At 43.2% G+C, this 58,845-nt stretch overlaps 3 protein-coding genes across 3 annotated transcripts; 1 reads left to right on the top strand and 2 right to left on the bottom strand.

The window, feature by feature from the left end:
• Window positions 1–1,697: 1,697 nt before the first annotated feature.
• On the bottom strand, window positions 1,698–2,877 carry LOC118791527 (BTB/POZ domain-containing protein KCTD21-like). Its single transcript, XM_036548916.1, has one exon. It carries the CDS (start codon window positions 2,621–2,623, stop codon window positions 1,784–1,786), a length of 840 nt encoding a protein of 279 aa, XP_036404809.1. The 5' UTR covers window positions 2,624–2,877; the 3' UTR covers window positions 1,698–1,783.
• A 10,011-nt stretch (window positions 2,878–12,888) lies between these two features.
• On the bottom strand, window positions 12,889–23,104 carry asgrl2 (asialoglycoprotein receptor-like 2). The gene is made up of 9 exons (XM_036548858.1): window positions 22,986–23,104; window positions 20,513–20,630; window positions 20,146–20,265; window positions 18,484–18,585; window positions 16,748–16,819; window positions 16,539–16,622; window positions 16,101–16,252; window positions 13,640–13,749; window positions 12,889–13,209 (listed from the first exon to the last, which is right to left on the bottom strand). The coding sequence occupies exons 2-9, from the start codon at window positions 20,619–20,621 to the stop codon at window positions 13,050–13,052; spliced, it is 909 nt and encodes a 302-aa protein (XP_036404751.1). The 5' UTR covers window positions 20,622–20,630; window positions 22,986–23,104; the 3' UTR covers window positions 12,889–13,049.
• A 6,075-nt stretch (window positions 23,105–29,179) lies between these two features.
• Window positions 29,180–50,874, top strand: plod3 (procollagen-lysine, 2-oxoglutarate 5-dioxygenase 3). Its single transcript, XM_036547908.1, has 19 exons — window positions 29,180–29,361; window positions 32,429–32,520; window positions 32,866–33,002; window positions 34,981–35,144; window positions 35,475–35,587; window positions 36,397–36,460; window positions 37,089–37,186; window positions 38,629–38,730; window positions 39,011–39,142; window positions 39,919–40,040; window positions 44,082–44,186; window positions 44,534–44,659; window positions 45,516–45,657; window positions 45,936–46,049; window positions 47,081–47,152; window positions 49,199–49,303; window positions 49,580–49,726; window positions 50,182–50,307; window positions 50,577–50,874. The coding sequence occupies exons 1-19, from the start codon at window positions 29,271–29,273 to the stop codon at window positions 50,730–50,732; spliced, it is 2,208 nt and encodes a 735-aa protein (XP_036403801.1). The 5' UTR covers window positions 29,180–29,270; the 3' UTR covers window positions 50,733–50,874.
• Window positions 50,875–58,845: the final 7,971 nt, after the last annotated feature.

The raw sequence follows: 58,845 nt of genomic DNA, 5'->3' as shown, positions 1-58,845 counted from the left end.
GTGTTTTCCTGATGCTTGTGTTCTCTGTCCATTTTGAGTATGCTTTGATTTCACGAAGCTTGGAGTTTTAAAAAAATGGAGGTCAACCCTCTTTGATCAGTTGTATTTATTTGTGTTAGGATCAATACATTTAATCACAATGCAGCTGTAAACTGGTTTCAGAACATGAAATGCCAATGGCCCTGTGGAATTAGTTTCAAAAGACAGTACAGTAAGTTTTTACTAAGTAAGTATTGCTGGCTAGAAAATGTGATTTTATCATGTTTAAATGTGTTTAAATGTCCCGCAAAATAAAACACACATTGGCCGTGTCAACATCATCCAATGGCCTGTGTGTGGCTGAGGGGCTAATGTGGAATGTGCCCTTGTGTATTGCCCACCCAGCGCCTCCACAGAACATGGTGAGACGATCCCAGTTTCCATGTCAAGCCGAAGAAGGGCTGCACTTCAGAAATGCTGTGGCGTCAAGACAATGTCGACCACAGAGTTTACTTTGGCCCAGCGCTTCTCCAAAGCCTTGTACCTCAGGGTTAAAACCTGCTTTGGAAACTTGACTACCGAGAGGCCTCTCTACGCCACGCTGGAGTTGGAAGACTTTAAACTGGCCCTTATTAACCGGGTGAAGACGTATCATTTCACAAGCTGAGCTTTTGAAAGTTTAAACGCAAAATTGTGCACAAAACATGCTTTCCGTAATTCTATGTGCACCTTTGTAAACATTGTAACCACAGTGGAGGTCCACACTTCTACAACAAGTAGAAGTAAACAGAAAACATAGTGAACACTTACAGGAAGATATATCTGAGTGCCACTATTTTGCATGTTTATGTTTTGATCACATGCTCCCCTGAAATCGCTGTTGCTGTTACCTGCTTACAGCAAGCTCAGAGACAGGGTTATTTTTTTCGGTCGCTTTGCTAAAGCACAGAATCATATTGCGCCTTAGAATGATTATTCAGTCAGCTGGTCAGTAACCTTTGCATCCTTGCAGTCTACACAGGAAGGGTGCTTTTGTACTTTACACTGAAATGTATCACCGGCTATAGTAAGGTGAAACCCTTCTCGCAGTAACTTGGATTGTGAACACCAACGATGGTGGCCTCTTTATATTGCGTTTGGCTGTGAAAGTTGCTTTCGCGCTTGTTCTGGAAGCCCTTGATTCACTCTTGCTGCTCTGAGACTTCAGATCACCTATAAGAACATCATTTAACCTGCAGGTGTGTGCTGCTGAAGGCAGGCTGGACCTGCATTTTTGGGGAAAAAATCAACTGGTGCATAATTTAGCACTGTCACAGGTGAGGGCTGAAGTAAAGCCAAAGATGAATTGAACAGCTGGGGAAACGTGACCACAGCACTGATTCGGCCTGCTGCTTAACCAGCACTCCAAGCTCACCCAGAATTGCCTCAGTAAATATCCAGCTGTATAAATGGATAACATTGTAAAGAGCTGTAACCTATGAAGTCGCTTTGGATAAAAGCGTCTGCCAAATGAATAAATGTAAAAACACAAACATAAACCACCTGCATTAAATTATACATACTAAATGTAAGAAACATACTATCACGATCAATATTTTAATGTATTACTTGTACAGTAGCGTAGGCCAGCGTGTTAGCCAAGTCCTTGTTTTGTAACAGTATTTCAAGATTAGAAGTCTGCTGTAAACATCTTTAAAATGATCTTTGTCTTGCCTGGAGTCCTATCTACGTAAAAAAAATGCAATGGTAGTCAAGACGTAAACATTGTCATTATCAGCCCTCCTGCGGTCACTCTTAGCAGTTACTAGTACCTAACGAATCGTAGCGAGCGGCAGTTAAGAATGTCGGAAGGGTCGGGGAAGACGGAATCCATGCGAAACCCCTCTGCCAGGGAGATCTTCAGCATTTCCTCCATGAAGGCGCAAGTGTCTGGAATTACTGAGGTGAGCGAGGTAGCGGGGAATGCCACCGAGGTGGTGGCCGTTAGCTCTTGGTAGCGATGCTTCTCGTACTGGTCCAGGGGAAGATCCTCTGGCCGTGGCACCCATTCCAACCGCAGATAGTTTGGCCTTCCTTCGCCGGGCTGCGGGGCCACGGTGCAGTCCCGCGTCCGATAAGAGAAGCGGGAACAAAGCAGCTCAATGAAGGCACAGGAGGTACAGAAGACGTTGGCGGTGTATACACGCACCGCACACGAACGCAACTCGTAATTCTCGGGGCCACGTTTCAGGTTGAAGTGCAGCATCCGCACCTGGCAGTCCACGTCTGCGCTGAGCACGGCGCTGCGCCAGCTCGCCCCGTGCGGGCCCGACTCGTAGCGCCGGATCTCGTCCAGCAGGGGTCGGATTTGAAAGAAGTCCGCTTCGCGCTTCAGCAGAGCCATCTCCTTGAAGTCATCGGGCAGGTCGAGGCTGTTGGAGCGGAGGTAGTTGAGGATGTAACGGAAGACTTTGCCGTCGCGGTCTATGAAGAAGTTGCCCCGCTTGTCCCGCAGCAGGGGGATCTGCCCGGTAAACATGGCACCAAGCATGGAGTCCCTGCAGCGCGTCAATGTGTCCAAAGTAGTGGTGTATACCTCTCCACCCACGTTGAGGGACACAGGGTCCTGGAGAGAATTACTGTCGGGGCTGTTCAAGTTCAGCATCCTGTTGCGAGTGAGTAAACTTGAAACTACTACTTATCCCTTTATATTTGCCTTACACACACAACAATATAAATATTACCGCAAGTGTGGATAAATTAGGACTGAAAACCAATCCCAGAAATTCTGTATGCGTGATTTAAAGAACTCTTTGTTCTTGAAAAAGGAAAACAAAAGCAGCCAATGAAAACGAAAGCGCTGAAGTCAGGTTTTAAAAACTTTTGACTCAGACGCGCATAAAACAAAGTTTCTGCAGTGTTTCTGTGTCGTCGGTTTGTTTTTCTTTAATCCCACTTGGTTTCCTTTATAAGTATTTCCCTTGCCTTTCAATTCAGTCAGCTGACTCGGAAGACGTTGCATAACTCTGGGCTTCTATTTCATCAGGCCGTCAGGACGAGTTCTGAAGTAGCTTTCTGCAGCACTCGCAACGGCTTGACATGCATAGTAATGGCATCCAAACTAACTTCACTCCTTCGCCTCTGCAATGCCTCTTCTGCTTCGGTTACTTTCACTTGCCGCGGTGTGTCCTGATATTGGAAGTGAGGGGCGCGGGGATCGTACAAGGGAACAAGTTTTTCCTCCCAAGGCTGCGCCTTAAAGCAGTAGCAGTGATTGAATTCTGCGGCGGAATGAGCGCTTTGTCCTCGGTAAACAATACGCGCCTGATCGAGATAGCATCACCAGACTGTGTTTATCTCGTGCGTTTTTTCCAGCTGCTAGTGCCTCCCCCTTGTGCTTACACGTTCATTTTAAATCTAACGCATGGATTTTTTTTTTTTTATCGAACTAGGTCTTAAGGAAGCAGAGTGGTGGTCATCGAGCCCAGTGGACTTTACCAGTATCTCCGGGATGGTATTTTCTTTCTTTATTGACGAGTTTGTGGGGGAGACAAATACCTTTTGAATCAGTCATATCAACTATCACTATCACTGCTAACACCATCATGAAATTGTCCTGCATGTCTGTTGCTGGCTCTTAAACAGCCGTGTCGCAGTTGTAATATACAAGCAGAATGTCACTCGAGAACAAGCTGCCCATTTCAAGCCACTTTACTGACTGACTGTTTTCAGGGTTCCTGTGTGGAGTGTGGTTGAATAAAATTCTTCCCTCATAAAACCAGCTTCAGAATATATGCAGGAACTCCAATACAATATGAGAAAGGTCCTCTAGGCTTCTCAGTCTTTCAGAAAAAAACCCCCCAAAAACCTGGCAATTGTGATTGAGACACCTGAGTTCTGGTGCAGCTATAGCTAGTAAGCAGAAATAAAGAGGGACTCCTACAACTCCCCCTGACTTGTGTGACAGTTGGGTATCTGTTTGTTAAATGCCATAAGTGTTTGTTTGGTAGTTAGAAGTGGAATGCCAGAGAGACCATGTGTTAGTGTGGAATGTTTTTAATCACCACTTCAAATGCATTCAAGAGTGAAATGTATCATTTCCGCTAAGAAGTGTCTTTATTGCTTATTGGTGCTCATAAAAAAAGTCTCAATTGATGTTTGCATCCTTTCAGACTCCTAAACATAGAACTTCCAAAGTGAAAGGGTTTTAAAGTTGCTGTTTATAATGTAGCAGAAAAAACATAAATTATGTGTTTGTGGACACTTCATAAATCAATTGAGCCACAGATTTAAGGTCTTTGTAACACTTCTAACCACATATATATATATATATATATATATATATATATATATATATATATATACATATACACTTAAGTGTGTCATTTTACTGTGCATTGTTAAGCAGCTAGATTGACATGAATTTATGCATTATTTTAGTCTCAGATATACAAAAATAGTGTCTTGTAAGAACAGTCAGTAAATCAAACCCTGATTCTGGACTAGTGCTGTAACATTTGTAACATAACAGAGTTCCTGTACAATGGTAGGCTGATGCTGGAGATGTCATGGTGTTTTGACAAGGGCTCCATATTCTAATCTGCTCACAATGAGATATTTTATTTGGGGTTCTTTATACATTTTTGCATGAAACTACTGTGACATGTAAACAAAGGCCCTGTTCACACCTGGTATTAACATGCGTCTTGGGTGATCCGATCACAAGTGGACCGCACTTAAGACACATTGAGATTCGATCGCTCAAACCACATTCGGAGGTGGTCTGGGCCGCATATGGCCACTTTCTTTTAGCAGCGTGAACGCAAATGCGTCCTGGGCCACATTGAAGGACCGCCTACTCAACTGACGTTCTCTGCTTAAGCGGAAGTACGTACTCATTCAAGCACCAATGGCGTTCACAGCGGTGTGATTAGCTGTTTAGTGGGTAAGCTAAAACCAGTGTGATTAGAACACGAGATTGAAAAAAATCTAGCTAATTTTAGCTTTGAGGTAACAGCGATTTAACGTTAAAAATATATAGATGTATAGATATACAATATAGAGTTATAGATATACAAATGCTAATTGAAAACTATGAGAAGCTAAATAACGCTAATGAAAACATAACAAACCATGTGCGCTACATAGCATGGAAAATAAGTTATGTGTGAAAGGGTTTTAAAGTGCGATAACAGGCAACAACAACTAGAGTTCGCAAGCTACCTCAAATGCTTCCAAGCCTCAAAGGTGTAATGCAATATATTACATGAAAAATAGTATTATGAATAACACGTGAAGTGTTGTAGTCCTAAAACACTAGTTCTATAGTCGTTATCTTACTACGTTTTCCTCTCCATGATGCCCATTATAAGGAAAAAGCTTAATGCTGTTTTGGAACATTAAGCCACGTTAAGCGTTTTAGAATGTCCCTTCTTCCATAACAAGCGCACTTCGGTTTTAGAAAAGTAATTCATAAATCTATTCGCAACACTAGCAAACCAGAAGCACCCTTTGATATTAAACTACATTATGAAACATTTTCATTGCAGTGAATAACATAAGAAACTTTGGAAACATAATATCTTGCTTATCCTATTTAATTCAACCATACTGGCAAGGTGCCAGAAAAATACGGTGAAGTTCAAAATGTTCTAATCTAGCGTTTATGCTTTTTCCAACGATAAACAGAATTTAACAAAAGATCAACTGCAGCTGAGTTAAGGGTATTTAATTTCAGTGATGAACGGAATCTAGCTTGCTGGTCAACTAGGTTTTCATTTACAGATACAACACGCATTATTTCATAGTGACAGTCATAACAAGATTCGTTCAAGCAGACCTTTAAATGATGCATAAATTTACATTTGCAAACGGAAATGGTACGTGTTTATTTGCATATAGAGCAGGGAAGTGAGATCCGATCACAAGTGGTCACTCCAGACACATGTGGGGACGCATTTTAATGCCAGGTGTGAACAGACGTATTTAGAGCTGTCCACTTGTGATCGGATCACCCAAGACGCATGTTAATAACAGGTGTGAAGAGGGCCAAATTTACAGCACAAAAGGTACCATGAAAACACAACCACACTCTAAATAATTTCTAGAACAAAAACCTTGTCCAATTAGAGCTTTGCAAGCCAGTCACCAATTCATCTGTCCACCACTGTGCTCCTGAATAACAGCATTGACAGTTTTCCAATCAGCAGACTATCACATCTGGACCCTGGAACCTCTGTGTGCCATTGATAAAGCTGGCCCTGTCCCCTTGGATATTGAACTGTCACAGACGGGTCTGTTTGTTTAGGTGCGTGCAGCGTGTTTGCTGCAGCTGAAGGCCCTATTCATTTTTAGAGAATGTTTAGATTAAAAGAGAGAGACCGGAAAGAGGGAGCGGGAGATACATCTCTAACTTTTAAGATGAAGAAAAATATTAACATTCCCAGGAGACTCATCTTGGTTTTTTGTATGTGTTTTTGACTTACCAACTGTCAACAATCATGGCTGTTGATTCTGTCATCACATGAAACAGAATGTTCAGAGTCTCTGCAAAGTGATTTGACTCAAAAACAGAGAAGGCCAAAATGTTAGCTTTCTTAGCGGATTATTCAACTAAACTGCATGCTTGTTCATCAAACAAGACAAATGAAAATGGTTTGGGAGCACTGATCTGTTTAAAGGTCAGGTTTTGACCTCCTCCGTTTCAAGCTGACTGGTTTTTTATGGGGCACCGTTTGTAAAAATGTATACACTGATTTGTCCTGCTCAGTTTTTGCAAATTTAACATTGTCAGATGTAAAAAAAATGCAGTACAATTTTAAACTGTCACTTTTTCATACATTTACAGACAAATTGATGCAAATCTGTCAAAGTCTTTTTCAAGGGTAATATTTTTCATTAATGAAAAATATGAAATAATGTAAATGTTAAATGTTAAGTGTCAAATATTAAACGTTAAATGTTAAATCTAATATGCAAATGTGGAATGAACCTAATGAATATGGTAATTAACCACACTTCATTTGTGTGACGCATATTTTTTTCCCATGGAAAAGCTCGGATATTCACATCAAGCACTGTGGAAATGTAGAAACATGGCAAGTCTAGCAACAGGTGGTGGTGATTTGGCGGAAATAATTGAAAAAGCAGTAGCTGCTGGTGTTAAAGCAGCTCTGTGAGGTCAGACCACGCCAACGTCAAGTGGACCTACAATGCCATCGGTAAGTTCTGATTTTTAAATTAGACATTTAGCTACGTTATGGTTAAACATCGCTAGCAAACAAGCGTTACATTCCAGCAGATGTTCGTAGCCTAAGTATTTTATTGTATCTACGCTAGGTGGCATTTCTTGTGCTTGATTTCTGCCTTTGGCTGTTCTGGGCCACCTTGGTGCTTCTAGTACTTTTTAGCTGGTAATTCTGTCTCAGCAGTAAATCTTTAGGAAAAGCGTGTTTAGTTAGGGGAGAAAAATGTGGCCAAAACTGTGCGAGAGTTGCCGGATCATTGGATTTCTGGAGGGAGACTTCCAGGATGAGTTCATCTGCGACCGTTGCCGACTTGTTGAGCACTTGGAGAGCAAGATTCTTGATCTCGAGGCCCAACTAGCTGGACTCCACAGTAATCCTGAATTGTTAAGAGTTCCAGGAACTGATTAATGCGCCCTATAGGGAGATGGTGCGCTCACCAAAGCTGGGTAGGGGGGAAGATACAGACCAGATAGGGTGAGAGAGCTGGGTTACAGTAGGGCCAGTGTTGGGCAAGCTACTTGGAAGGCGTAGTGAGCTAAGCTACCAAGTTACTCTACATTAAATGAAGCTTCACTACACTGAAGCTACCCCTGGAGAAATGTAGCAAGCTAAGCTACACCAACACGGCAAAAGTAGTTTACTACATCAGAAGCTACTTTTTATTTATTTATTTTAAATTGAACCAACTTCATGCCAAGTCAATGCTATCTCAGTGATCAGTATAACTGTCAGTCAAACAGATATGCAGGTAAAAAAATGTTCAGTTCAATTGTTTATTAAACAATACCCGGTGATTGTTACTCTCACTGCTCCAAAACCAATTTGGCAACAAAAAAAAAAAACATGTGCTCCACATAATAACCGAGTTCAATTATCACACATGTATTTGTCAAGGTATGGCCATGTCGAAGCCTTCAGGGTCAATTCCTCTCCGTCCTCAGCGGGTTCCCTCTGCCATCTTTCCACCAAGTAAACTCAAGCTCGTATGTCTGTTAGGAATGTGCATCTCCATCACTGAGGCCGATGCGATACACTGCATTGCATTGCCAACTACCAATGTCATACGATACGATTCACCCCTATTGCGGTGCAGTGTGATTTGACACGATTTGATTCAACACAATGCAATTCAACGCGATACGATGCGATGCAAAAGAATATGCAATTCAATACAGTACAGATAGTTTGATTTTATTTCTTTGGTTCTTCTTAAGCAGACAGCAAATCATAAACTAAAAAAATGCCATTTTTACTTCACATATTTGTTTCTCAAGTGTTGCAACTCAGTAAGCATCTCATTCATGCTGTTTCTTTTTGACTGAAGTTAGTCGTGCTGCCTGTGTACTTTATAGCGGTACGGCAAATTTTGCAAATTGCATGCGTCTTGTCAAATTGTCGGTATCTCTTGAAAAATCCGAAGTGTCGCCAAACATTTGATTTGTAGCAATTCGGTGGAACATGTGACTCTTTCTCCTCCATGATAATCTGTGACTCGCCCAGACATGCCTCCAACTCGCGCGAGACTTGACCAATAGACTTGACGAGAATTGGCCACTGACAGCAGTGGAGATGAGAGAGTGCGCTTGAGAAACAGTTGAGGAGGAATTCATCTAAATATAAAATTATTGGTCACATTTCTAAATAATAAAGGCATAGGGCCTCTACTAATAATTACATGTTAGAAACGATGCATCCCGAGTTCATCCGAAATTGTATCCGGTGCACACTTTTTTAATCGGGGTAATCGCATCATGAACTTTTATGCTGGTGCACTGATGCGAATCAGTGAATCTTACCATCCCTAATGTCTGTATTCCCTTACTCCCCTGTTGTAGGCATCATCCCAAGGATTAGTACATGATGTCATACGGAAGTGCTTCTGTGGCTACGTCCGTGTATGGTGGTGGTGTCACGTACTGGTCCTTGTTTTATTTCAGACCGCAGCAGAAAGATTCAAAGAGGGTTCTCGAAAGATCCGCTGTGCTTGAGCTTCAGAAATGCTAGGGAAAATGTAGCTTGTGTGGACGCTACCGCACTACTTGATCAATAAAAGAGCTTTGCTACTGAGCGACATTACCACCATGCTACTGAGAAATATAGTTAAACTAGTAATGCCGCTACTTGTAGCGATGCTACTGCCCAACACTGAGTAGGGCGTAGGCATAGAAAGGGGTGCACAAATCCAAGAAGGGCGGCATCTCCAGAGATCACGGTGACCAACCATTTCATGCCAGTGCAGGACAAGTTGGCCCACGATCCTGAGAGTGGGAGGACTGATGAGTCCCAGGGCACCCAGGCGGCCTCACCCTCCAAGAAAAGGGAGTTAGTGATAGTGGGGGACTCAATCATTAGAGGGGTAGATAGCATAGCATGGTCTGTTGCCTGCCTGGTGCCCAGGTTGGAGACCTCCTGGAGAGTGCGGACAAGTTCCTGGCCAGAGCAGGGGAGGATCCAGTGGTCATGGTCCATGTTGGAGCCAATGAGATAGGAAGGGGTAGGTTCGGGTTATGCAAGAAAAATTTATTGAGCTAGCGGGGAAGATTAGAAGCAGAACCTCCACGGTAGTCTTCTCTGGAATTATACCAGTACCACGTGCAAGTAAAGGGAAGCAAGCCTTTATATGGAGGTTTAACACGTGGCTACAAACCTGGTGTAGAAAAGAGGGGTACAGGTTTATGGGGCACCGGGACTCCTTTTGGAACAGGGGTGACCTGTACAAGCGGGACGAGTTACACCTGAACCGGAGGGGTACAGCTGCACTGGGCCAGCGTATGCTTAGGGTAGCAGAGGGTTATTTAAACTAGGGTCTGGGGGGCGCAGGGAGTTTATACAGTCAGATGGGTAGGGACAGACAGACTGCCGGAATAGAACACACCATGGCTAAATATTTTATTAGTAGTGAGGGAACCATGATTGTAAAGCAGTCAGAGCAGCACTGTAATAGAGGTGGTTCTGAGCCGCTGGGGGGAGAGGAGAAGGACAGGGAATGCACATGTGGTACCCTGAAATTCCTCTGTTTAAATGCTAGAAGCATAAAAAATAAAATTTTGGACAAGCTGCTAAGAAAAGATAGAATCAATAGAAGAGGAGGAGGTATAGCTCTTTATGTAAATGATAATCTTAATATTCAGGAAATTCCAGGAATGGAGCCCCTTGGTGTTAGTGAAGACATATGGATTAAAATACTGGGGGAAAATGAAAAGGGTCTGAATGTTGGAGTATGTTATAGGCCACCAGCCTCAGACAGCAGTGTCAACAGTATGCTCTTTGATAACATTAAACTAGCATGTCAGGAGATTGAGACAATAGTAATGGGGGACTTCAATTACCCTTCAATTAATTGGGAAGCTGTGTCAGGTCAAGGTAAATGTGAGGAAGAGTTTTTGGATGTTGTAAATGACTGTTTTTTGATACAGTCTGTTATTCAACCTTTACGAGAGAGAACACAATTCTAGATCTGGTTCTGTGTAATAATCCTGATAGAATCGGCAGTACTGAGGTAGGGGAACCACTCAGAACAAGTGACCATAGTGCAGTCACATTTGAAGTTTTTTAGCAAGTTAAGTCTGCACTCTCCAATGCTAGAGTTTTCAAATTTAGACAAGCTGACTTTATTAAGATGTGTGATTATACAAGGAATATAAACTAGGTACCTCTTCTAGATGGTAAAACTGTGAAAGAAATGTGGTGCATATTTAAAATGATTATTCTAGATGTACAACGTAAATTCATTCCACAAGTGAGAAAAGGTTTGAAACAGGTTTGAAACAAAAAAGGTAATTATTTAGAAAATACAAGTTGGAGAGCTCAGAGAGTAATAAGATTGAATACAGTAATATGCGAGCTCAAGTAAAGAAAAAAATAAGGGAAGCTAAAAGGCGTTTTGAAAGACAGATTGCACTAGATGCAAAGAGCAACTCTAAACACTTTTTTTCAATATTACAGTTGAAAAAGGATAGTTAAGGATGAAATAAAAGGTATAAAAAATAAGGATGGAGTTATGGTTTATGATAACAAAGCTATTGCTGATACACTAAACAGTTACTTTGTGGAGAGTTTCACTAGTGAAGTGTTTTCACTTATGCTTTCAGGTGCAGTCAGTTCTCAGAGACTTATGGAGGAAATTGATTTAAATGATGCACAAGTACTAGATAAACTTCAAAAACCTAAAACAAATAAGGCAGCAGGCTCTGATGGAATATATCCAAGAGTTCTCAGGCGGCAGTGTAGCATAGTGGTTAACCTATGTAAGTCGCTTTGGATAAAAGCGTCTGCTAAATGAATAAATGAATAAATGTAAATGTAAATGTAAACTAGCAAAAGTGGTTTACAATCCCTTAAAACTGGAGAAATACCGGATGACTGGAAACATGGCAGTGTAGTACCTATCTACAAGAAAGGATATTGGACTGATCCAGGAAATTATAGGCCCGTCAGCTTAATTTATATCGCATGCAAAATACTGGAATCCATCATTAGTGATAATTTGGAATTATTCCTGGAGCAAAATGGTGTCTTAAATGATAGCCAACACAGTTTTCGCAGAGGGAGGTTGTGCTTAACAAACCTTCTGGACTTCTTTGAGGAAGCTACAGCATGTCTGGACTCAAACCAAGCTTATGATATTATCTATTTTGGACTTTCAAAAGGAATTTGACAAAGTTCTGCACAAGAGGCTCATATTGAAAATGAAATCTGCAGGAATTACAGGAGCTATCACTGAGTGGGTTTGAAGTTGGTTGTCTAATAGAAAGCAGACTGTAACTGTGGAAGGAATTGTATCAGAGCAGAGTCCTGTACGAAGTGGAGTCCTGCAGGGATCGGTGTTGGGGCCTTTACTATTCCTTATATACATAAATGATCTTGATGCAGAGGTTAGTAGTAAAATAGTAAAATTTGCAGATGATACAAAACTAGGGGGTCTAAGCCAACAGTATAGAATCAACTAAGGTAATACAGGAAGACCTAAACAGCATCCAAAAGTGGGCAGATACCTGGCAGATGACATTCAATTTAGATAAATGTAAAGTCTTATATGTGGGAAATAAGAACCTTAGACAAGACTACTTCATGGTGGGGAAAAAACGTGCTCAATTTTAAAAAGACTTGGGAGTAATAGTTGACCCAAGTTTAACAGGATCTAGGCAGTGTGCTGTAGCAGTAAAAAAGCCCAACAGGATGCTGGGATATATAGGCAAAAGTATTGAGTTTAAATCTAAGGCGGTTATATTGAAATTATACAATGCTTTAGTCAGACCTCACTTGGAATACTGTGTGCAGTTCTGGGCAGCGCACTATAAGAAAGATATTGAGGTTCTTGAAAAAGTTCAAAGAAGGGCAACTAAATTAGTTCCTGGCATGAAATATAAAAGCTACGAGGAAAGACTCAAGTTACTTAACCTATTTAGACTTAGCGAGAGGAGGCTTAGGGGTGATTTAATTGAGGTTTTTAAATTCATAAAAGGAGTCAATAAGGTTAACTACAATACATTTTTTAGGGTGAGTTCAGTCTGTAGAACAAGAGGACATAAATGGAAACTTGTTGAGAGTAAGTTCCGCACTGATATAAGGAAATATTATTTTACACAAAGAGTTATCAATACATGGAATAGGTTGCCAGGTCATGTAGTTAGGGCAGAGACCCTTGCTGTGTTCAAGTCCAGACTTGATGCAGTTTTGGATACTCTTTAATTGAAATGGCGAGCTTAGTTGGGCTGAATGGCCTGTTCTCGTCATAATATGTTCTTAAGTTCTTATTGTCTTTTTTGGCTTAGCTAAGGTAACAAAGTCACAAAACTTCCAGTGTTACAGCTTCATAATTTGTCATAATTTCTTTCCTTTTCCTCAGCCTGATGTCGACTCAACGGGCTTCTCGCAGACAAAGCGGTATTGGCGGGAGCAGTGGTCGTCGTTGAGCCTGCCGTCATCGTGTAGGTGGGCGCAGTCTTCACCTCCCCCCAACCCGTGCGCCGTCCAGTCGTCTGGCTGGCCTGGCTTCCATTGCCTTCATGGGATGCAACACACACACAGACACACAGACACACCCCTCACATATCGCCATTGTAAACGGTAGCCTGGAGAATTCCGCCATCCCCTGCGCTACCCCATTCGAATGTGAACATACTTCCTGTTGTGAGGTTGCACTGTGACTGAACACCAGACTGAAACTGAAGACCTCACATTGCCTAGGCCCCCAAATCTTTATGTAGCCATGACAGATGACAACATTCCAACTCAAATGGCTCTTTGTCACTGCCCAGAAGTGGGTAAATGCAACTTTCCCCTTTGAAAGCATCAGTTACAAGTTGCTCATACCACTTAACTGTGGCACAGCTGTAAATCCTTAGGTAAATACTCAAAGCTGTGTGGCATGGGACAGTGGGCATGGGAGTGGAGGATGAATGTGGTGGATAGTAAAGGGGCGGGACGCTCACCTCCTGTTCATGTAGTACGGTGTCCCGTCCACCCACTCCCACTCGCCAGTCCTCTCATCTGTCAGGCCGATCCAGTAATAAAGTGGCTTTGTCCTCTTTGCTACAAAGTTCTGTTGCAGTGGGGGAGAGGGAGAAAGAGAGAGAGAGTGAGTGAGTGAGAGAGAGACTGACTTTACTTTTTCATTTTGGCAGAAACTTTATACTGTGTACTGTTAGGATTAGGGCTACACACACTCCTCACATACACTTTTTGCTTTGGTTTTTACTTGCCACATCACTCTGCAGCCTCCCTTCTTGGTGAGCATAAAAAGGTGAACCGTTGACCGTAAGAGGAGGGAGGCAAAACTTGACTATCTTTGATTGTGATGGAGACAGTGAGGGTGGTTTTTGGATGCAGTCTGGATAGGGAGACCAGCGTACAGCATTTGCTGTGGTGGCTTACAACAATATTTATGTGTTTGCAAACGATGATCCTTTTAGCCAAGACATCAGTATTGGGGGCCTACTGCAACCATGGCCCTAGGTCGATTGTTTTGTTTTGCCGTTTTGTGCAACTTGGACTACCAAGACAACATTTTTCGAGTCACCTGTTTGCTGTTGGTTTGTTGAAAACACAGTTGGACTGTCACCTTGGTGCTGTCATTTTGAAAAAGAAAAATAAAAAAACAACACAAGCTAAGCTGAACAAACCACTGCTGTGGCCCAGTGAAACTGTGGAACCCACAAGAAAGAGCTGGCTTTAGAGAAAATCCCCAGAGTTGGTACACCACTGGCTGCCTTGGATTGGGAGGTCTGCCTCATGCCACTTTTTGGGTTTGTTTATTGTTTTTTTCCCCACACATTCATACAACATACAATTAGGTTATTCCAGCTATTCCTTTCACAGCCATTCTCAGCAGTTGCTTTTGAGCTCAGGAGTAGTTGGTTGCAACAGTACACAACATAATTTATCAAGGTAACCACAACACAAAAAATACAACATGTAATGGATCTTAAGCATACGTCTGTGAGTAATGTTTATGCTCTTTAAATTAAAGCACCTATTGTGGGCTCAATTTCTGCAAAGCACCTTAATCAATTATGTAGACTGGAACAAATGAAGCTATTTAACAAATGTTTAATGTGGCTACAACATGTGATGGAATACACAATATCAAACTGAATTTTTAAAACTGAAAAAGGTCTTAAAGGCAATGTGTATGCTTGTCTATTATTTGAGAAGATTGACTATCAAGATTGCTCCTAGGTAAGTTTTTTCATTTTTTCTTTTATCCTTAGTTATGTAGAACGCCTGATTTTTTTCATTTTCATGTACTAAATATTATTTTAGACAAACCCCAGCCCAGCAGTTCTCTTATATAACTAACCCTATCCTTTGTCCTGCCACTCTCTCAGTGTGAAAAGTGGACTAAAAGCCATTAACAGTTGCATTTATAGTATACATTGACCCTTTTGAGATTTGAGCAAATCTTATGATCAGTGACAGAGACGATGGCTCATTGCAGAGGGGGGCAAGGACCTGTAGTGGGCCCTTATACAGCCAATAGAGGTTATGCACGTGATGACACGGTAGGCGGAGTCACTGTGGGTTACACCCATTGAGTGGCAGAAAGACTTAGGGCGGAACGGAGAGAAATGCGGATTACGATGAGGTGTGGTATTTCTCGTGGACCATTTTTAAATACCGTGGCTCCGTCAGCACTGACAGTGATGGGAAATAAGACAGCCGGCGATCGCCTAGTTCCTACTTTGGGACTGGAACAGAGGGCGTAATTTTTCTGTTTGTACACTTACACAAGGATACAGGAAAGCGAGTTTTCTGTAACTTTATTGTGTCTCTGCTCATTCAAAATAAATATCGCAGCGAGAAACTTAGCTAGAGGTCGGTCGAAACCATTACGCCCTCAGTCTGACTTTTTATTTTTTTGCAGCAATCAAGACACACAAACAAACTTTATTCAAAATATTAAACTAAACAACAAAAATGCATGTTCAGGCAGATTTGGGTCAAGGTGGGCCCCTTTGTTACTGGGCAGAACCGTGGGCCCGGAGCAGCCGCACTGCTTATGATGCAAGATTTGTACATAGTGCATGTTTATATTCCACTACACCACACTACTGCCCTGCTCCTTACCACTACACTTTATTGCTGCTTTGCTTCTTACCACTACACCATACACTGCTGTCCTGCTCCTTACCACTACACCACATTGCTGCCATGCTCCTTACCACTACACCACACTGCTGTTCCTTACCGCTACACCACACTGCTGCTCCTCACCACTACACCACACTAGTGCCCTGTTCCTTACCATTACACCACACTGCTGCTCCTCACCACTACACCACAATGCTGCTCCTTACCACTACACCACACTGCTGCTCCTTATTATTATACCACACTGCTTTTCCTTACCACTACACTGCACTGTAGCTCATTATGTAGCAGTCTGTTACTCACCCACTTGGCGTCGTCCTTCATGATGACCAATGAGGCACCAAAGCTGCTGCAGTGGTCACGGGCCGACTCCCAGGCCATGCCTTCATCCGAAAAGAAGAAGCAGGCGGAAGAGTACCACACCCAGTCATGCGGGCAGCAGCCCTCAGTGGTTACTGCAGACAGTGAGGATTGCAGGCAAGCAGTCAGTCAAAGGAAATAGGAAGGAACTAGCCTGCCTAGCAGACAATGACCTGGTAACTGGTCAGACAATAACCTCATAATCATTTAGACAGTAACCTCACAATTGGTTAGACAATGACCCAATAAGGAGTCAGACAGTACAAAGAACCTGATGTGCTCATATTCAGGTTTATGATGATGCTGAGGGCAAGCTGTGGACAATGACAGCAATTACTGACAACAACTTTGGCTGATAGAGTATAACATTCAGGAAGCTACCGTTCTTAATAAATTTCTCCAGGGAACATTTCAGCTCAGAGACGGTCCTCTTCAGAGGTTCCAGTGCATCCATTCCCGTCATGACTGTGGAGGCAGTGGAACAAGCAACATGACAAAAGAGCTTTCCAAATTTGAATGCTGATCCCACAGCTGGAGGAACCAACATAAAAGTGAATCTGTGTTCAGAGGGAACATAAAGGAGTATGCACCTGAGGTCAGCACACGTTCAGTGTTTTTCAGAGAGGTTTTCACTGCATTGATTTCTCTGTTGAGATTGTCACCTACGGAGAAGAAGAAGGCTATTCATGAAGTCTTTGACTGCTTTTCAGACAGGCTGATACTAACTCTCTGACAAACTGGTTAACAGTCCAGTACAGAGACACAAACAAACACACACATACATGCTGATATGCTCTATAAAGATAAATGTCAGGTGTTAGCAAGTAATCCTAGCTAGCTAAATATTACATAACTAGCTAGCTATACAGCTAGACTACTCTATAGATAAATAGATAGCTTTTCCGCTATAAAAGCTGCCACATACATGCTTCTGCAACTAGCAAACTTGTCTAGCCAGGTAGCTACTTTATATCCATTAGTAGACACATTAATAGGAAACATTATGCTGCTTGATTGATGAAAAAGTGTATGTCATATACATTTAACAATCCATGTGATACCTAGTGCCAGCTCTCTTTCTGTCATGGATGTTTCTGCATGTTTAAAGAACTGGCCACAGAAGAGTGGCTTGAGCTAAATAACGCAACTGATAACACAAAGAGAGACTAGCTTCTGGTTTCATCCCCTTGCTGCAAAGTCAGCACTTATGTAGGCTTTTTTAACAGGAACAGCTGAGTATTCGACAAGCCCCTCCCCCTTGCTCAGTGAATTTGAGAATAGAGAATGCGAAGTTGACATCACGCCATGTTGAATTTTGTTTACATGCCATCTTGTGAGGATCCCGCTGCCTTTTTGTTTGTGAGTTGGAGGCTGTGTTTTGATTTTCTGTCGTGATTCTGAAAAATGTCGCCATGGTAGGTCAGTGCTGCTGCATCAAGAACTGCCATAGTAGGTCACACCATCGTTCAGGGGAAAAACTGGACAATGGAATATGTTTTTTCGCCTTTCCTACGTGGAAAAAATGAAGGGAAGCATGTTGAGGAGGTGACGAGATGATGCCAGATGGCATGGGAAGCTGCAGTAAGAAGGAGGTCCAAGATTATAGCAAATCTTTTTATTAATAATGTGACTGATCAAACCCACTGCCTATGACTCAATAAAGCAATCACATTGCTGAATGTTTTTGAAAGTTTTGTATTTTGTTTGGTTTAATAATTGGGCCAAAAAGAGGAGTGCCACCTTACATGACTGTGCTCTTGCAGTTTACCAGCTTGTGAATTAGCAGATCTTGCACCCAGCCACTGCAAAACCTCATGAGCTTCTAGGGATTTTTTACTTTTAAACTCACACAAAGTGTATGCACTCAGTCCAAAAATTAGATAATTTATAGTGTCCAGGTATGTGAGTGGAGGTAGTGCATCAGGGTCTGTAATCCAGTCTTGGGCTCCCAAGTCATATGGATCTATGTTATTTATCGTTGTTAGTTTGTCCAAATACCGTTGCTTGGCATTATGATTTAATTTCTCCCGGTAGGGTCCGTTTTCTTTCTCTTTCCCCTTCTCCATATCTTCCCTTCTCCATCAGATCTGAACAATTTAAACAACTTTTTAGTGAAACAAAACAAAAGGTATGCAGGTAACCACCGTAACAGGCACAGGTAAACAGAGCGTGTTCCTCACAAGATGGCGCCCCCGTCCCAACATGCAACACGGTGTGACATATCTTCACATTCTCTAAGTCTCTGTGTTCACCGGCTGCCTCCTAGCTGATGATCTCTGACCAGTTGCTTGGCAACAGGCAGGGCTGACGCAAAGGGCTGACTCACTGTGTTTGGTGTCCGCCATCTTGGAAGTGATGGAAGCCACAGAGGCACTGAGGTTGGCCACTGTCTTTTCCAGGGCTGTGAACTTCCTGTCCACCTTCACGTCTGCAGAGGAGAATCAGATGATCGACCCAGCATTCAAAAGCACTGCTAGTGCTGAGGTGAAAACAGTGTTATAGGCCAAGGAGTACCCTAGTGCCTCAAAAACCTATGATTAGTAGGTATGAATCCAGCAGTCACACCTCCCTAAAGGCTGGAATGATGGCGACAGTCCTCCACCGATCAGCACTGCACTCCAAAGGCTTAATAACAATAAACAGAAAGGAGGGCTAGGCCATTGCAACAGTTCACAAGCTGAATTAAAAAAAAAAAATTTAAAAATGTTAAAAGAGAATAACATAAATATGAGTAATATATATACAGTGCACATGAGTTGACAATTGAATTTGAAATTGGAGTTGACAATTGAAAAGTTGAAAATTTTACAAACATTAACAAACAGAAAAACTAAAATGTTATAATGTAATGTTAAACTTAGCATTTCAGATGCAGAACACCATTAAAGAATTTGGTAATAGACAGGGTGTGGAGGAAATTAGGGGGAGACACCATGGCAGATAAATGTTACAGAACAGAAACTTCAGCCAGGTTTTAGGCGTGAAAGGTACTGCAGCCCCTCGTAGCGGCTGGCAATGGGCTCCAGTGGATTACTGCTGCTCTTTGAGTATCTGGGTAAAGTCCGATGCCAAAAAGTATGTAAGCAAGAGTGTAACAAAGGGCGAGAGCAGTCACCCCACCCGGCCTCGAACCCAGGTCTACGGGGTACCAAACATACGACTTTGACCACGACGCCAAAGAGCCAGGCTCGTTGGTATGGCAGTCAGAGCGCATACTCAACTGTAGTGACGGCACTCCGTCACACTGCCCTCCCCTTCGGGAAGCGCACCCATGCGCTTCACACACCATGGCATCCCTCACGCATTCTCTTGCTGTACTTCTCCCATCCCAGGCTGCCCCACTCACCAGTGCTGCACCCATCTCTGGGGTCCCTCACACTGTGCTTCACCCATCTCTGGGGTCCCTCACACACCGGGGTCAACTGAACCTGGGGGTCTCTCATACGGCTCACACACAGGGCACGCCTCCAATGGCCTCGCGGCAAGCCATCCCACTCTCACACCATTTGTAGCAAAGAGCAAGAGCAGTCACCCCACCCGGCCTCGACCCCAGGTCTACAGGGTACCAAACATGCGACTTTGACCATGACGCCAAAGAGCCTGGCTCGTTGGTATGGCAGTCAGAGCGCATACTCAACCGTGGTGACGGCACTCCGTCACAAAGAGAAACAGCTTAAAGCTATGTGGTGTGGAGTTGTGGAGGCTGAGTTTAGATTAGGAAGAGGTCAAACATGGCCAGGAGGAGAGGAACTTTGCAACTGTGCAAAACTAGCCATACTTGTCTGTCAAATGTTTTGTTCGGTGATGTATTAGTGCCCCCACCACCTCAGCAGAAAAACAGTCTAAAGGGTTGCATCGGCCTCTGCCTTCATTGCCTACTGAAATTGCCCAGAGAGGAGATTTGTGTTGTAACACGGCAGCTCATAGCATTCTAAGCTAGCATCTCCCTGTGTGTGTGTCTCTCTGTGCTCTCGATCAGTGCACTTACTGCTGACGGACACGGTGATGATGAGGGCGAGCAGGAGAATGGCTGAAACCGTCAGGACAGCGCACAGTTGCCACATGGGTCGACCAGCAGGGGGAGCCACTCCAAGCCTGGGCATTGATTCTGAAACACACGCAGGCACATACACATATGCACAGAAACACCCACGCATAAACATGGACAGGAAGGCACAACACATGCACACACAAACATGCATACACAAACACGTACAAATACTCCTTAGAGTCACTGTAATGGTTCGTCCATAGCAACGACCCCAAAGCCCCTTTTTCATACACAGCCAGCACTCTCTGCACCCTTCTGTATCCTCATCTGCAACCCCTCCCACCGAGAACCCCGCTGCTCCAACCTTTTCTCCAGAAGGCCCTCTCTTCGTTGGGATCCATGTTTTCAAAGTCGTCCTGATACTCTTTGTAGGCGATGTCAGTGCCTTTAGCTGCGTCCCCCGCCTCCTTCATTGGCACCCGCTGAAACGTGGGACAGAGATGCTTATCTGAGGGTGGCGGACTGCGGTTGAGCAGCAAGGCTTTACACAATTGAGGTCTCCGACCAGTTGTGAATGGGCTGTGACCCCTGTGAGTTCTCCTTTATGTACAGAGTGCTCCTTGTGGGAGGGAGGGAGATTCCCTCTGATGACTCAGCTGATATCCTCTCATGCACGGGTCATGAGTGAGAGGACTTGGTCATGTTGTTACATTTCCTATTGAATCGTATCTGGGTTGCTTTCCATGCGGGTGACATGCACATATCCACACACACCGTACATGTATTGTCTCACGTTTACTTCCTCACCGAGGGCGTCACTCAGAGGACCTATGCATAGTCATATGTAGTTGAACGTTGTATCTGGCCAGCAAGACCATGCCATGAAATGTTAAAAACACACCTCTGTGTGTCTCTCAATTCTGGGACGGTTCATTTGTGATGGCTGGAATACTCAGTTAACAGTTATGCCTCGACACATGAATCGGATGCCACATGGGAATTTGAGGCTAAATAATGACTCCTTATCCCAGTATCTGGGGGACATGACTGAAGCCTCTCCAAGCTGGGCAATTGTGCAGAAGGGGGAGGAGTTACGTGGCAACAGTGAGGGCAATGCGGGACACCATCAATAGCAAAGGAATTAATTGACCGCAGTGGAATTATATATGTTTGTAAACCCTGCTGACATGGCCGAGTACTGTGGAACACATGTTAGCATCATTCACTTTTTCTGTATCTGTGTTATACCTGGTAAAGGCTGTTTAGGCCAATGCAGCTGCCGTGAATTCCTCTTTAACTCTTACTTGACACCACCACATAAGGTGAGAGTTCATATCCATATGCGAACGCGAGGTGCAGTACTGGGCATTGCCTTAAGTGGCAGTGGTTCAACAAGCTGAGGTTTGTCCAAAGAGAAACCTCCATCTTCCTATCTAGAAAACTTAGGCAACACTGGTAACTTGTTACCAGAGGAGAAAAATGAAAAAATTACAGCATATAAAGCTCCCAGTCAAAATGTTCAATATTGTAGGGATCACAAATTGGGCCAGGCCAACATTGCAGGTGAGAGCATGTCGTAGGACCCATCAGACAGGGTGACAGGGTAATCACTTGACACCTGTACATTGTATTGTGCTGTTCCTCTAACATAAACAGTGATAGGCAATGTTTTTTTCAGTGCAATGTACTGCTGTTACTGTCATAGAGGAAGTGAAACGTCCCGGTTGTTTCCCAGAAGCAGAAACTGTGGAATCAGCATTTGAAGGAATATCTTAATGTACCAATTGTACTAGCAACATTCACAGATATCACAGTCACTGCCTTTTTTCTGAATTTATTCAGTGGTTGTAACATATTTTACTGTAAATTAAACTTAATTTACAATAAATCACTACATTGAATTAAAGAATCGTTTCCTATACATGTTACAGGAAATACATTCCCTCCTGATGGTTTTGCGGTGTGTTTTTGCATCATGGTTTCATTGCAAGGGGTGATTTAGGCACACAGGTCTTACTTTACTTTTATTGTTTTAAACTTAACTCAGGGCCATTTACCAAAACATTATGATTTGGTAATATGGAGGTGAAACCAGGTTATAACACAAAAACGCAGAGCAGAAACATTATCTATTTTTGTATTTTAATAAGACATTAATTAGATGTTAATTCACAATAAGATGTTGTTAACATCTTGCTTAAAACTCCTGTACATGCAGGGATGTTACTCAACTTTCAGGTTCTTGTTCTACTTAAAAAAGTGAAATTTTACATGACATGAATGATTCCTTGCAAAAAAGGGAAGTGTGTACAGATAAACACACTATGTGATGCACACACACTTCCCGCAAACTTATGTGGAACTGAGTGTCCACTCAGGAAAGACGCCAACGAAGAATTAAATGAATGATCAGTGATATTAATTTAAAATTTACTGGTATCATCTCTTTAAATACATACTTTTTAAGCAGTAGGTTTTCTTGATGATATTGCCCCCCAAATTTAACACCAATAACGATGGGGCCAAAGAACTCCACTTTGGCTGTGGTGAAAAGATATGAACAAGGTAATACTACCTTTAATGGTATCGTTTTTTACCCTGAGCGCATGCTAATGTTCTCGCAATATTTTTCATAATGTGATGTATATGCGTGTTGCTACAAAGTTCAGATAGGCTGGTCAGAACTATCACACCTTTAGCTTAAACAGGGAGGAAGCAGGTGTTGCCCCCCTTAAAAAGTAAAGATAGTCATTTAACAAAGTCTGAAATTAGTGATTTTTGCCTCTATATAAATACACTCCTAATTTTTAAAAATCACCCACAATTCCCCAGTTTACCTGGTCAGATGCAGAGGATCAGTCAATGCTTGTTGTGGAGCTTAAAGAAGATCTACTCAATGGTAAAATTCAGACATGTGGTGCTCATACAGCAGCAGTGTCTGAGCTCACCTCTGGTGACAGGGGGAACAATCATGATTCCGGCTGCCCTTTGAGCCTCAAACATGAGCCTTGTTTACTTGTATGGTAAAGTCAACAGGACAAGAGTTAATATGTGTGTGTTTCCTGTTGTTTTTTTGGAAAAATTTCTATTATTTCTGGGACATGCCAATACAGCAGTCTCATCCTCTTATGTCAGTTACCAATGTGAGAAAACTCAGCTGGTGTTGCTGATATTAGAGATGGGACTTAAGCATTGCTGAAGCATATTAGACATTGCGCATGAAACTGTCATGTAAAGCAACATGCATTTCCAAGACAATTTAACTGTTATTCATCATTTCGGCTCTTCTCTGAGAATAAAATTGATACGGGCTCTGACTGCCATAATCGTGTATGTATATGCATATATCTTACATTGGATTTTAATTTATTCTTGGACGTGGACTTTGATCATCTGTCACATGCGCAGATTACAGAGCATCGCCAATCAAACCCAGGGCATTATCTCTCCAGTGATTGATTTGTCTGTCTGAACAAAATAGTGACTCTAATACCACTAAACTGCTCACACTGTATTCTTAGTAGCTTGATCATGATTAGTTTGAACAACTGTCTCTTGTTTTCAGTAGGTACAGTTACAGCTGGTGACTATGGGAAAAGTCTACTCATTTTGGATTGCATTTATTGAACACACTGTGGCTGTAATAGATCCTCCTCACAAACAAGTTGATTGCAGAGGAGTTGTGAATCAAATAGATAGTTTTAGTTCACTGCGGTCTCCAAAAAAAATCTCAAGGTTTTGCAGGTATTACAGATTTTTCACACACACACACACACACACACACACACACACACACACACACACACACGCACACACACACACACACACACACACACACACACACACACATACACAAAGCTCATCTCATGAGCTTCAACAATCCAATCAGGGAATGGTGTTGATCTGTAATGTGCAAATGAAGCCTTTCTGCAGTGTATAGTCTTGTATTTCTTTTTCCTCCTGTCACTCAGGAAAAATGGCTGTAAAACTGGTGGTTTATCAGTTACTGAAATTGAGCAGGAAAGTAAATGCTTCATACAAACTACATGCTGCCGATTGCACACTTAATGGCACTTTAACAGTTAATTGAAATTCAGATTTTAAAAAATGTTTAAGAAGGGTAATACAAAGGTCCCAAACTTCTTCACAAGGAGATTTGTCACATTATGCTTTCTGCCATTTTTTTTTTTTGCAAAACTAATTCTGGATAGTTGGGCTTATTGGCGCAAAAAATTTATATGTGTAATCCAGTACACATCTTTATATCAATTATATTATATAATATTGGAGCCTTGGTGAGAAAAATAATTGTAATCACTGTACCCCACTGTGACAACAAATGGGTTTCTATGTTCTGAGCTGGTTTTACATCCACAGGCCTTGTCAAAATAGGTAATTTCAGTCACAACCTGGATTTCAAGAACCTGGAACTCAATCCAAAGCATTCATCCAAATCTACAAAGACATGGTTAACTGAGTGCAAAATATGCACAGACATTGCATGCATAAAAATACCAAAACTTTACAAAACTTGAATTGAAAATCTTGGTCTACTCCATGTCAGCAGAAAATTTCCAAAGTATTTGGCTTTGTGGGTGTGAATAAATGTAACTGTTATGTAACACTATTTGTGAACAATATGACTTCACTAATGCTACTAAGACTTAAGGATAATTTTTATCATTATTTTTAAGCAGGGAAAATCATCCAGTTTGTACAATTTTTATTATATGTCATGTTTTTTTCCTCTTGTTCAAGGGCATTCACAGTTCAGGATTACAATGCATTATATTCATTTTTTGTGAAAAGCAATCCACTTTATGCCTTATTCAAGTTGAGTAAATAATAATAAACTATGTTGTGTACAGAAGATTACTTGGTTATGTCCTGTGTCTTTGTCTGCACATGTGCATGTATTGTATGCATTACTGTAAGGATGGAGGAGAGAATCAGAGAGAGGGAATGAAAGACAGAATGAAATATTCCTGTACTCCCTCAAGATTTTTTGGTCCTGAGTTTTTCATTTTCAATTATTCCACTACTTTGCAAAAAACAGATGTCACAGCTATGATGTGGTAACTTAATTTGCCACTGTCTGGTTTATGTTCAATATGGAGTTTTGTGACAGTTTTACAACAACAGACAACCTGGCAATCAGTTCCCAGACCTGCTGGGCCACCTGCTGTGTGGTTCATTGAGCCAAATTCTCGGCTCTCCCATGCCCCTCTTCCAGCAGTGGGCTGCGGCATGCACAAGCAATTTCAATGTGAGAGAGAACCATGGAAATTAAGGACTACGGTTCTGAACAGTTATTTTTAGAATGTTCACTTAGCATTGTTGTGACTAACATTTTGTCACCCCCATGTTAAGTCTATGGGCATTTCATCTCAGTTTCTTCAGAATTGTAAATGTTAATTCAAACTCTGTACATTACATGAAAACATGAGTTAGAAAAGGCACAAGACACCCTAAATGCATTGTGAGTGAGAAAGGAGTATCTTAACAATTTAATGTATAATATGGATAGTGTAAAATTGTTGTAGTAATTGCAGTTTTGAACATGCGAAATTTCACTTGTTTTGTCACTGTATCTACTCGTTAGCTAGTTAGCTTTAATACCATACCTAATAGCCTACTAGCTAGCTGAATAGCTAATCCAGTGCAGCCAAACTATATAAAATAGCTGGCTAGCGATCAATATTAGCTTAAATAATGAAAAAGAGAACTTACTTCAAGATACTTCCTCGGGTTAGAGGTTGACTCTTTTGAAGCAGAGGGCAGTTTGGTTGCTGGCAAACACAGCTTGCTTTGTACTGTTATGTTGCAACCTTTGCCACATTTGAAAGTAAAATGGTCCCGGTATTTCCATGACATAAAGCGTTGCGCTGGTTGATTTCTGTCTCACTCTCCTTTCTACTGTCTTGTGAGTCAGGCAGGCTGTGCGGTTTTTTCTTCTTTTTTTGTGAGGGGCATATGGGAGATACACCCTGGAGTTGCCTATCATTGGATAGATTTTTCGACTGAATAAACATTAAATAGAAAAATAAATAAATAAATAAAATTAAATGAAAAAAATCCAATGTAATCCCTCAGTAATCTAAATATTTTTAAAATGTACTGTAATTTGATTGCCATCAATTTACAGATTGTGTTGTCTTGTTGTAAGGATGACATAGTAAGACTGTGAGCCCCATAGGCAGTGTGCGAAATACCCGGTTGCAATCGGGGGGGGGGGGGGGGGGGGGGGTCCCCCCTACCCATACCTGCCAACATTTAGCTTTCAAAATATGAGAGGATTTTTCCGGGGGGGTGGGGAGCGCGTTGTGGATAGTAAATAAGTAAGTATTTGAAAAAATATGTACTTAGTGCCTGACAGAAATAAATGTCATTGTTTTACTGTCATTGTTTGTCACTGAATCATTGGATGAAGAATGTGCTTTATTTTATGAAAATTTTGACCACAACTTTTGAATCATTGCAATGAAAAGCAAATACATTATTTTGTGTTTATTTTTCATACAAAGTGAGATGTAATGTCAGCCCTATGTTGGAGACAATACAGAAGTTTGCCGTGATTTCATTACATGACACAGGGTAACTAGTTGTGAAAATGGGTGAAGAAATTAGAAAAGATAGGCCTATTACTTTGCAGAAGTTTGATCTGTCTTCATAACGTGATTACTTCAGTATGTACAAATATGTGACTAGCATCATTACAAAGCTCCGGTTCTGCTCTTTCTTGTGATATGTGTTGTTCCATATCTATGCAATGACGAGTTCATGAGTAATTAAAACAAGAGTAATGGGTGTGGAGATGGACGCAGAGCTGTATGCAGATTGTAACTATGATTAAATTTCATGTAAATTCAAAATTATTTTTCTCGTCAACGCTTTGTCGCATAGAGAAGCAACTAGCATATTTAGCAATGAATACTTTGTGAGCAATTCAACCAAGCAGAACAGATGTGAATTTGGACGTAGGCTGTGTCTGTTGGACTTTAACGGTTAAAAGACATTTTTAGTGACAATTGCAAAGATTTTTCCAGAGACCCCCCTGCTGCTGAGGCTTTCAGGGGGTCTCGGGTGTCAATCAGGGAGTCTCGGACCCCCCGAGAACCCCCGTATTTTGCACCCTGCCCTCAAAATGTTGATTGGCTGAGAAGGATCATCTAAAATTACAAAATCAAAAAAATACAGCATAATGATGCAATAGTGACAAAATAAAGACCCGCTGTTTACAAGGAGTAGTGTACAAAGAGTCACATGCTTGGCTTTATAGGGCAGTAAAACTGACCACCCAGCTTGTAATGGTAAACAAACACTGCTGTTGCATGCAGGGGAGGGTAATTGCCCGGTGGACACCAGCTGTAACAGAATACAACTGCGTCCCGTTAGCTAGACACAATTTATTTTGACATACCAGTTTGCTGTCCAAAGGTGTTTACTCAGTAAATGCAAATTCAGAGATTTCACACACAGCTGAAGCTCTCCAGTTATAAATTGCACAAAATGACATAATCTCATCTCATCACAACATGTGCTGTCTAACTAACACAATTGCTAGCTATGCTGATAAACTGGATCTGAATTAAATTCTGAGTTTGTACAACTGCAGATGGCTATGAGGAACATATGGGTCCTAAAACAGTTAAGGAACCAACTGAAATGAATCCTTTTGTCAGTTATCCTACTGTAATATACTTGTAAATGCACATGATTCCATATTAAGGTCAAGTAATATCACGTAACAGAATCCTGCCCAGTAAATGCATAATGTCTTTTACTGCCATTCTAGAGCAGGTTTTGAGCTCTCCTGTGTTAGGATGACAAGACTGTTAAAACCCAAAATCGGGACAGAAAAGAAGCTGAGAGCTTTCAGCGTCTCACCCCTTGAAAAACGGTAGATTGCCTAACCGAGAAAAAGTTAGCCTATCAAGTCATGCAGCAATCTGAAGACTATAATACATTACAAACAGACAGCATTGCTCTGATGTGATACCAAAACTTTATTTACTTAATTGTTTTTCTGACATCTTTTTAAGCTCGGAAATCATAAATCAGTTAATGGATTATTTTATTGCATTGACAACTGGGACATTTTTTCAAATATTTGTTGGGACACTGGGGCTCTTGGCTCAAAACCTCTCCTGTCTGTGTCAAACCCTGTTTGGTACCTAGTGTCTTAAGCAGTAAAAAGGCACAAATCCCATGCGAAAGCTAAGCTCCATAACCCATTCACAGCCTGTTTGAGTCTGCACTTCATTATCATTAGCTGACAATAGCCTGGCCCTGCAGTGGCAGGACACCTTGTCAGTATAGTGTAGGGTTGCGTTGACTGGTGTCTGCCTCTGAAGGCTCACAGTTACATCAGCTCCTTCCAGTCACGCTTCATGATGTGTCAGTCCTTTATGGACCGCAGGTACAGGAAAAAATGAAAACCACCACAAGTCACATCCATAGGCCTAGCTGGAAACCATTCCAGCAAAACTGGTGTTTTATAACATACCATACAAAGTAAGCAGTTGAGTTTTTCCACATTTGTTTAACGTATTAATTGTAATATCGGTGAATTAAATCACTGTTATTGAAAATTTGTTAATATTTACTTCAGGGTAAATAATGGAGTCAAAACCATTTGTCTTGGTACTAACTCGCCACTACATTTTAAAGAAGAAACGCTTGCAAACAACAGTGTCCGCTATAAGCGCTTGTGTATGTAGCTAGATCGTGGGACGTCATCACCCTATAATCGCCCCCAGCACTCGCATTCTTAAGACGTGGCAAGGAGATTGCTCCTCACTTTCTCCTCTCTCACGAACTTTCTGGAGCTCGAGGAATGTTGACACTGGTGGAGAGAATCTTCCATTTGTCCAGTCCTGGTTGGCTGACGGGTTGTCCATCTTTTGCCGTAGCTGGCGTTTGATTCGATCGATCGACTTTTCCTAAGATTTGATTGGGTTAAACGGTGTAAAGGGGGCCGTCTCCCACGTGTTGACAGAAAGTTCCCTCAATCAAGATTCCGCGAGAGTTGCACATGTGGAAAAAAGAGAAGTCGGGGCTTCACCGTGCAACGTGAAAGAGGGCCGGGGAAACAAGAGGGGAGACTTAGCCGATCCAAAGGCATGGAGCGGTCTGTTCTAGCCGTGATCTGTGCCTTGCTTCTCGGGCTACTTGACTATGCAATCGCAGCGGAACAGAAAACCATCGCCCCAGGTATGGCTCCTGGCTGTTGCCAGAATTATTTGCATAGATAACGATTTGCTTGTCTGCATCGTAGTCAAACATCGCACGTTTGCTTAGCGACAGCTAAATGAGCAAGCAGGATAACGTATGATTGATTATCTAACTGTAGTTATCACAACACGAACTTTCGGTCTAGTGAGCTATCTGTTAAGACAATTGTTTACCATTACATAGTAAGATATGACAAACCAGATAGCGGCTCGCAAAATATGATGATATTCTCAAGAATGGACCAGCCGGCCAGCTTAGCTTGGCTCGGTAGCGTCGGATGGCCAGCTGTCCAGTCGCCCGATTGATTAATGTAGCTAGGTAACTGTCTAACTAACGTTAGCAAAAGTCCGCTAAACGGCGAAACAGTGGAAGAAGCAGATGTGTGTTTAAAATAAACTAGTTACCCTTGTTAGGCTAGCAAGTAAACTACACATTAGCAGCTGTTGCTAGCAAGACCTCAGCTGTGCAGCAGATGCGTGTAAGTTAGCTGACAGTAAATCCATACAACTTTAGTAACATCAATGTCAGGTAACACTCAAAATGCTATCGAAGGTATACGATCTCGCAAGATGTTAAGAATCAGTAACTGACTAAAATCTAGCCACCTCTTTGCGGAGCAGCTCTGATTTGCGAGCTTGTATGGTTGATGGGTGCGTAGAATGTAGCTCGCTAGCTACGTTCATTAGCTTAGGTAAACGGGCAAATGGATGTTGATCTTCGTGCAAAGATTCAGCGTGTTTAGCTGGCTAATATTAGACGTGAAGGAAAAATTGGCTCGCAGTCTGTCGCATTGGGCGCTGCGCCCTTTGCCTGACTTGGTTCATTGGTCGTTTTACTCTCGTCAAGTTGGGCCAGCTTTATTGTGTATCTTGCTGTCTAATCCAGTTGACTGCACCATTCGACGACCATTAAATAATTCAGTGTTTAATATCACTCCACTGTTTAATTCAGTCATGAACCATTTAGTCTTTATTTACCTGGCTGACGGACTCGGTGAATTAACTCGGGTAAAAGAAATGCAGTGATTATACGAAAACATTCCCTGGCCTCTATTACGATTTGGTTGATTAGGAAAGAATAGCACTGCGCTGTGTACAGTATTCTGTTTTTATAGAATATTAGTGTAGCTATGCGGTGCTCAGCTATTTGCCTTAACGTGCACATGCACCCTGGTTAAGCGCAATGGAGTTTTAAAATAAGACGACTGGTTGGCAAGCGGCAACCCAGTTTAGCCACAATGGAGAAATTTATTCAGTACCGGGACCCCCACCCATATAACTTAAATTCCCCTCCTCTGTGCATACATGGCTGTTTGCTGTGCTTACTTTCCTCCTCCAATGGCCCATCGGGATTGCAGCATGAGGAGTTGGTACAAGGGATGTTTTGTGATGTCATAGCTATTTCCCACTTCCCTTCTAGGAAAATCCAGGTGAATTCCTTCCCCATTCCAGGAGAAAAGGGGGAGGGGTGTAGAAAATTCTGGTGGAATGTGTTCAGTGTGCAAGGCTACAGCATGGTTTTCCCGTCTGCTTGGTTTTGTTCACTTGAGTGAGAGATTACAACTCTGGACGCAGAAGTCAAAATATACACGTTTGATTTCAAACTGTGGTGTTCTCCTTTCGGGGTAACACTGCACACTTATAACCATGTCATGCTTGCTGATTTACTTCCCCCTCTTCCTATTAATAAATATGTGCAGATGAGCTGAACTCAGCAGGTCCCCCAGGGAAAAGGAATGGATACAGGCCTTTCCCACTCAGGTCTGACTCATTTTAGTAGTCAGTCTCTTAACCACAAGGGTGGGACATAGCTGCAGGTCAGAGGGAGGGATGATTGGAGTTGGGATGTACATGCACAGAGGGGAATGGGGTTTGGGTGTGTCTGTGTGTGGAGTAGAAGTAGATGAAGTAGATGTGGCATAGTAGGTTTGGGCATTTTATTCAGTCCTCTCCCTTCACAGCTACCTCAGGCCCAGACTAGCGAGGCTTTTGTTGAACAGGTTGGGCTATTTGCCTGTTCCATCTCACTGTTACCCTTGCTGTGGGGGTCTCTGGCTCCTATGGGACAAAATCTGTTGCCACAGCTAGGGGAGTAAAGACTGGAATCAGGCTTGCCCCTGAAGTCTGGAGTTATCCGTCGGTGGGGCCATTCCCTGCTGTCTGAAATGGTTTTGTAATTCAAGATGGGGTCATTCTAGTTCAGGGAGGTCTCCAGTTGGGAGCTTTTAGTGACGTCTCCTCTCCAGCTGGTTTCATTGAACGCTTAGGCCTGTTCACCCATAAACTCCTACTGTTAGGCTGTGGAGCTGCAGCCCTTAAAGAAGTTTATTCAGTTACTGTTTCACAAGGCATTGAATGTACTCAGATGACAAAATAGTTTAACTTCTCCACAAAAATTCTGTCAATGTCAGGGTAATATACATATTTCTATATTTATTTCTAGTGTAATGGTACGCTCACGTCCTGCACGTATTCTGGCAGATGTTTTTGAGGAACCACAGCCCTGTAAATATAAGGCTGCATGATTTCAGCCCGCGCATTCTGTCATCTGTCATGAACTCTGTGTTACATCCCGCCGTTCCTAAAAAACCCTTCCTGCTGAGGCTAATTCGAGATGTGCTGTAGAGGGGAAGATTTCTCAGTTGCAGTTCTTCAATTAGCCCTCGTTTTCCGCTGCAGCGTTCAGTGCCCCCAGCTACCGCAGTCTAAAAGACGAGTGTCAATTCTGCTAACACTCAAAAATTAGACAAATTGACACAATCGACACTGTCATGCCCAGCGTGACAGATTAATAAGGAAGTGCAAAATTGATTTCAAAGGCAGTTTAGGGTTAGCGTATTCAACCACAGGCGTTGTATGCACTGAATTTAAAACTCTGGATCACACAAAGTGCCAGACTTCCACTGCATGGGAGCTTTTGCCAAAGGTTGCCAAAGTCTTTGTTGTGCGGTGGTTTTAATCCACCTTAGTTTGCAGCTCCACTAATCCTGGTACGCTGTTCCTTTTTTTCTCGTCCCTCTCCTCCCCCCAACCCCCTTGAACCTCAGAGAACCTGCTGGTCATCACTGCCGCCACAGAGGAGACTGATGGCTTCAAGAGGTTCATGCGATCGGTCAGGGAGTTCAACTACACTGTGAAGGTAGGTTCCCCCCACCCCCCCGATTCCTCGCTGCATTTCCCCCCCAACCCCTGCCTGCGTTTCCAGCCGTAGGAGGAGTCCTCACTGGACACGCGGTGATGATGCTGAAGGTGATGAAGGTGATCCTGATGGTGATGTGTGGGGAGGTGGAGTTGTGTGTGAAGTATGTAAATGATGTATTCCACACTGCGGTCATAAGCAGGACACATTTGTGTTGCATGTTTACGGTGGTAGTCTTGGTGGTCCTGCACAAGCAATATTAATGAGGATCCTGATCCTCTCTCTGTCTGCTTGTGCGTACGTGCGTGTATGCGTATGTGTGTGCGTGCACGTGTGTGTGTGTAGGTGCTGGGCCTGGGTGAGGAGTGGAAGGGCGGTGATGTTGCTCGGACGGTCGGTGGCGGTCAGAAGGTCCGCTGGCTGAAGAAGGAGCTGCAGAAGTACAGCGAGCGCCAGGAGCTGGTCATCCTGTTCGTGGACAGGTCAGAGCCCCTCGCTGTGCCTTGCCCCTCTCTGCGGCCACCTAGCAACCACGGACCATCACTGGCACCGGAGGGGAAAACGTGCTCTACACAATATGAGCAAGCACAGAGGAGGCTGTTCCAGAATGAGGCTTTGGTTTTACTTTTTATGTGAGATGCTAACGTGCTGATATTTGGAGCTCTTCGCGGGCCAGCTAATCAGTGCCCACCTCACTTAGCAGCAGGTCAGCCCACACCTCCCCAGTGATGGGAAAACCAGGAAGAGCAGGGGTGACTTTTTGTGTGTGTGAGTGCAGATGTACTTTGCACACCCTATGTGTGCTTGACACATAATTTCTTCAAAAGTCCGCCAGGATTAGGTACTGTCCCCCCCCCCTTTGTCTTCCTTTGTCCTCATCTTTTTGTTCTTCCTTCCTCTCCCTTCCTCTCCCTTTTTCTCACCGCTCGTCTCCTCTTTTGTGGGTGACCTCCTGGCTGTTTTGTCCCATTTGTTCTCTTTCTCTCTCTTTCTCGTCCGTCTCTCTCCCCTTTCTCCTCTCCTGGCTCCTTCCGTTACAGAACCTGACACCCGGCCTACTTGCGGACCTGGCGTAGCCGCCCCCGCTGCCATGAATGGAAGCTTTATCTCCGTGTGACCCTTGCGGACAGGCTGGGCTCCCGTCCCCACGGCTTCTCTTGCCACCTATGCTCTTTCATGTACCGCTGGTGTTAAGGCTCCCAGAAAGTTCTGTGTCTCACTTTTTTCAGGCACACAGTAGACACCTCCAATTTCAGTGAAAAGCCTGATCCTTGTAAAGTTAATGCGGCAGGTTATTGTTTGACAAAGGCTGGCGAAACGTTCAGCATCTTTTGGACCTGTGCCGTGACGGTCACGTTGCACCAGCCTGGAATGGCATTCTGTTCTATTGTCCTGAGCTGGCAAGGTGGAGGGTGGGGGTGAGGGGTTTGGGCTTGGCTGACTTGGCTTCTCAGAAGTGGGTCAACACCTCTCCAGTCTGGCCTGCTGGGGTGGGAAGCCATGTGTGACTTACTGGACAATAACCAATTAGAGAGCTTGCATTCAGTATCGGAGATAAATGTGATTGGACAGATTGGGTCAGGTAGACCCTCTCCAGCCAAGAGTGTCTCAGTGCATGATATCAGCAGGGCAGGCCATCTTGTTCGGACACCCCGTGGGAAATGGAACCCCCCCCCCCCCCCCCCCCCCCCCCCCCATTACAAAAAAGGAGGGACGTGAATGTTCATAAAGACACCGTCACCCACCCGTAAGGTAGCCCACTTAAGATGGCAGGTCTTTAATCAGGATTAATGCGGGATATAGGTTCAGAGTGGTCACATCCTGATGTGTGAGGAGCAGTAATGTAATTGGAGGTCTGGCTGAGAGGGATTTAGGCAGCCTGCCCACACTGTGCCATTTGCGGCCGCTGTGCTCATAATTAAAGGGGCACGGGGGGATCAGTGTGAGAGCGTTTGGCAGTGCAGGCTCTGTGAGATTGGGAACCAAGCACGTTCTTCAGAGCAGGACCCTAGAGCGAGGTTATCTTAAAAAAATGAAATTCTAAATAAGACATATTCAGAGAGAGAGGGGTTATTGTTCATTTTAAGACCCTGTGTTGCATCACTGTTTCCACGTGACCTTAAGCATGGACCCCTGGGACCTGCTGGTGTGTGACGGGGCAAAGGTCATGCTGGCTGTGGCAACAGTGTAGCATAGTGGTGAGGAGCAGGGCTTGTTACCAAAAGGTTGCTGGCTTGATTCCCTGCCAGGGCGCTGCTGTCGTACCCTTAGGCAAGAACTGTCGTACCCACAGTTGCCTCAGTAAATATCCAGCTGTATAAATGAATAAAATTGTAACTTGTGTAAGTCGCTCTGGATGAGAGTGTCTGCTGAATGACATTAATGTAATGTAATGATGTTTTGTTGCTTTGTGTCATGCTGTAAGCTGGCCGTGACGTGCTTCTCTCCCCTCCCCCTCAGCTATGACGTGATCCTGGCCAGCGGGCCACAGGAGCTGCTGTGGAAGTTCTCCCGGATTGGTCACCGTGTGGTCTTCTCCGCTGAGGGCTTCTGCTGGCCCGACCAGAGGCTGGCGTCCAAGTACCCGCCCGTCTACACCGGCAAGCGCTACCTCAACTCCGGAGGTAAGCGGTGTGGCGTAGTGGTAAGGAGCAGGGCTCATAACCAAAAGGTTGCCGGTTCGATTCCCCTCTGGGGCACTGCTGCTGTACCCTTGGGCAAGATATTTAACCAAGGGTACCACAGCAGTATTCAGCTGTATAAATGGATAAAACTGCAACCTGTCTAAGTCATTTAGCAGATGCCCTTACAGCATGACAATGACATATGACATAACTAAATGACACACGACATATAGCTAAATGACAACAATGTAATGTAAGAGACCAGAGGCTGGGTCCCCTAATCGCAGCCCCCACCCCCCCGCTTAAACCCGGTCCCGTGGCTCACCTCAGGGTTCATCGGCTACGCCCCTGATCTCAGCGCCATCGTTCGGCAGTGGAAGCACAAGGACAACGACGATGACCAGCTCTTCTACACCAAGATCTACCTGGATAAGGCCCAGCGGGTCAGTGCTCCTCTTAATCTGGGTTTCCACAAGGGGGTCCTGCTTTTGGGAAAAAAATGACAAACTGCAATTGACAGAGGCTTCATGATGACAAGTTGGGTCTTTCTAAATGCTTTTGCAGCTCATAACTAACCTTGTCTGTATGCACAGTGTGAATTTTTCTTAGCTTGAAAGCTGTACTTAAAAGCAGGCCATTGTTTGTGGTTGTAATTCTTAATGTAAGTGGGTGTCAGGGCTCCTTAACTGAACTCTGTCTCATGGGGTCTGTGTTCAGAGGCTTCATGCAGAGGGTCATTTTCTCACCTGTACTGCTTTATTTGATGGCTTGGGCTATTTTTCAGTTGGCGGATATTTTATTGTCATTATGACACTTTTCATGTGGTAGACCTTAACTGCTCCGGCATGTGTACACATTTTAATGATAGATACCCTGTGCCTGCTGTGACTATAAACACACAGCCTAGGAGCCATACTTAATGTGATGTGTATACAGCATGCTTTGGAGTTTCAGTGTTCCAGGACACTAGGTGGCAGGCATGTTTGTGTTGTCAGGAAGTGGGTTTATATTTTAAGTAGTGAGATGTAGGAAGTCAGTGCATGCTTGCTCATGATAGACTGACCACTCAATTCCAGTAGACACATCCAGTCTAAAGCCTCATTGCTTTAGGAAAGGTGGAAGTGATGCAAAGTGTAAAGAGAGACCTAATAGGAACAGCTAAGGTCAGTGCCAAGCTGTGGTGCTGAGGGGCAGTCACCTTCCACAATGTGGTCAGCAGAGTGTGACTGCCTGCATCTCTTCCTTCCCTCAGACCAAGTTCAACATGACCCTGGACCATCGCTCTCGCATCTTCCAGAACCTCAATGGAGCTATTGGTGAGGGGGGCCTTCCCGTTTCCGAAACCCAGCCTGTTCTTTACTGTCGCACCTCTCCAGTGAGAGGCGTCTGTCTGTCTGCCTCCACCCCACCCCACCCTCTGGCTGTTCCTGTCCTCCACCTGTTCTCCCAGCTTTCTGTCTCTGGTTTAATCTGTCAGTCCTTATTCACTGAGCTCTTCCACCACCTTTATTTTGGCTGTACTCCTTTCTCGGAAGGATATCATGTCCTTGGGTATATCTGCGTTGGTGGGTGTTGGGCTGGAGACAGGTGTAGAGGCCTGTGAAACACTTGTAACAACACATTACATGTAACATGTAATGTTGTGAATATCAAGAGACCTATGAGATCTGTAACAGCTCGTCACATGTAATATATAATGATATGTAGCCTCAAGAGCTACATAATGTACATTATGTAGCCTGTGAAATCTCTGTAGTGGTATGTTTCATGTAACATGCCACCTTAATATAACGTAAAGGGATGCATGAAACCGTTTTAACAATGTTACATATAACATGTGATGTTGCATAATGTCAGGTGTAGCGTTATGTGTCACGTGTAACCAGTGTAACGCACCTCTGAAGCACTGTGGTCTTAACTGTCTGCCTGCCTTTGTCTCTGAAGAGGAGGTGGTGCTAAAATTTGAGAAGGCTCGTGTCCGTGCCAGGAACGTGGCCTACGACACCCTCCCCGTCGTCATCCATGGCAATGGACCCACCAAGGTAGAGCCCTGTTAAAAGCAGGCAGCAGCGCAACGTAGTGATAATGAGTGGGACTTGCCAGGCCGATTCCCAAGTGGGGCACCGCTGTTGCACCCTTGGGCAAGGTACCATTGTCCTGTTATTTTCCAGGACTTCCTTGACCACCTTTTCCCAGGGAATTTCCCTATGGAATAATTATCCGTACAGTACAGCACGTACAGTGCTTTGTGCAGTACATTACATTGTTGACATTTAGCAGATGCTTTTATACAGACTTACATGGGTTTTTTCTTTTTTTTAACACATTACCCATTTTTACAGCTGGATATTTACTGAGGCAATTTTGGGTTAAGTACCTTGCCCAATGGTACAACAGCAGTGACCCAGCGGGGAATCAAACCCACAACCTTTTGGTTACAAGTCCTGCTCCTTACCACTATGTTACACTGCTGGCCTGTATTTGTGACAATCATGATTGTAAAAATGCACTACAACAAATAAAATTTGATTGATCAATTGATTTATTGATGAAGAATACCCTGCTTTCAGTGGGTACCTGTAAACTATGCTGGTTGGTAAGCAAATATGATGTAATCTGATGTGAAGATTCCGGTGTACCTCACCATCTTTTGAGATTCAGCAAGTACATCTGGCTGTGTGGGACATTGACGGTTATAGGCCTTCTCGCGGGGAGTGGAATGTACTTTCAGGAGCTCAGAGATAACGTGTTTGGTTCACAGAAAAACAAAACAGGTATTTGTTGAATATTATGTTCTCTTTTTTTCTTGTGCCACTTAAAGAACGTAGGCGAGGCTCGTTTTGATTGTGAGAGAACAGTAGAGTGGTTACAGCTTTTATATGTAATGATTGTATTTAATTCCTTGTCATGACTGTAAACATAGTGTAGGAGCCAATCTTACATATTGTGTGTATAATTTAATTGAGGATTTCAGTCTTCCAGTACACTAGGTGGCAGTATTGTTTGCATCATCAAGCAGTGGGTTGATGTTTTAAATTGTCAAGCATAAGAAGTCAGGTAAGTGTGGGTGTATGGGAAGTCACGATTTCTTACCTCGGTCACAGACACAGCCACAGGCATTTTTCAAATATCACCTGACGCTGCAATAACTTCTCTCACCACGGACCACCATGTACCGCCATACATACAACTCCGTTCAGTTATTATTTTCTCACCCGCATATCGGCCATCGTAATGGGAACGGCATCCAAAGGATCAGATGTTTTGTGTTGTATCTTAAGATAAAAGGTGAAACCCTGTACAGTGCAGTGCTGGATGTTGTCCAGCCTAAGGGCCCGGGTGTGCATGCTCACTTCAGTGTGGCTAACTGTGCTGTAGATGGGTGGGTTAGAGGGGGGAGCTGCAGTGGAGCAGGAGTTTGGTCGCTGCCGTGCTCTGTGCCTTTCCCGCCCTGCTCAGTGTGGCTCTTTGTCCCTCCCTGCAGCTGCAGCTGAATTACCTGGGGAACTATGTCCCGACAGCGTGGACACATGAGACTGGCTGCGGCATCTGCGATGACGACCTGCTGGACCTGAGTGAAGTGCCGGTGTGTGTGAATCTTTATATGTATGTGTCACGCACATATGTGTGAGTCTCCCACTTCAGTAGCCCACTGCACAATGACTGACAGGAAATGTGTGATCTGGTTTGCATTTTAATATTAATGAGTTAATTTCTCTGGCTGTGCAAGTGTTAATGGTGGGCTGGGCTACTGGTTATGGGATTGTGTAATCTTGCTTCCACACACAAAACGGTGCTGGAGCTAAAGGCACACCGTCCGGTGTGTGGTAACACTTTGAGGTTACCGACGTCTGGTTCTGCTGCAGGACGAGGAGATGCCAATCATCCTGATCGCCGTGTTCATCGAGCAGCCCACACCCTTCCTGGAGGAGTTCCTGGAGAGGCTAACCACCTTCAACTACCCCCTGAGCAGACTGAGGCTCTTCATTCACAACAATGTTAGTGCCTCCCTCCTCAGATGTTTTACTTCTGCTGAGCCCCTGAGCCTATAATCCTGAAGGTCCAGTACATCGGGGCCAATCAGAGATGCCCTGGTGGAGTTACTGGTGACTACAGTGTCTACTCCAGATTCCGCTTTAAAAGCGGAATTAGACATTAAAAGCCTTGTGAAGCCAGTTGAAGGCTCAACCTATGACAAAGTTGCACTGAATGTTCTACTCGCTGCCCCTTTTTTTGCACCAGCTTTCACTGCTAGCTGCTGGTGTTTTTCCTGTATGATGTCAAGGGTCCGTGCATATGCTCAGAATTCACCGTGACCAGTATGTATGCTCAGATCTGACTATGACGGACACATACATGCAGATTGCATTGTGGGTTCAGGGAAGCATCTTTTTTTGCCAGTGGAGTACTGGACTTCACCACCTCCATTTCTGTTAAAAGCACGGGCTCCACACTGTGGCTCTCACAATTTGGTTAGTGTGTGAAATTCACCACGCAGGCACCGCCACAGCCACAGATATGTTCGGTTGTGTTCTGTATGTACAGTTGATCCTGTGACATAATTACATACACGTTTGTACTCTTACTTATTTAGTTGCACTGGAGAAGCGCACCTGCTAAATTACAAATTTTAAATTTGCCACAAATTGCAAATTGGCCAAAGCTTGTTGAACAGTACGTGGTGACATTAGCCAAAGCCTGGTGCTCATCGCCAGTATAGTGGACCAGTCAGGGGCATGTGTTTAATGTCCCCTCCCTGTCCTCCCCTTCCCAGGTGGTCTACCACGAGCAGCACATCCAGAAGTTCTGGGACCGCCACCGGGCCCTATTCCCAGACACCCGGGTCGTGGGGCCAGAGGAGAACCTGCAGCACGACCAGGCCAGAACCATGGCAGTGTGAGTGTTGTAGAGACAGCGGATTTATTTATTTAAGTGAAATATACGCCTGCCTCAAATAAACACAGGGGAAAATTATATTTATTTTTCGTGACAATAAAACGAAAGAGCTGTGGGTTAAAATGCTTACAGTAGTCCTATTTATTTTTTGTGGCTAAAAAATGAAGTAACACAAATAATTTTTTACATTAGGCTAAATGAGGTTGTTTTAGTGAATCTAGTTTGCCTTATGCATGTTCATCTGTTCACGAATTAGATTAAACATAAAGGAAGAAAACAAGCTGTCTTTCGGATCATGATAGCCTAAAAATTCAGTGATACTGGTATTCTTACAGACTGTGCTCTCCCATCATAACTGTAGGTTGTAATGACAATGTTTAACTTACTTTATTAGTGATTCCTGTTTGAGTTGCTACCAAAGAGTGCTGTATAGTTTGTTAAGTAGGGAAGGGAAAAAACATGGTGAATTTTCCTGGTCAGTTCAGCTACCAATAACTTGCAGAAGCCTGAAGGCTTTAGGTGAAATAAACGCAGGTCTCTTAATATGGCCGAGTCTCCAATAAATGCCCATAAAGTAATTAAAGCAAATAAATGCCTCAGCGTTTATTGGAAGTTTTACAGTATTTACATTACATTTACACTGATTCATTTGGCAGATGCTTTTATCCAAAGTGAGGCAGAGTACAACACACATCATCCCCGGATAGACAAATGTCATCAGCTTCATCAAAATGGACCCCAAGACACATCTAGGGCCATGTGTATCAATGGTGCGTACGCACTAAAATCGTGCTGAGCACTTTTATACACATAAAACGGTATGAAAAGATACTTCCCGGGAAAACGTGTACCTCTGCGCATGGTCTTGAAGGGGCGTACGCATAAAATTTGTAATTTTCAGGTTGGTGACACCAAGAGGAACTAATGGTGATGCAAGTAAACGGGGCCCAGGCCCAGCGCCAGGATGAAGTGACTGAGGGGGCAGTTAAAAATGACGAGGGGGCAAATCTTTATATAGTAAAACATTATCATCCTGCTCTGCCTATTTCTGCATTTTTTTCATCCTGCTGATGGCAATATATTGGCGTTTTGACTAGATGCGAGTAATTCCCTACCTTACCTTTTCCATGTGTTTGTGCGTCATGGCCATAATATAAAATAGGAATATTTGGGGTAGATTGCTAGGTCACCACCTAACATTGGTCTGGTAGGTTTAATAAAATTCATTGATTTAGCCATGCAGCTTCTGAAAGGCTAAATAACAACAACACATGACTACTATTTCAAAATCAAATACTACATTTATTTCACATCAGTAGTGAAGCCAGTATTAAACCTGAGCACTTGTACACAATAATGGACAAAAGTATTCGGACGCCTGACCATTACACCAACAGGAACTGTAATGACATTGTATTAAAATACATATACTTTAATACGGAGTTGGTCCCCCTTTTGCAGCTATAACAGCTTCCACTTCTCTTGGAAGGCTTTCCACTAGATTTTCTATGGGAATTTATGCCCATTCATTCTGTAGAGCATTTATGAGGTCAGGCACTGATGTTGGACGAGAGGGCCTGGCTCGCAATCTCCGTTCCAGTTCATCCCAAAGGTGCTCAATGGGGTTGAGGTCAGGGCTCTGTGCGGGTCAGTCAGGTTCTTCCACACCGAACTCATCAAACCATGTCTTTATAGTCCATGCTTTGTGCACTGGGGCACAGTCATGTTGGAATAGAAAAGGGCCTTCCCCAAACTGTTGCCACAAAGTTGGAAGCATAGCATTGTCCAAAATGTCTTGTTATGCTGAAGCATTAAGATTGGCCTTCACTGGAGATAAGGGGCCTGGCCCAAACCCTGAAAAACAGCCCCATACCATTATCCCTCCTCCACCAAACTTCACAGTTGGCACAATGCAGTCAGGCAGGTAATGTTATCCCGGCATCCGCCAAACCCAGACTCGCCCATCTGACTGCCAAACAGAGAAGCGTGATTCGTCACTCCACAGAACGCGTTTCCACTGCTCCACAGTCCAGTATCGGTGTGCTTTAGACCACTCGATGCTTGGCATTGGTGATGTGAGGCTTGCATGCAGCTGCTTGGCCATGGAAACCCATTCCATGAAGCTCCCGCTGCACAGTTTTTTGTGCTTATGTTAATGCCTGTGGAAGTTCGGAACTCTTCAGCTATGGAATCAGCAGAGCGTTGGCGACTTTTACGCACCATGCGCCTTAGCATGCGCCTTAGCAGTGATTTTACGTGGTCTTCCGCTTCGTGGCTGAGTTGCTGTTGTTCCTAAACGCTTCCACATTCTAATAATATCACTTGCAGTTGACCGTGGAATATCCAGCAGGGATGAAATTTCACAAACCGTCTTATTGCAAAGGTGGCATCCTATTGCAGTACCATGCTTGAAGTCACTGAGCTCTTCAGAACGACACATTTTGTATCACAAATGTTTGCAAATGGAGACTGCATGGCTAGGTGCTTGATTTTATACACCTGTGGCAACAATTTAAAATCTGACCACTTCCTCTTCACCTCCTCCACCGTATGCACCTCTGGTGAAACTGCATTCATTGCAATCACCACTTTGAGCCACTCTGCATTTTTCTGTCAATTTGAAATGCCGCTAGTCTGGCCTCCAAAAAGGACATTTTTTTCTCCTCTCCACCTCATCAACCATCAACTCTATCTCCGTGTCCGAATAATTTCTTACGTCCTTCTATTGATCCTCAACATTTACCTGGGATGTTTAATATGCTAATTCGACAAATTAAAGGCTTGTCGGTCCATATAAGAACAATTGTGGAAGAGGGTGTTAAGCGCGTTCATGTGCACATAACCTCACGCTAATTTGATTTACGGTGGGATTTATGAAAACAATTAGGCATACGTGGTGTTTGATAACTCTGACAAAAAACCTCCATACACAAATTGTGGGATTTGTGCGTACACATGGTCCTACAAGTTGTACACAAAGATTTATACATATGACCCCTAGAGTTTTGCAAATGGTTAGAAAGAGGAGAAAACAGTCTTTCTGACAATTTCTGGAGTTGTGAAATAAGATTGATATTAAGTGAATGACTGCTTGACATGTAGCAACAGTTACAGAATAGTGGTTTTTAGGAAAAATACATCTAAAGTTAAGGCTACAGTTAAGCTCTTCTGTCTTCTTGTCAGTTAACCTGCAGCGTTTGTCTCTGCCAGCAGCTCAATTGAGATCAATATTCTGCGATTTACAGCATTAGAAACTTTGTCATTCTATGACATTCCTAGTAAGATACTAACTAGCTAGCTACTTTATTTACCTCAGAATGGTCTCTCATATGAGAAACTCCAAAACTGCAATCTGACACAGGCTACCGTTGAGCATTTTTTTTCAGGAAGTGATACATGCCATCTATTGTGGACGTGGTGAAGTGCATTGAAACGCTTGGCACTTCATGAATTTATATTTAAAGATTTCAGGCAATACCAGAGCATCCTGGGATTGGAAAGGTTTTGCTAAGTATTAAGCGCAGTCACATAGGCGTCAAGCCCTTTGCTCTGAGAGAAAATGTTCATAAATCAGGGCTATGAAAGTGTACTTTGATGATTTTGATATTCAAATATAAATGGTAGAAAATATGGTAGAAAATGTTTTTTTTCTTCTAGTGAAATGGTTTAAAATGCCAAAATAGGTGAAGTGTGACTTCTTGGCAAAAATGGCCATTTTCTGCTCATTTGCCAGTGCCTCATCCAATTGATTTCGATAGAAGGGATTCACATAATGTGTTAAATTTCCTATAAAACTAAATATGCGTTGACTTGTAAGTCACTTTGGATAAAAGAATCTGCCAAATGAATAAATGTAAATGTTCAGACTGCAGCTAGAAAGTAGCTCAGGTTTGATTTTTTTTTTTTTTTTTTTGCTCATATGTAAGCCAGTTTGGATGTTCTTGGAACAATGTGAACAGCAAGAAACACATCTTTTCAGTCAAAAAAAAATACACCCCTCCCCTGGCAATCCTGTAATGTGCCCGTTTTGCTGTCTGACAGGGAGGCATGCCGGGATGACCCCACTTGTGATTACTACTTCAGCATCGACTCTGATGTGGCCATCACCAACCCAGACATCCTGCGGATCCTGATTGAGGAGAACAAGTGAGTCACCAAGCAACCGAGCGGCCGGGCAGCCAGCCGTGCAGGATTGCAGCCGAAAGGCACGCAAAAGCTTCTGCAACAGCAGCAGCACTCTGTCTGCAGGGTTTTATTAACCAGAATTGATATGGTCGAGGGTCCCCGCCAAGTGCTTCAGGTTTAACGTGCCAACACACACAGTAGCCATGTGTATATACTTACACTTTGTATATACTATACATACTAACTGGATGTGGGAGGGAGGGCATGTTTATGGAGAAAACAGAATCAGAGTATGTTTATGGTGTACAGAGTAAACTCATGGGTTAGTAAACCCTAACCTTCCTCCCTGTGCCCCCCCAATCCCCCAGATCGGTCATCGCCCCTATGCTGTCCCGCCATGGGAAGCTGTGGTCCAACTTCTGGGGCGCGCTGAGCCCAGAAGGGTTCTACTCCCGCTCTGAGGATTACATCGACATTGTCCAGGGCAAGCGTGTGTGAGTATATGCACCAAACTTGACCAGCGTGACTGTCAGCAAAGGTGAAACGGCATGTTTAAAGAGTTACTCAAGTGTTTGGGTTCTTCCAAATGCTTCCTTAGCATGAATGATGAAAGCATTCCTGTATGCCACCATAGTTGACATGTTTACTTGAGAGATCAGCATGGTTTGGTAAACATGCACGAAGATAATGTTATTGCAATATTTCGTCTGTATTGATATCGTAACAGCAAATATCAAAAATGCCACAATGTTTTGTGGGCATGAGATTATAACATGGTATCAAATTTCCACATGATTTACATTTAAAACTATGATATATATATTTTTTTAAAACATTTTTTCCACAAAAATTCTTTCAATGGGTTCTTTGTACCTGCTTTACTTTTTCTGTTACTCCCCTTGAGTTTTGCATTTGCATTTTTGTAGCCGTTTGTAGCCTCTTCCCAATAGCGCCACCATGTGACACCACTGAGAAAGACAGCAGAATGGCGAGTAGCTCTGAGCGGAGCTGGGAAAACTTTGCATTACTTTACATTATTGTCATTTACCAGATGCTCTTATCCAGAACAGCTTGCACGTGTTAGTTTTTACATATACATGTTTTTACAAGTACATGTTTTTACATTTTCTATGCATCCAATGTTACTAAGAACAGGAAGGAGTTTACTGTGATGGCTGTGTGGGGGAAATAACTCCCTTGAAATCTGTGGAATAATAACATGGTCATAAAGTGTTTCCTCTCCTCTGATGATCTCTGGTCAGACAAATGGGTGTTGAGTAGAACATAACTGACAGGGTGTGGATTCACACAGAGGGTTAACCCTCTCCTGTCTCTGTCTGTCCATCTCAGCGGGCTGTGGAACGTGCCCTACATCACTCAGGTGTACCTGATCCGAGGGTCCACACTGAGAACGCGGCTGAGCCAGGTCAGCCTGTACAAACAGGAGGGGATGGACCCCGACATGGTGTTCTGCAGAGCGGTGCGAGACCAGGTCTGTCTCCTGCGCGCGCGTGTGTGTGTGTGGGCATGCCTGTCTCTTGTGTGTGTGTCTGTCCTTTGTCTGAGTTGTTTGTGTGAGATATCCTTTTGTGTGTCTTTTGTGTGTATGCATCCTCTGAGTATGTTTTATGCATGCATATGTCTTTATGTGTATGGCTTTGTGTGTCTGTTTGTATGTGCATCTTTCGAAGTGCTTTTTTCTTGCTGTGCCTGCCGAAGCCACCGTCACGCCTCACCCTTCCTCTTTCTTCTACTTCTGCTGTTCCTCAGGGAGTGTTCATGTTTGTGTCGAATAGAGATGATTTTGGGCGACTGGTCTCCTCCACCAACTACAATATCAGCCGACTGCACCCTGACTTGTGGCAGATCTTCGACAACCCTGTGGTATGATTTCCACTCTTTCACACACACATATTCGTGTGCACACACTCACACACACATATACACACACACACACACACACACACACACATGCAAGTGCACACGCGCGCGCACACACACACACACTCACCCATGGCATATCAGACACACATACACACACACACTGGCTTGGGTCCTCCAGGGAATGGAATCTAGCACCCTTTGACTCATCAGACTCCTGCAGGTTTCTTGGAAGCCAGCAGTGAGGCCACACCCATCCTGCAGTTGGCATTGGGCTCACAGCTGCATGCTGGGCGTTATGAAACAGTAACGGTTGGTATGTGAGCGTATTGGTATATTACATCCGCTGTGCCCCTGTACTCACCTCTTAGTGCAGTCATTGCCGTGTTGAGGCAAACAACATATCCAGATGGCTGCAAACAGGGGAAAGAGAATAGTAATAAATAGAAAGGAACATCTGATGACAAACTGATTTGGCATGAAAAAGCCATAGTTACTTTAATTACTAGCTACTAGTTACAAGCTTTGGTCTGTATCTGTGACTGCTGTAGCAGGCCGATCATGACATCAGCTGCATATGTTAGAATGGTCCGATTTTGAGCATTCTGTCCATGTTAGTCAGAAGGGAAATATTTGCATGTAAAATCATATATGTCAAAAATATTGGTTTATTGCCTCCAAAAGCACAAGCAACGCAGTTTCATACCAGCTGAAGGTATTAGCGAAGTTTCGTAAGTATAGCTGAAAAGCCACAGGAGCAGTTATGTACAGAGAATGGAGAAATAGGAAGAACATTAAAATGGCTTTTTTTAGGCTAACTTTATTTAAAAAAAAAAAAAAAAAAAACAAACTTATATGCCGATGGATTCAGAGGGACAAATACACAGATAATAATGTTGTGCTGTAGCTTGTGTAATGAGATGCATGCTGGTGTAGTCACTGCACACATTATTAACAGAGCACTGCTCTGCACTGGTATAATGGCGGGCATGCTCGGCAGAGCGTCATCACCTTAATGATTCTCTTTTCTTTAGGACTGGAGGGAGAAGTACGTCCATGAGAACTACTCTAAGATCTTCGATGAGGATGAGAACATTGTGGAGCAGGTAAGGAAAGAGAACTGCCCTCGGGTGTGCCAAAGGTCGGGGGGGGGGGGGGGTCATGGGAAGCACCAAGTGTTCAAATCTCATTCCCCTGCAACAGAGTTGAGTTGTGTTTGGCCTCCTTCCATCAGGTCAGCTAGACCTCGAATAGGGTTCTAGCAGAGAATTTAGAATGATACCAGCCAGGCACAGGAGGAGGATTCAGACCCGAGGCAGCCACTTCTGTGGATGACTGTTTGACGGGTGTCGGGAAGGAGGCTAGGGTGGAAAGTGTCTAGTCTGTGTAGCGAGAGAATTTGGCAGCCTTGTTTTTTTTTCTCTAAACTAGCTAAAGGCTCACTAAACTAGCAGGAGGCAGGGTTTTCTGGGTGGGCTGCTTTGCACCATCATCGCTGTGGTGAAGCGGTCGGGCTAACTGAGGTGTAATACTGAAACTGAACAGCTCGGGGGCGGGGGGGCTACCAGGCCATATTAAATTAGCATGTCCTAACGGAGAAACAGGTGCAGATATGGAAGTTGCAGGGGAAGAAAATGGGCGGCTGGAGCACTGAAGTATTGGGATACAGGAAAAGATGTGGGCGTGTTAACACTGGAAGAAAGGATCCACCACCTGCAGCGCACAGTGATAACCGTGACAGAGCTCAGGGTGCAGAGGGGTTTCAAATGGTTACTGTAATGATCATGATGAGGAGAAGGAAGAAATCGCCTCGGGCAACTCAATCCAAGATGCAACTACCCATCGGATTAGAGGTCAGGTTTACTCAATTACAACCTATAAGTGAATTTCTGGATAATACTGAAGGACAACAGAAGCTGGATGTCAGCTCACATGAGACAGTTTTGTCAAGTTGCACAAACCCGAACGACTTCGCCTGAAGAAACTCGGTACGAGCGAATGGCTAAGTTCAGACTGCAACTAAAAGCAACCTGACTTTTTAGAGCAGTGTGAACAGCAAAAAAAAAAAAAAAACAAGCACATAAGGTCGTATCTTTTCAGTTCCACTTTGGACCACATGAATATGTCAAAGTAAATCAGATATCTAGCCATGTGACCTGCGTATGACCTGTGCTTGAATGCTATAGTCAGAATTAAGTGCATTTAACGTGGCCCAAGTCATCACTCTGCATGCGACATGTTACCCTCATTATTATGATTCTGCTTGGCTAGACAAACGTGGAGTCTTTTGCTACTGTTTATATGCGTGTTCTGCCCTGCATATTCTGTTTTGTTTGATCATATGTTCTGTAGAAGATGTAATACCACAGCTGACCACCAGGTGGTAAGATATAGAAATGTGTATATAAGAATTATCTACAGTTGTAGTGAGGAAAAACAGGAAGTAGTTTTTTCCTTCTGTTCAGTTGTAAACAAAGGTGCAACAGTAGTGAATTGTCACCCTTTCATCGCAGTTGATTCTCCTGCTGTAACCCTCCGAAAGCAAGGCTTTTTGACTCTTATTCATGTTGTTCATCTGATTCATCTGCTTCCTGACTAACTTCCTGACTCATGAATAGAGTTTGGCTGGCTGTTTATCTGCGTTCAACACTGGAGACAGTGAAAACGTAGAGAAAACAGTACAATGTGCATACAGGACATTTCAGGATGGAGGTCCGTTCACACTGATATTGAATATGGGGCATGACTTTTTTTTTTTTTTTTTTTGCACAGAAAGAAGACAAGTGGCACTAAAACGTATATAGGCATTTCTAGCTGCAGCTATTGAGAAAGAGCAGAAGAGATTCATAGGTAGAATGTTAGGTCTGGGGTTGCAACTCCTTTTTCTCCCTCCTCTTGAATCGGGTGCAAATCTAAATGAAAAGAGGAGATTCTTAAAGGGGAGCTGCTGAGGGTGGATGTGCAGGCGGGGGTGGCTCTTTGCCCTTTTCAATATATGCTCACAATTGTGGAAGGCAACGCAGTGATTTCTCTCTCACTCTCTTTCTTTCTTTCTTTCTCATTCCCTCCTACCCTTCACTCTCTCCCACTCTGTCTCTCTCCCTTTCTCTCCCACTTTCTCATTCCCTCTCCCTCTTTCTCCCTCTCTCCAGCCCTGCCCGGATGTGTACTGGTTTCCAGCCTTCTCAGACAGGATGTGTGATGAGCTGGTGGAGACCATGGAGGACTTTGGCCAGTGGTCTGGAGGGAAGCACAAGGTACAATAAACCCCACCCTGCCTCTGCAGGTCCTTTACCGCAAGTGACATCTGCTGCTGTCTATATGGACTCTGCTGTCAGGGCCTTTCTCCTGGCCTGTGTAATTAATGTTGGTGTGTACGTACGGTCTGTGTAATTACTATTTCAGATCTGTATGTCTGCCTATTTCTGAGTCTGTGTAACCTTACTCTAGACTAAGGTACATGTGTGTCTATGTGTCTGTGAGTGTGTGCAGTCCCGACTCTGCAGTGACCTCCCTGTATGTGTGTGTGACAGGACGAGCGCCTGTCTGGGGGTTATGAGAACGTGCCTACGGTGGACATCCACATGAACCAGATCGGCTATGAGAAGGAGTGGCTCAAATTCCTCAAGGAGTACATTGTCCCTGTCACCGAGAAACTCTACCCTGGCTACTATCCCAAGGTGAGGCTGTCACTGTTGCACAGCATGTCTGGGTCGAGCGTCCTCAAGACTATTCACAGCGAATGGGGCGACCGACAGCCAAGTCAGAGATTCCAAAACAGGAAATCCCGCTCCAGCCTTACTGCCAAGCATTTGATCCTGTTTGATCTTACTGCCGAGCTTTAAACGCACTGATGGTTTTCCAGTACCAGTGTCAATCTCAAAAACGTAGGCCAACTAGCCATGGTGGAAGCATTTCATTAACACTCAGTTAAAGCTTGTTATAATTCAACAGGCTGTACAGATTATGCCTTATCTGTATCTTCATCTGTATTTGTTGAAAGAGAAGTTGAACAGAAAGTGCTTGTGATTAATTTAGGAAGTGACACACAGAGCATTCTGATTGTAGAACCACAGCCAGAGGTGGTGGCTGCTCTAACTCCTCCTCCCTGTCTCCCCCCTGCTTGTTGGACCAGGCCCAGGCCGTGATGAACTTTGTGGTGCGATACCGGCCTGACGAGCAGCCCTCCCTGCGGCCCCACCACGACTCGTCCACCTTCACCGTCAACATCGCCCTCAACAGCAAGGGCAAGGACTTCCAGGTGCGGAGATAACAATCACACTGTCCCTCGTCACACCGAACAGTGCTGTCCGATATGTCGCGTCTTTCAGGTGCCAGTTTGCTTTGGCAGTGCTGACATCGGATTCACAGCTCCCTCTGCTACACAGATGCACTTGTGTCCTCTCTGGCAGGGCTGCCTCTACCAGCAGCCCTACACTTTTTTGTAATAGACTTTTGTAGCCATCTTCCAACCAGTAGATGGGGGCTCCCACTGTGCAAGGTAACATGTGATTGTGTGTTGCTTTTCAGGGTGGGGGATGCAGGTTCCTGCGCTACGACTGCAAAGTAGAGGCTCCCCGAAAGGGCTGGTCCTTCATGCACCCCGGCCGCCTCACGCACTACCACGAGGGGCTGCCCACCACCCAGGGAACGCGCTACATCATGGTCTCCTTTGTCGACCCATAATGCATTGGGGCAGGGGGCTAAGGACTCAGTGATCTGGTCTGGTTGCAGGCGGAGGGCAGTGTAAAATAATTATTGTGTGTGATGGGGGGGCCCTAGTTGCCTAAAATGCTTTAAGCAACTCGCCCATCTAATGTAGGCAGGCCCTTATGACAGTGTTTATGTTAGGTGGGGTTAAAACCATTTCACTTGCAGTTGTGAATGTTTTAAGTTATTTTAAAGAAATAAACTTATTTTGGGGGAAGTATATCTTTTTTTATTTTTGTGATGGTTAGCAACACCTCTCAAAGATGGGCAACCCAGAGTGTCAACCACTAGCCTTGTAGAACAGTTACTAGTAATATTAGACTGCCAGGAAATGTTCTCATCTTTGTACAAGTAGTTCTGAAGGTTTTAGTGAGGCTTTTTTTATGAAACTGTTCACAGGAATTGGCATGAGGCCCTTGCAGATGCAGAGAAAAAGAGCCGAAATGAGAGGTATAGGATCACTTTTGTTTATCGTCACTCATCATGATACTGTTTTTGTGGGTAAAAATTGAAACCAGGAGCCATTTTGGTTCAAAATCTTTGTAGCCTTGGTCCTAAATCATTTCAGTGCATTCTTTGTGTAGCAGGGGAGAAGAGGTTCTTACGATAAAGAAGCATTAGTCAGGCTGCTATGGCCAGGACTATTAAAAAAAAAATGTAACCATGACTACAAGATGAATTGGTGGGGCCAGAACCCAGCCTCTCACAGGTATCTCTGGATTATTTTTTTAGGTGGCTTTAATGTTTTCCATTTGAGGAAACTGGTGCAATAATGGCCACCAGTACGGCACAGTTGGGAAAAGGTAGAGAGCGTCGGCTCTGGTTGGTTCATTTTAGGTTTTACACACCAGCACAGTATCCATGCAGCACACACACATTACAGTTCTGTTCTTTTTGCAGAATTTACTAAACCAGATAGAGATTATTCGAGGTGTCAGTCTGTTGTTTACAAAACTCAGAGCATTGAGTGCATGATGGCATCAGCACTCCTGAAAAGTGCCCTTCACTTAGGCTAAGCCTGTCCAGCGAAGTCTGTGCACCAGTGGTGCTGATTCTCTTGCCCTTTCCAATGTCCAGAACAGTGATGATTGCAGTTGAGGAACCTTTCTGTACCAGCTCACTCCTGATACAGGAGGTTTCAGCTTTTAAATGCTGCTAAAATTCTAAATGATTCAGAGGGTGAACCTCAGATTGACCAATTTACAAATGGCATTAAGAGCAGGGTGTATTAACAGGAATGCTTGAGTGGATGGTGGAAACCAATGACATGCCTAGATTTTTTTTTTTTTCTGATTTTTTTTTTTCAGTAACGTTGCGCAGACAGACCTGTGAATGTCACGACAGTGATTTAGCTGCAAATAAATGGATTTTTGTAAACATTCCCAATGGGCAAACTGGTGTGTAATACATGGACTGGATTATACCAGTTTGAGATGGCCAGCTCCTGTCCTTATAAAATTCTGTGCCCAACTGGACTCCGTAGGTGGACTCATCTTGCTTTATGCATCGATTTAAAAAATACATATAAGGAACACTGCCTGAAAGTCAAACATTCTTGAAATTCACCGTGCAGCCTTTGAACTTAATATCACATTATTTATATGATATTATGATAGTTTCCAGCTATAGAAAATGTACAGTTATCAGAAGTGGATTTTTTCTGATAACTCTTATGATAAACAAGGTGGCTAGCTGAAAATATTCACTCCATGTTTCCCCAAGGTCAGCTGTATGATTTGTTATTAATGTGTTTGTGTGGGCGTGTTTGTGTCTCTCTTTTGTATATTGGAATGCGTGCTTGACTCAGTATGCCAGTAATTTTACCACAGATTAAACTGGCTTCTGCCAAAATTTCCAATCAACAGAATTTTGTACGTCTAGTTTTATACATTGAGCCAAAATATGTCTACAAGTAGTCATATCAATGAAGATAAGACATTTTTACAGATGCTACAGATCATAGGAAATATTTTTAAAAAGAAGTCTTTATGGGTTTACTTAACTCATACATACTAGTATGTTACCCATTTTTTTGTTAGTTTTTTGTTTTTTACATTTTTCTGTTCCTTTATTGTACATGTTTTCCCATGCTGTGCTTTGTACAAAGTGCATTAAATTATTTCTGTGGTTGAAATATAGAATAAAGTTTTGAAATAAAATTGTTTCATGTGGATGTATTAGTGATGTCACAAGCCAAGATTTAAAAATCGTCAGTAAATTGTAATTACATGTATTAATAATATTGCCTAGCTGACACTCTTATCCAAAGTGACTTGCTTTGCTTACGGTTTTACATACTACAGCAGGGTATTTACTGAGATTAAAGGTCTTTACACATACAGAGTGACGTGAAAAATGATGCGAAACTGTGAAAAAATTGACAAATTTAATGCAACATTAATATTCACATTAAACGTGACACGATTATGCGAGCATTCCACAAAGATAACCGCCTGACAATGGAGTCATCAAGTGATGATGAGCTGGTGCTTATTCTTTTACAAAGTAAAAGGAAAAAAAAAATTTGGGTACATCCTATCCTGAGAAGTAGAGAAGCAGCAGTGTGACGTTTCCACAACCTGCTCCCTGATTGGTTGAATGCGTTCCTTTTGTGGACAAAATGTTCGAAAAATTGAGTCTGTTGCGAAAAAACTAAACGTCCCTTTTTTGCACATGAATATTCATCTTTGATGTGAACGTGTTCATTTACAGGATAGACGTTCGAAAAAATACATTGTCGGACGAAAAAATCATAACGACAAATCGCACTGTATGTGTAAAGACCTTACGAGTGCAACAGCAGTGGCCCATTCAGGAATTGAACCAACAACCTTCAGGCTATAAGCCCTGATCCTTGCCACTGCACCACACTGCTGTTCTGCCGCTTCGCACCCTTGCCTGACAGTCTCAGCGGTTGTGCAGGATTGCTAAAGCGAGACGAATGTGACCCTCGCATACTGTATATACCCAAATCACATGCAATCTGGTGGCTGTTTTACGCACTACAAGTCCCACAGTGCATCATACAGTACTCCCATGTTTCCCCAGTGGAATGAGCAAAAGCATTGCTCACAAGTCCCTGGCCCAGCACCTGGATTAAAAGTGTGTTTGACTGCTTGGTCTGTTTTACTGCTTTGTTTGTTAGGTCACTTTGGGTCAGAGTTGGTGACGATTTTGCCCAATGGGCTTGGTGCAGCCATGACCTGTTCCTTGTACAGCATGTCAACTAACCCAGCCTCTCATGCTGTGATCATTGCTGCCAGACACCTGCAACCCATATTAAACAGGTGCGGGGCAGGTCCATCGTCGCATGCTGTGATCACCGCTGCCAGACACCTGCACCCCATATTAAACAGCTGTGGGGCAGGGGGGTTGGAGTCCCAGGTAAAAGATCTGGGTAATTCACTGAGTGCATTGTCAGAACAGAATTGCATCTAGGTATGATGCCGTGGTCAGATTAAAACCAGCAGCTTATCATAACCAAGATGATTATTTCATTGGAGAGAAGGAGGCGAATAAAGGAAAAAAAGGCAAAATATCAGGAGCTCGAGGTGTCTTGCAGGGATGTTGTTAGGGAGGTAAGAGAGGTGGTGTTGAAAATGGGCCTGGAGGAAATGTCCTGTGTATTCTGGTGACTGCGTACCTTCCAGGCACATGGCAGACATGGAAGGGTGAGGTGAAGTTAAAGTAAAGGAACAAAACAAAACCAAACAAGATAGCAGATGTTAAAATAACACCCTCAGGCAAGATAACGGCAATGAAAGCCATGGGATTAGGTGTGGGCCTATAGACTAGCTACATAGTGCAAGCACTGTTAGTTTTTAAATATGTGTATATATGTCTAAAAATATATATGGAGATGTAGAGCCATATATCTCTGGTAGAGAGTCTGATTAGCTCTGCTAGTTCACTTCTGCGGGGATCCTGGAAATCAAAGGAGCCAGGACTGGCAGCAGTGGATCCTGGGGGTTGTCAGCTGAAAAAGGGATAGTGCCAGGCACTTTCTGGAGTTTTCCATATAACAAGAGCCTCAGAAGACAGGATGGCTGCTGAGCATTGGATGGGTGGGGAGGGGGGCTTCCTGAATCAGTAGACCCCAGGGTCCTGGCTCTGCCCAAAGATCCTGAAGGGGGGAGGCTGTTGCTAGGGAGAGAATCTCAATTTTAGAGAGGGAGAGCTAATGTACAGTGTAGCAATGGCTCCCTCTGGTTTCTGAGTCCCACTCCCGCTGCTGTCTGAGTCCCCAACTCTTCCCTATCATGTATTTTGGCTCAGCTCTGGCCAAATGGATGGAGACTCCTACCTGCACTGAACTGCCCAAAGGATGCCTTTGTAACCCAATCTGCCATCTCATTCCCCTGTGCTCCCACATGAGCTGGTACATACACCATTGGCGATTTTAGACTCTTTTTACGGGTACTCAAGCACATCAAAATTTCATCTCAGCACCCCTAAATAATAATAATAATAAAATAATTTTATTTTCTGAAATCATTTTTAGCCCTCTAACCTTAGATTTTGTGAACTTGTCTGTTAGAGACAGCACAAACAGTAAATGCACAGTAATAATGTACCGCTATAAAGTAGTTCCAGTGAAAGTGGCCTTATCACCATTCGAAATTAATATGCAACATTGTAATAACATAACATAACGGCAACATTGTAATAACATTAGATAGGTCTAACATTACAGTTAATAGCAGCAACATAGCTAGAGCATCAACAAAGTGACATCGCCAATACACCTTGACATTTGCCACTTAAAATGGAGAATTTCTCAAAAATAACATTTAACCTTTTTGGCAAGAATGGAGACTTTGAGACTTTTACAATAAATGGAAACGTTCAATTTAATTTCAATAAATGAGAACGATGTAGCTTATAGTCACCATTTCCACATACATACGTTTAAGATGATGGACACGAATGTAACGTTATCTACTCCATCAGTTAAGTGGACACTGTGTAGCTGGCTACAGTGGCGTCGTTAGGTCCGATCATTCGGGACTATAGCCCCGAATATTTTAAGCCTATCCCCAAATATTTTTGCCCTGAAAAAGGAGGTATTTATAGCACAACAACACACAGACTGTGTAACAGAGCGGAACTAAGGCGTCTGAAAGAGAACACAAGTGGTTGTCCTGTGGAGCCTGCAAAAAGTGGTACCATCAGACATGCAGGGAGGAAAACTGAGTGATTGATGATAATGAATCATACCTTTGCAAGGACTGCCTTTAAATGTGTGAAAGTTCAAGATCTATGCTCAGACTGGAGAGAAAAAAAAAAGTTTGATGTGTTTGACATGTTGACGCTGTTCCAAAAAAAAATGACATTGATGAATACACTGTTTTGTTTTGTAATGTTTTGATGAATTTCTGACAAATTTAATGAGATGATGAATAGATATATGTTTCAAAATATTTTGATGAATTAATGGCCAGGTTGATGAATAGGCTAGATGAATACACCTGTCAGGGCACAGGCAAGGACTCCGGCGCGGACCACGAGAACTCCAGATTCCAAGTGCCTTTATAAGGACGCCGGGCAGAAATTGTGACCAAAAAACAGGCAGGGTAGAGACCAGGCAGGCAGTCCAAACGCAGTCAGGAATCAAAGCCGGGGACAGGCAGGGTCAAACCAGGTAGTCAGGAAGATCAGGTGAACAAGGCAGGGCAGCAGGCAGGAGCAAGGTCGAAGAGCAGGCAGGGTCGATTCGGAGAACAGCGATCAGGCAGAAAACACGGCAGGAACAAGACAGGTACAAACACACTGCGACAAACTGGCAACAAGACAGAGACAAGCAGGGTAGATATAGGGCTGGGCTGATGAGAAGATGGGAAGCAGGTGTGTAAGCAGGCAGGTGGAGATGATCGGGTGGGCGGAGAGTGGGGCAGGGCTAGAACACAAGGAAAACAAAAGCACATGGACAGGGAAAAACAAAAACACAATAGCTAGGGGGCAGGAGCACTGACAACACCATTTCAAAACCGAGAAACTGATGATTGGTTGATGACGTTGGTGAATTGACACATTGATGAATTTATGTACTGTTGGTTGATGAACTGATGAATTGATGAAAAGATTATTTAATTCTATAAAATATTTTATATTAAATATTTTTGAACACGCGTTGGATTCTTTAATCACTTTAACACCTTAAGCAATAGCCTAGCTTATAGGGCCTGTATCTGTTGACGTAATAATTCATTAAGCTATCATAACACATCATAATAGGCTAATACATAATATCAAGTAATCTTAGATATATATTTAAGGTTAAGAAAAACAAGAAATCAGTTTAAAATATTCTTTGACATATGTCATTAGGGTTGAAAGCAAGGGCCTACACTAAAGAAACTGTGTCCCAAATTACCAAACATGCTGTCCCAAATTATCAAACATGTCACTGAAAAATAGTTTTGTGTCAACTACAACAAAATGGTGAGCCATGCTTTGTAAAAATATCATACACACTTAATTTCTTCACATAAAGAAAGTAGACACCTTGAGGACTTCAGAAATGTATCATATGTTGGGTTATTTTTTTAATTGATTGAAGAACGCGATCACAAGATAGAATTACAAAAACTGTCCCAATATAGCTGAATTCACCCCCATCACTGTCAGCAAGGCAGGATAGCATTTTCATGCTATGTACTTTTTGAAACAGAGAGTGCCTCTTATATGTATAATTGTACGATGTTCTACTTAGAACGTTTTAAAGATTAATTACGGCTTCCAAATTAATTCAAAATTAGTCCTAACCTTGTGAGTTGATTGTTTAAGAAGACAACACGCAAATCTAACAGTCACTTTTAAGATAACTGATAAAATTAAAAATCCAAGTGTCAAGTGTGCTTAGTTTGCACCTGACGGCATCTTTATTTTATTTCTTACTGCAGTCTTTGTTCTCATGAGTGCATTCGGCCATTACCTCCCATAGCTGCCATGTGAATGTGAAAGTATACTGGCGTTTATGAGAAAGCCCGTGTAGGGGATTGGGACACCTTACGATAATTAATTCATAATTCGAGTTGTATGAGTAATATAACCTTTTAAACCGTTTTTTATTTCAAATGAAGCATACTGCATGTTCAAATAGTGCGTATTACATGTCCTCGTTTATCCAAAAGAAAATGTGTTAGAGCATCAAGATTCTCGGTTGTTAATTTTAGAAATCTTTTGCATGATGCACTGGCTTTGCCATTATGTATCTTGTCAAATGTCAACATTTGTTAAATACCTGCTCCTCATTAAAGTTTTCTTCGGCAATAGTCAATGTGATTTCATTTTATGGTTTTAGAAACGTGAAGATTTTGTTTAGTTGGCAGAAGTTGGTAGAAATTTTTGGCAGGGCATCTGCTACAGATTTCTTTTTGGAAAAAAAAAAATAAAAAACTGGTTATGCTAGATGTTTCATCCTTTGAATGACTGTATTCATGTTTGTTATGAACAAACCTTTCCCTGCCCTCTTTGCTGTTATATATCGACCACCAAAGTCAAATCCCTTCTTCCTACTCTAGTTTTTATCTTTCACTCAGTTGTGACATAATTTTATTACCTGATTTTAATTCTCATACAGGTAATCCATCAAATTCACAGGCCACAGAGATTTAAATACAAGTGCTTAAAATAAGTATCACACACTGCTTGACCTGTGTGAAAAACCATAACATTGGTGCACGTGTGTGTGGTGGGTGTAACGGAGGATTGCAAGTGCTAAAATGTGGAAAACCATTTTCCTGTGACCCTGTGAATTCTGTGGACACCACAGTGCAGAAGAATATGCTCCATCTTCCAGAGAAGGGATGCTGCAGTGCCTTAAACGGCACCCCAACTTTATGGCCATGAAGACTCTGAAAAGGTAAGAATTCCAGCCCCCCTATGGTTAGGTAAGAAGGGGCACCCCCCCCCCCCCCCTCAAAAACAGGTCTCTTCCCAGCTGAGTGTTGGCTGCCTAGCCTCAGAAACTTTGTGTATGTGTGCAAGTAACAAAAATGCCACAGAATGGCCAATAATGTAAAAAACGTAATACCTGAAATTTCAGGGGGCAACCAGTCCACCAAAAGCCCAAGAAGCACTACATGAC

Source organism: Megalops cyprinoides, chromosome 16 (assembly GCF_013368585.1).
Source record: "Megalops cyprinoides isolate fMegCyp1 chromosome 16, fMegCyp1.pri, whole genome shotgun sequence".
Lineage (NCBI taxonomy): Eukaryota > Metazoa > Chordata > Actinopteri > Elopiformes > Megalopidae > Megalops > Megalops cyprinoides.
This window is presented reverse-complemented; position numbering and strand designations above follow the sequence as displayed.

Excerpts from the sequence above, each read along its gene's own strand:
- LOC118791527 (XM_036548916.1), bottom strand. The coding sequence starts at position 2,623 with ATGCTGAACTTGAACAGCCCCGACAGTAATTCTCTCCAGGACCCTGTG.
- asgrl2 (XM_036548858.1), bottom strand. The coding sequence starts at position 20,621 with ATGAAGGAGGCGGGGGACGCAGCTAAAGGCACTGACATCGCCTACAAA. Across the intron at positions 16,820-18,483 it reads GATGGCGGACACCAAACACA|GTGACAATCTCAACAGAGAA; the intron begins GTGAGTCAGCCC and ends TCTTCTCCGTAG. Across the intron at positions 13,210-13,639 it reads CCGTACTACATGAACAGGAG|GCAATGGAAGCCAGGCCAGC; the intron begins GTGAGCGTCCCG and ends CATCCCATGAAG.
- plod3 (XM_036547908.1), top strand. The coding sequence starts at position 29,271 with ATGGAGCGGTCTGTTCTAGCCGTGATCTGTGCCTTGCTTCTCGGGCTA. Across the intron at positions 44,660-45,515 it reads ATTGTCCAGGGCAAGCGTGT|CGGGCTGTGGAACGTGCCCT; the intron begins GTGAGTATATGC and ends TGTCCATCTCAG. Across the intron at positions 49,727-50,181 it reads ACCCTGGCTACTATCCCAAG|GCCCAGGCCGTGATGAACTT; the intron begins GTGAGGCTGTCA and ends TTGTTGGACCAG.